The sequence below is a fragment of the Gossypium hirsutum genome, chromosome A13 (assembly GCF_007990345.1).
Source record: "Gossypium hirsutum isolate 1008001.06 chromosome A13, Gossypium_hirsutum_v2.1, whole genome shotgun sequence".
Taxonomy (NCBI): domain Eukaryota; kingdom Viridiplantae; phylum Streptophyta; class Magnoliopsida; order Malvales; family Malvaceae; genus Gossypium; species Gossypium hirsutum.
In genome coordinates, this window is record NC_053436.1 from 13,328,232 (window position 1) to 13,397,916 (window position 69,685).

The window sequence follows — 69,685 nt, forward strand, 5'->3', positions numbered from 1 at the left end:
ATGACTTTTCCCCATATATCCTATACATTTGTGTCAGGTGGAGTTATTTATCCTGAATTGAAGATGACAAGAGAGGGAACAACTGAAGACGCAATGGAAAATTTGAATATCTGAAAAGAGTGATGGAACGTGATTTAGCAAGAATTCGCCCATATGAGCCTGGAAGTATTCTGAACAATTAGACTGCGGAGGAAATTCCTGTAGTTTTTAGTGCTAATACAGAGTAATGTTCAAAACACACTTGTTGTTTTAAAGCTTAGAAGCAATAAGAATCTTTTGCGAAATAGGCTCATGTTCAAAACGTTTATTTCAATATAAATACACTTTCATGTCTTATTCTGAGCAAATATTCTTTTATCTTGAGCAAATTTCCTTTTCTTGCATTTCATACCATACAAATAAAGTTATACTTAGGTTCATTTGTTTGTTGGATATTCTTTTGTGCCTACAATAGGTCTCTAGATATCAATGGCACGAGTGACGCTGTTACAAACCCAGAGTTCCTTTTTGGGCGAGACGTGTGTCTGGAGGGATCTCAGGATTGTGAAGATGATGAAGACTGTAGCTTACCTTCAGATTTGTTACGGATGGTAGAACGGGAGGAGAAACATATTCTACCTCATAAGGAGACAATTGAGAATGTGACCTTGGAAGAAGGGAAAGAGGTGAACATTGGAACTTGCATAACTGCGAAAACAAGACGGGACCTCATTGATTTACTGCAAGAGTTCAAGGATATCTTCGCATGGTCATATCAAGAAATGCCTGGGCTAAGCGCTGATATTGCGGTGCATCGCGTCCTCATAAAAGAAGAGTGCAAGCCTGTTCAACAGAAGCTTCGAAGGATGAGACCCGATGTTGCAGTAAAAATAAGAGAAGAGGTCAGAAAGTAATTTGATGCCGGGTTCTTACAAGTTGTTAATTATTCAGAATAGGTAGCTAACGTCGTCCTTGTCCCTAAGAAAGATGGAAGGATGAGGATGTGTGTAGATTACAGGGACTTAAACAAGGCCAGCCCAAAGGACAACTTCCCCTTGCCTCACGTCGACACTTTGGTGGACAACACGGCAGGTTACTCACTGTTCTCTTTTATGGATGGTTTCTCTTGGTACAATCAAATAAAGATGCATCCTGAAGATATGGAAAAGACCACATTCATAACCTTATGGAGGACTTTTTGCTACAGGGTGATGCCATTCGGGTTGAAGAATGCAGGAGCAACGTATCAAAGAGCCATGGTAACTTTGTTTCATGACATGATGCATAAGGAAATTGAAGTCTACATCGACGATATGATCGTAAAATCCCAAACAGAAAAGGAGCACATATAGGTTTTGAGGAAATTATTCCTGAGATTGAGGAAGTTTCAGCTAAAGCTCAATCCAACAAAATATACTTTTGGAGCTAGGTCAGGGAAGTTGCTTGGTTTCATAGTCAGTGAAAAGGGAATTGAGGTCGACCCCGACAAAGTCAAGGCTATACAAAAATTACCTCCACCGCGCGCTCAGAAAGAAGTTTGAGGTTTCCTAGGAAGAATAAATTATATCGCCCGATTCATTTCACAACTGACTGAGAAATGTGACCCTATATTTCTCCTTCTCAAGAAACACAACCCAGGTGAGTGGGATGATGAGTGCCAAAAAACCTTTGACAAAGTTAAACAGTATTTGTCTAATCCCCGATGCTAATGCCACCTAGCCCTGGTAGGCCATTGATATTGTATTTGACAGTATTTGACAATTCAATGGGATGTGTGCTCGATCAACATGATGAGACGGGAAAGAAGGAAAATGTGATATATTACCTCAGTAAGAAATTCACTGAGTGTGAAATAAGATACTCGCCAATTGAAAAACTATGTTGTGCTTTGGTTTGGACTACTCGGAGATTGAGGCAGTATCTATTATACCATACGACTTGGTTAATTTCAAAATTAGACCCTTTAAAGTACATAATAGAGTCAGCTGCTTTGAGTGGAAGGATGGCCCGATGGCAAATTTTTCTTTCCGAATTCGACATAGTTTATGTGAGTCAAAAAGCTGTGAAAAGGAGTGCAATAGCAGATTTTCTGGCCAGCAGAGCTTTGGAAGATTATGAGCCTTTGAACTTTAATTTCCCAAATGAATATCTAATGTATGTGGCAATTACCGAAGAAGACACCTCAGAAGATCAACCGTGGAAACTGAATTTTGACGGAGCATCAAATGCCATTGGTAATAGAATTGGGGCAGTCTTGATATCCCCAGCTGGAGATCATTATCCGTTCACTTGCAAATTGGATTTTGATTGCACAAATAATATGGCAGAGTACGAAGCATGTATCATGGGAATCCGTGCAGCCATCGAATGTAAAATTAGGGTGTTAGAGGTGTATGAGGATTCTGCACTGGTGATTTATCAGCTCAAAGGTGAGTGGGAGACAAGAGACCTAAAGTTAATCAACTATCGAGAGCTAGTTCATGATCTAATTAAGGTGTTTGATGATATCACTTTCTTTTATCTCCTGCGAGACGAAAATCAGATGGCATATGCCTTGGCTACGTTAGCTTCTATGATCAGAGTAAATGGACGAGAGACTATGAAGCCGATCCAGATGAGTATTTATGAGGCTCCAGCTCATTGTTACAATATAGACGACGAAGAGGAAAGAGATGATTATCCTTGGTATCATGATATTTTACAATATGTGAAGAATCGTGAATACCTTACCCAGGCAACGGAAAATGATAAAAGAACGTTGAGAAGGCTAGCCAGTGACTATGTCTTAGATGGAGAAATCATGTATAAAAGGAGGAAAGATCAGGTACTGTTAAGATGTGTTGATGCTGTTGAAGCTAAGAAAATCCTGGAAGAGGTCCATGAGGGTGTTTGCGGGACGTATGCCAATGGGCTCACAATGGCCAGACAGATTATGATATTCGGCGACTACTAGTCCACAATGGAAGGAGATTGCATCAGCTATGCCAAGAAATATCATAAGTGCCAAATTTATGGTGACAAGATCCACGTGCCTCATTCACCCCTTCATGTCATGATTTCTCCGTGTCCTTTTTCAATGTGGGGCATGGACGTTATAGGGCCGATTTCACCAAAGGCTTCTAATGGGCATCGATTCATCTTTGTGGTCATCGATTACTTCACCAAGTGGGTAGAGGCTGCTTCATACGCCAACGTCACAAAGTTGGCAGTCGGCAAGTTCTTGAAGAAGGAGATCATATGTCGATATGGCATGCCAGAAAGGATCATATCTGACAACACGTTAAATTTAAATAAAAGTGTGATAGTAGAGGTCTGCAGGCAATTCAAGATTAAGCACCATAACTCGTCACCTTATCTCCCAAAAATGAATGGTACGGTTGAGGCAGCTAATAAGAATATCAAAAAGATCATGGGGAAAATGACTGAGACCTATAAGGATTGACATGAAAAGTTACCATTTACTCTTTATGCCTATCGAACATCTGTCAGAACTTCTACCGGGGCAACACCTTACTCATTGGTTTATGGGATAGAGGCAGTTTTGCCCATTGAAGTCGAAAGTCCTTCTCTCCGGGTTTTATCAGAGTTGAAGCTGAACGAAATATAATGGATTCAGTCCCGGTATGATCAGCTGAACTTGATTGAAGAAAAGAGACTAAAGGCTATTCGTCATAGTCAAATGTACCAGAAGCGAATGATGCAAGCTTATAACAAAAAGGTTTGCCCCAGAGTATTCTGTGAGGGGGACCTGATATTGAAATAATTTTTTCCTATGCAAAAAGATTTCAGACGGAAATGGATGCCAAACTGGGAAGGACCTTATGTGGTAAAGAAGGTTTTTTCTAGAGGAGCACTGATATTAACTGAGATGGATGGTAGGAGCCTGCCTAACCCAGTAAATTCAGATTCAGTCAAGAAGTACTTTGCTTAAGAGGTGAAAACCCGCAAATGGCACATAAAAAAAAAGGGGAGAGGCCAAGGTGAAAACCCGCAAAGGGCGCCTTGAGACCAAAGGGGTTTTGAATTGAAAACCCGTAAAGGGCAATTCAAATTTTGACCAAGGATGGGGCAGGAGGTAATCTTGCTATGCTGGAATTAATGAAGAAGAAGTACGCATGTCTTGGGGCATCGACGGAATACGCTAAATCTCCTAGGCACATGATAAGCTCAAAATGGTTCTCGTGGAATTCATACGGAGGAGCTTGGGCTGTGATATCTGAAGAGCTCGTTTTTGTTCCTCTTTACCTATTTTTGTACTTTGGCAATATTTGCTTCCTGTAATTAATCCATTTGTCTTGAATCTTGTTCCTAATAAACTTCATTTTTGACCATCTTTATCTTTATGTTCACGTGCTTGTATTGAAATAACGATTAATGGGCTAATAACACTTTTGCAAAAGAGGTTTTGCATATTACTCTAGAAGTTTCTAAATGGTATAAGAACCTGAAACAAGACTATCGTTTAGAACTTACCCAGCTTAGGGGTGGAATATTTGTGTTCAAATTGGGATTATCTCTTCAGTCAAAGATATTGATTAAATAAGAAAACAGGATGTTATGACAACCAAAGTATAATAGAGGATCATGATGTTTTTCATTAATGAAATATCGGGCGTACATATCTGGTCATAGGGCCCAAAGAGTGGTATAATAGACCGAATTGATGGAAGAGGGGTTTTTGAAGATGGTAAAAATCTTAGGTTCTAGAAATACAATGAAATAGACCTTGAAGTTGCAATGGGGCAAACCAGTTGAGCAAAATGGGTTGTTTCTATGGGTTTCGCTAGTCGAGCAGGAAGGCAGCATAATACGATGTGATAAAACTCTGATGAATAACGAGTGATGATACTTAAAGTTTAAAAAAAAAGAAATCATTTTCATTTCTACATTCATATCATTCATAACACATTTGGTTATGTGCATCTGATTCATTTCGGTCATAGCATTCTAATAATTTGGCATAAACATAGACATGAAATCGAGTCCGCAGGGCCCAGAGGACAGTGTAGCGACATCAGTGAAAGTTGAAGATCTTATCTCCATGTGTCGGCTATGGAGCGGATCGAAAATGGCCAGTCTTATCTCCATATATCGGCTATGGATCAGATTTTAGCCACCAGCCTTATCTCTCTAAGGTAGCAAGAGAGTAGGTTGAAGATACAGGTCTTATCTTCCTGAAGTTGTAGGAAGCAGACTTAAAGTTACAGATCTTATCTCCATGTATCGGCTATGGAGCAGATTGAAAATGGCGAGTCTTATCTACATGTATCGGCTATGGAGCAGATTTTAGCCACCAGCCTTATCTCTCTGAGGTAGCAAGAGAGCAGGTTGAAGATATAGGTCTTATCTTCCTGAAGTTGTAGGAAGCAGACTAAAAATTACAGATCTTATCTCCATGTATTGGCTATGGAGCATATCAGAAATGGCGAGTCTTATCTCCATGTATTGGCTATGGAGCAAATTTTAGCCACAAGTCTTATCTTCCTGAAGTTGCAGGAAGCAGACTGAAAATTACAGATCTTATCTCTATGTATCGGCTATGGAGCAGATCAGAAATGACGAGTCTTATCTCCATGTATCGGCTATGGAGCAGATTTTAGCCACAAGTCTTATCTTCCTGAAGTTGCAGGAAGCAAACTGAAAATTACAGATCTTATCTCCATATATCGGCTATGGAGCAGATTAGAAATTGCGAGTCTCATCTCCATGTATCAGCTATGGAGCAGATTTTAACCACAAGTCTTATCTTCCTGAAGTTGCAGGAAGCAGACTGAAAATTGCAGATCTTATCTCCTAAGTAGTAGTGGAGTAGATGGAAACGAGTTCTTATACCCCTGAAGATGCAATAGGTTAAAGTGAGGTTACCTGAAGAAATGGAGCATCACGAAGTCAAACCTTGGCAAGACCAGGAAAAATTGACCCATTTGAAGTCTTTGCTCTATTCTCGTTACACGACAATGAGCAAAGAGGGGCAGCTGTAGGGCCTAAATTTTGCCCAGCCTAAATACTACACAGGCCCAAACCCAAATACCAACCCTCAAACCCAATTCAATCAAGCCCAAACTAAAAAACACTACCCAAGCAGAAAACCTTAGTCCTAAATGCTTCAGCCACTGTAGCCAAGTCAGTTTCCAAGCTCCATACGTTGCCCCTCCGACTCATACGCTACTCTCTACGTTGGCATGCCCACGACTACCCCACGTCGCCATACCTGTGAGGAGATAGCAAAAACAGTAGAGAAGTTGGTTGTATTTTTTAGCTATAAAGAGCCCGAATAATGATGGTAGGGGGTTTTTTTTTCCTTTCTTTTTCCTTTTTCTCAAAGAGATAGAACACAAGTTGTATACAAAATACATTCAAAAAATCAATAGAAAGCACACAAGAGAATACTGGAAAGGTGATTTTTCTTATAATCTATTTTTGTCTTTATTTTTTCATTTCTTTCTCCTTTTTTCATTCGGATTTAATACAAATACGAAGTATATATAAGAGAGGGAGGAGGGGTCTTACCGGAGTCGTGCTCGTGCCGTCGACGACCATGGGACGTGGGATCTTTGATGGAGGCGGTGTCCGACGAAAATGGGAAAAGAAATGAGAGAACCTTTGAAAGTTTTTAGGTTTTTTTTTAAAAGAGGCAAAGGTGAAAATGATGTTCAAAACAAAAAAGTGATTTTGATAGCAAAATAAAACAGCACCGTTTGGTGCTGGACCCATGCCTTTTGGCTCAAAATGAGGAATTGGCGCAATCAGTCCCTCTCCTTCGCGCTTGCATTCAATTTGATCTTTCCTATGTTTTTTGTTTTTTTAAATTTTTCCCCTAAAATTGGCGCATCTGTTCACTTTGGTCTGCGTTGAAATGTTGCGTTTTGAAGCTGGGAATAATTTCGTTGTTGGTCCCTGCACATTTGAGCGCATTGCGCTATGATCCTTATTTCATTTTCCATGGTTTATTTTATTTATTAATTATCCTTTGATTTTAACTTTTTTTCAATTAAGTTTACTTTTTTTTTACTATTCATCTTTTTCATATATTATTTTATTATGTACTGTTTTTTAATTAATTATATTTAGGTAAGGTTTTTTTTTACTTTGATTTATTATATGACTTATTGGATTTAAAATTCTTTTATATAATTTTATACCTTAGGGATTTATATGACATTTATTTTTCTACCTTAATATACATATATATACGTTTATCCCAAACACTTTCATATATTATTAGTATTTATTATTTTATTTATATTAAGTTTTCTTTATTTTATATATTCCTATATTTAAAGATCTATAGATGTCCAATTCAATACCATTATACATGTATATACATAACTTATACTTTTTTACTCTAAGTATGCATTATTGATTTCCTATTATTTTATGTAAATATTTTCTTTAATTTTTTTTTATTTTTTATTTTCTTTTTATATGCATATATATTATTGATTTTATATTATTTTATGTACGTATATCTTCTTCCAAGGATCCTATTTTAAATGGTATATTATATTTATTTTGAATACTTTCATAAGCTAGTATCTTTGTTTTTATATATAAAATTTTCATTTCATGTATATTATTTATTTAGATTGACAAATGCTATGTTATGTGTTACTCACTTTTCTTTATATATACATTATGTCTTTTGAAATTTCATTCAAATATTATTATTTCATATATGATTTTTATTTAATTATTTTTTATCTATTTCGAACTTTCATGTATGCTACTTTAAGATTTGTATATATGTTTGGTTGTTTGCATATTGATAATTCCAAATTGCATTTATTCTATGTCACTTATTTGTTTGTTAGTTTTAAAACTTGCCACATATTGTCTGTGTTAATTTGCTTGGAATTTCTTTAAATTTGCTTTTAATTCGTTAGCTTTCAAATGTGAATATTGGTTTTTTAATATATGTTATGTCGCTTTTACATGTATCCTAATCCTTTGTATTTTTCTCATTATCTATCCATGTCATATTACTGCTTTTTAACCTAAAGTAACCCAAGCGAATATATTTTGAGCCGATTTTATAATTGCTTATTTGGGAAACTTTTTCAAAACAAGGCAATGTTTCGGGTTTGGGAAATTCGGGAAATCGTGCCCTAACGTGTTGGGTTTCGTTTTTTTCGTTTTGTCAAATAACGGAATACCCTTTTAAGAGTTAGTTGCGTGTTTTGGGAAATTTTCAGGCGATCTCAATTTTTGGAGGCTTAAAATATCATGTCCTAACGTGCTAGATGTGGTATTTTATTTCTTTGAAATGAGTGAATCTTGAAATCCAATTCGAGTGATCGCACATTTTTAAAGGAATCGTATTTTGGCAATTTTTCTTTGAGTTTTCGACGATAGGACATTAAATAATCAATTGATACCAATTTTGGGCGCTACGAGGGTGTTAAACCTTCCTTGTGCGTAACCGACTCCCGAACCCTTTTTCTCAACTTTTGTAGACTTAAAATTATTATTTTAATAAATCAAATGTTTTATTAAAATGATCAACCTCAAGGTTATCCGATCACACCTAAATCAAAAAAGATTGGTGGCGACTCCAAACTTTCGTTTTAAAAGTCGATTCTCGTTTTTTCAAAACTCTTTAAAAATGGTTTCGACATACCCTATAGGGGTGTTTTGGTCATTTTACCTGCCTTAGGGGTCTAGGTACTCTTATCAACTAATTAGAAGGTCTACAGTCGCCTCGAGTGACTCGTGTAACCTTAACTGTAACGACTTAATTTTCAGCGGTGTCGGAAATGGTGATTTGAGATCACTAAATTCGACAAGTAAGATTGAACAAGATAGTAATTTAACATTTATGAGTCAAGTAAGAATTTAGAAGAATTTGTGAATTGGTGAATTTAGTGAATTAAAAGAATTTATTATGTCAAACGGGTCAAAAAAATGAGGTATCGAGACCTCAAATTTGAAAGCTGAGCCATAAATATTTTTATAAATATTTATGGAGTGTCATTTAGTTAGTATTAAAGTTTGGTTGAGAAATTTTAACGTTCGTGTAGTCAATTAAATAAAAAGAACTAAATTGTAACAAATGCAAAATTTGCTAGAAAGAATAAATAGCTCAAGTGTTAAAATAAAAAGGATTTAAAGGGAAGTTAAGCCTAAAAGTGAATATGCTGGACGGCAAGGGCAAGAAAATCAGCAGAAAAATAAGGGAAATAAGGGCAAAATTGGAAATTTTACAATTTTAACATATAAAATAAGGACAAATTTGAAAAATCTAGAGATCTCTTCATATTTTCTCAGCCAAAACGCCATAGAAGGTCTGGAGAAAGCTGTTTTTTCATATTTTTACATCATGTGAGTTTAATTCTTTCTTTTTCTTGATAATTTTTATGTTTTTATGACTTTTACAATTAGGTCCACTTATAGAATTCATTAGTTTTTGATTTTATGGGTGAAATTGGAAGTTACCCTGGATGGGAAAGGGAATTTTATGATGAATTATTATGAAATTTAAGTTTTAATTTCATATTAAGGTGGTTTTTTAAGTGATTTTTATAGAAAATGGTATGTCGGACCTAATTGTGAAAAAGTTATGAATTGAAGGTTAGTGTTGAAATTTAGAATATCAAAGGTTTTGAAATAGTTTATAATGATAAAATAAAGTGTTAATTGAGAAAAATTAGTCCAATTGATGGGTGAATTGAGTAGGGACTAAATTGTAAAAACTATAAACTTTGGGGTAAAAGTGAAATTTTGAAAGTTGAAGAGCATAAATTGTGAAGTGAAATAGAAATTAAATAAATGCTAATGATTGGAAATATTTTATATTATAGATCAAGAATCCAAAGAAGAATGAGGAAAAGAAAAAGTTGCGGAATAGTCCCTAAATTTCAATATCTTCTAAAATCAGCCGGGTAAGTTCATATGGTTGAATTTAGATGTTTATTTGTGAATGATTGAATGATATAATGTGTTATTATATATGAATTTGTTGTGCGATTGTGAAAATTTTGTTAGTGAAAGAATAAATGTGGAAAATGCAAATTAGGAAAAAACGCAAGAATTGAGTACGTTTGTATCGTGACATTAAGATCCTAACAATGTAAATGGGCCCAAGGCCCATTATGTAGCCCAAGTAGGCCCACACGCCCGTGTGGCCTATCAAGCCCAAAAATTACCACGATCATGCGAACTAAACAACCCGGTCCAGTAATTACATGTATAGTGGAATATATTCGTGTAGAGCCCATAAGCCCGTTGGGCCCACATGGCCCATTTCGGCCCATCATGGCCTAAAACGGCCCAAACCCAAGGGAACACCCATGGTGGCCTCTACAGTCTTACGCCCACGATTCATGGGCTTGGCTTACCATATGTGTGTTCGCACACCCATGTGGCCAAAAGGTCATTCTTTCGGCCTTTGGCTTTTCAGCTTTTCAGTTTTTGTTGTTCTACAGTCTATTTTGTGTGTGAATACACACCTGCTTGGGAAAAAAGTGTAGTTCCCTCGAACACCAACCTATGTTCAACCTTATCCCCAACATTAGACCTTTAACAAATGGGTAACTAACCCCTTAATAGTACTTATCCAAATCATGATTCGACACTTACCTTACTCGAACACTTAAGGTTCCTCACCCCTTAGACGCCACCGAAGATCGATTATATATTGCTACAGATCGACTGCATTCAGACCGGAATTCCATTATCCTCTAATAGGAAATTCGCATAAATAATTGAACCAACAATAACACTTACCAAAGATAATTGTGAAACCGATTCTAAGGGATAGAGAACAATTAATTCACAATCTCCACAATATAGCCACTACGACGAGGTAAAACTAGCGCCACCACTCCCATAACAACGTCGATTAGAAAGAAAAGGTTAAAAGAGAACCATAGATACGACAGAAGAGAAAAGAATGAACAGAGACTACATCCAAAAACACAGCACTTACCACCAACATCGATAGAGAAGGAAAAAAGCAAGAATTAGTTCACAAGGGTCAATGCAGAAGCACTATTCAGCCAACAAAGATTAGGTTGCACTGAAGAGAAGGAGGAAGAAAAACAAAGAATGGATCAGTCACCACAGGCTAAAACCGAAAGAGGCAAAGAGGTAAGCAGACCATAGATATTTGGCCAAGAAGGAAGCCGTTTAAGAAAAGGTATGCAGGAGAAGAAAACCGTAGACAAGAAGTTTTGGTGAAAGAAGTAAATTTGCATCAATTATGACCAAAAAGGTACTTCCAAACAGCACAAGTCGACTTCAGAAACAAAAGAAAAAACCCCAATTGCCAAAAAACCCATAAGAAGAAAAGAGAGGAAGAACAAAAAGAGTTGACAAGCCTTAAGTTTTTGGGAAAAGCAACCTCAGCGAAAATTTTGTGTGTCTATAGTCCAATTTCGACACCACACCTTCAAACACTCAAATTCCTTCTTTTTCTCCTAAAATCTCTCCATAATACTCTCATTGATTTCCTCCCCAATCCTCTACTTGATTTCCTCCACATAACACTCCCTGACCAAGTCAAACTCCACTCAACAGAGTCTCAAACCACATCTGCTTCTTACACTGTAACATCCCGAAATAGGGCCTAAACGGAACAGTGGTTGCAAAACCATAAATCCGAGGTAGAAAAAATTATTTTATTATCATTTTAAGGTCTATGGCATGATTGCATGATTGTGTGAAAATTTCGTTTAGAAATTTTATCGATAGAGGGTCCAATTTGATATTTAAGACTATATTGCAAAAGTTGTAAAATGTGTGTTCTAGTTCACAAAGGTATTAAGTACTTGTGAATAATGGGTTTTTAAAGTGGAGGCCCTTGGATAGTAATTAGACCATTATACTAGTTTGGACAAAAATACCTAAAGGAAAATAAAACACCATAGTTTTTAATTAAGGGCATTTTGGTCATTTAGTTATTAAAATGAATTAAAAACAAAATTAAAAGCCAATTTTTGTCCATCTTCTTCATTAGGCCAAAATTTCAAGGTTTCTCCATAGCTAGGGTTTGTTCCAAGCTTCCAAGCTCCATAGTAAGTGATTCCAAGCCCCGTTTTTAATGTTTTTACGTTTTTGGAGTCCTGGTAACTTGATTAAGCTTATTCTAGCGATAATTCAACCTAGGGTTCATATTTGGAAAAATACCCATCGGTGAAATTTGTTTATTTTGGTGTTTTATGATAGAATATGAGGTTTTAAATTATGTTATACAACTGTGCAACTCGGTTTTAAGTGAAAACGAGTAAAAGGGATTAATCGGTAAAAATACCTAATAGTCATAAGTACATGTTAGAGTGAGAATTTGATGTTGTCATAGAAGGGAAAAATGATCAGCATGTCATAAAACATAAGAAAAAAGGATGAAGTTTAAATTCTAAGCCTTGGAGAAAAAGTGTAAATATGTAAAAGTTTAAGGGCAAAAATGTAATTTTACCAAAGTTTGGGTCAAGGACTGTTTTAATAAATGTGAGTATTAAATAAGCTAATTTTTTTTATTACAAGAAGAACAAAATCCGGAGTTAGACCGGGGAAAAAAAAAGATAGTGGACTAAATCGATATAGTTGATCGTATTTTGTTTCGAGGTAAGTTTGCGGTAAATAAATGCAATATTCTATTATTTTATGTTAATTTTGTTAATTTCCAGCATGTGTATATTTATTTTATGAAATTATTCAAAGAAGACTCAAACATGAATTGACGGAAGGTTGAAATTGTTGAATTGTTAGTTGGGTAACAAATGAAGCAATCGGCCATATGGGGTAAAAATGGGATGTTCATTTTAGTTGTTGTTTCATTTTTGTGAGAAATGGGTCAAGTGTTCATGAGATGAAATTTTGTGATTAGATGAATTAAAAGTAATAGTATAGTTGATATATATATATAGATATACATATTCGGCCATCACTTAGGAGCTTATGTGATGTTGAGTTTAAGCTTTGCATATTCGGCTATATATAAGTAATTTCAGAAAGTCCCGATTGAACCTTAGGAATGTGTAGGATACAAATGTCATGACATTAGGGTTTAAGGATACCATGTAAGGCCATGCCAAGGCATGGCAATTGGTAAGGTTTCTAAGGCAAGGAAATCATGTAAGACCATGTCAAGACATGGCATTGATAAGTTACTATAAGACAAAGGTCCCATGTAAGACCATGCCAAGGGATGGCATTGGTGAGTTCATAAGGCAATGATACCATGTAAGACCATGTCAAGACATGGCAATGGTAAGTTTCAAAAGGATACCACGTAAGACCATGAAAAGTCATGGCAATGGTAAGGTACCCGCGTATCCTTAGTATTCCAAGTGGTTCAACGGGAAAATTTAAAGAGAATATCAAGGTAAGGTAAGGTAAGACGAGTTATACTAAAAAGGTAAGACAAGTTCATGCTAGAAGAGCAAAGGTAAGTACATAATGTTCATGTATGCTTGATAAGGAAAAAGGTAAGTAAAATGTATTAATAAATTTGATTAAGTAAGTAAGTATTTAAGTAAGTGAGTAAGTGAATAAGTTTAAAATATGTCTATGACAATTAATGAAGTTGCATTAAGTAGTATCATGACAAGTAGTAAGATAATTCTTATGAATGTTTTTATTTATTTCATGCAAACTTACTAAGCTTAATGCTTACCCCCTTTATTTTCCTTCTTTTTATAGTTTTGTCAAGCTAACTCGGGGATCGTAAAGTATGTCGGAGGTCCGGGCACACTATCACGAGTATTATTTTGGTATAGCTAGTCGTTTCATTTTGAGTATGGCATGTATAGCATCGTAGCCATTTTGTGTGTATGATCTTATGATATGGATGATGAATGGTATGTAAATGCTTGATAATGATTAGCTGTTGGAATGGCTAATTAAGGACATGTCTGGTGTTATGTATGCCTAAATGCTAGTTATTCCATGGAAATCATGAAAAAGGTGAAATTAGCTTTAAAACAGTATCAGATAGCAATAATGATGTGAATTTGGAAAATCACTAAAAATAGTAGAAATGGATTTAGATAGTGAATGAGATATAGAATTAAATCTTGATGAGTCTATTTTCATATGGATGGAACAAAACAGGTATATGAGTTATATTTTATGAGATATTTAAATTTTTGTGAAACAAGGCCAGGCGATTTCTGGATCCCCTATTCTGACTTTGGAAATTCACCAAAAATTTCAAAAAGATAATTAGAAGTCATTCTTTACTTGTACAGATTCCTTATTGAGTCTAGTTTTATGAGAAAGAAACGGCATAATAATTGAAACTCTGTACAGGGAGATATTTAATTTGAAATACACAGGGGTCAGAGTAGTTGAACCCTGAAACAGGGTAGACTTTAACTAATAAACTGTACTATTTGGCCCGACCAAAAATTATATAAAAAATTTAGTTGATAGATATATGAGTCTAGTTTCAGAGAAAATTTACGAAATTGGATTTCTAGTTTGGTAACTCGAGATATAAATTTTTAAGCGACTGTGACGCAGTTAGCCAGCTTGTCTGGAAGTTCTAAAATAAATTGTTTGAGCTGTTTAATTAATGAATTAAGTCCGTTAACACCTCGTGCTCGACTCTGGCGACGGTCTCGGGTTCGGGGCGTTACATACACGGCAAGAGTAGCAAAATAAATACTCTATCGTCAATTCTTTCATTTTGATGGCTTTTTCGATTCCATGGATTATACCTATTCGCACAAATACCTCGACGATTCCCACTCGTTAATACATAGAGCCCAATAAGCATATCTTGAGTAGGTATGGAAATGGGATCCCCAATAGCTGGAGACAAGAAATTCATATGAGAAAACATAAGTAAACGAGCCTCCGCTTGCGCCTCTAAAGATAAAGGTACATGAACTGCCATTTGATCCCCATCAAAGTCTGCATTGAATCCCTTACAAACTAATGGATGTAAACAAATAGCGCGTCCTTCCACTAAAATAGGTTGGAATGCCTGTATACCTAATCTATGCAGAGTAGGTGCTCTATTCAGCAATACAGGATATCCCTACATAACTTCTTGCAGTATTTCCCATACAATCGGCCCTTTTTCCCGAATTTTACTCTTAGCAACTCCTATGTTTGGAGCAAGATATTGTCTAATTAGACCGCGAATTACAAATGTCTGGAAAAGCTCTATTGCTATTTCGCGAGGCAATCCACAGCGATGTAATGAAAGTGAGGGGCCAACAATAATGACAGAACGTCCCGAATACATGGCAAGAGTAGCAAAATAAATACTCTATTACATTGCCATGACTTGAACCTCAGACCTCCAGCAACTACCACACGCCACTTACCACAGGACGACAAGCTCATTTGTGTCAACTATTACCTAATTTAATTAAAGAAGCCTACTATCTAGAACCAAGGGCTCTATTCACGTAAAATTAAAATTTTTGCTAAAGCCTAAGTTTGAACCCAAGACTTTTCAGATACTTCCCAGAACACTTAACCACTGAAACAAACATGCGTTTGTGTCATTTTCTTGTACAACTAAATACTTACGTGCAATCTCCTAGCTGTTCCCATACTCAAGGCCTATTCCTTCTAGGCCCAAATTCGGGGCGTTACAAAAATCGTCCCACATGCTGACCCAATCAGCTTGTTTGGCTGATTATTTGGCTTGCAAAACAACCCTTGAAGACTTATTGAATTTGCATTCAGACCCCTCCACTTATCATACCTTTCTAGATTTGCTCCTACCTTAAAATAGCAAGTTTGAAACCTTCAAACTTGCCACATGTGTGGCCAGCCATGGGGGGACTCTATGGCTGCCGATTTTTGCTATTTTTAATAGCCTACTCAACCTATAAAAACCCCCATTGGCTGATCATTTGAAACACATCTCAAAACCTCTCATCCTTTCACTTTTCTCCCATTTTCTCTCTTCCATCCCTTTTTGTTGCTCATCATTTTCTTCCTCATTCCCTTGTCAATTTCACCTCTTGAAAAAGAGTCCTTCAACCACCATTTGGAGTAGCATTCAAGTGTTCATGGAAGTCTCGGTTGAACATGAGCAAGCGGAGAAAGAAGAGAAGAGCAAACTAGTTAAGCTTCGGAGAAACACCAGATTTGATTCTTGTTCCTTATTTTTTTTAATTTTATTATTGTTGTTATGAACATGTATATGAATAATTGTGATGGTTATATGTTTAATTTAATTAAAATGACTCAAATTTAATTCGTGTTAGGTTGACTGCATTTTGTCCACTTAATTTAATAATGTGTTTATGTTGTTATAGGCCTTGGTAAGATGTTTGATTAAGTAAAACAATGACTAAGTTATTCTTACATTACAATTGTAAGGTAAATAATGAATTAATTATTTAAACGGATTGAAATTGTAATTAATTGACACGATACTTAATCAGTATATGTTTAATCATCTAAAGTAGTTGGGGTTAAATTAGCTACGGTGTCTAACGATACATTAGCCTTGCATAACTTCCAAGATTATTGTGATTAAATTGTTTCAAGGTAGGAATACATTGTTACATCACGTAATCTTTTATGTGGTTATGAGATTGAATTAATTGTTTGAATTGGCATAGAGATATGTACAAGAGATTATTTTTAATTTCATAAGTATGTATGTGCATTAACGCATTTGCTTATTAAAATTTGTTTAATCAGTTGAATTGATATAGAGATATAGTAAAGAGATAAATGGATTTTTGTAGGTAAGTATGTTCATAAGTTAACAACATAACAAGTTGCCGTGAACTTATTTGTAACAACATGAACATGAGTTTAGTAATTCTAAGTTAAGAAATGTAATTAATCTAACACAATTATTTCATCTTGATTAAAATCATCTTTTGAAATCGTGCATTGGAACCTTTATTTTCTCTTTATTTATTTTACTTAGCTTTTAATCACCTCCTCAAATCAAAATATTTTTCTTCACCAAAGTGTTTTTAATTGCATTCATAAATAATTTTTTTCACAGTCTCTGAAGGTACGATAACTTGACATTTACTTGTCACTTTATTACTTGTTGCAATTGTGTACACTTGCACATTTCCATCATTCCAGTAACACCCTTAACCCCTTTCCGTTGTCGAATTAGGGTCACGAGCATTACTAACAAATAAAACAATTAATTCAATCACAATCAACATATAGACTAATTAATAACATTATAATATGTAGGGGAAGGTCATGACAATCTAATACTTTTATGCTAGATTCTTATACATTTGAATAATAAATTATGCTATGCATTTCTAAACTTGGTCTCCCACTGTCTGCACTCTTATCACTATTTATACATTACTAAACTTAGTCTTCCACTGTTTACACTCTTATCCCTACTTATCCCTTCTATAATGTTAAAATTCGGATACATACAAGACTATTCCAATTATTAGCATCAGAGTATTAGTCCATATTACGTCTATGATTATCTTTTTAATTTATCTCCGATGATGTTAGTGGAATGCACTTAATATAGGTTTGTTAATCTACCTCAATTCAGACTAAAAGTTACTCTTATAGCCTCTATTACGAGTCTACAGGATCCTAAAAGTAGTTTAAAAATAGGTAAGGACTAATTTAAAACAATTCTAGAAGTTTAGGAAATAATTACAAAAATTTTTATTTCAGGGGTCACAAACCCGTGTGGCCAGGCCTTGTAACTCTCTGACTTGGGTCACACGCCCATGTGTGATGCCCATGTGGCCAGGCCATGTGCACCCAAAAGTACCTTAAAACTCAAGTTTATCATTCCCTACTTACTTGGGCACTAAGCAACTCATTTACTAATCATTTAACCTATTCAAACACGAATAAATTTGCCCAAAATACACCAAATTCATCACCTAATATGCCCAATCAATGTACCCTCATTGGTACCATATTTTATATGTTTAAAAACATCAACAACACATCAAACATTCAAGACTTTCATTCATATCACATGTAATACCCCAAATCCTGCTTGGACGTTATGGCCGGATCTGGCGAAGTCACATAGAATAGAAGTTGAAAATGATTTTGTCAAGTTAAAATCATTCTAGTTAATTAAACTTTAACTTAATTCGTAGTAAAATGCCCGTTCTTTGTTATGTCTAAAATAGTATCTTTTTTGCGAAAGCTTTGGAACATTTATTTTTGGAAAATAGTTCGAGTTGCGAGAAACCTTTGTTTTTAGCAAAAAATCGAGTTTTTACCGTTTAGTCTTACTAAAACCATAAAGTAGTTAAAAATCCCAAAATTCAAACCAATCATTCCAAAGTCCCAAAATTACACAACAAATACCCAAAAATAATGTAAATTCAAAAACGGAATTAATGTAGTATGAAATAGAGGTGGTCATTGTCAAGTCCTCCGCTGCACCGATCCACCTAAGTCTGGGGATTACCTAAACAGATTGAACAGATATGGGTAAGTTTTCGCAAACTCAGAGTGTAATCCCCAGGAAAAGTCATGCATACAGTTATACATCAAAATACAGTCTTTTGTAGTCCGGGCCTGAGCCTATTACAAAACCAATTTGGGCCTTAGCCCATTCAGATACAATCTCAGAACCATATTAGGGCATTGGCCCATATCAGATACAGAATGCAGATACAGTAATCAGAATCCTATCACCAGCCTCTACACACCATCTTCGTCCAGCCCTACACACCATGTGAGGATTAAATCAACCCACCCATCCCTACACACCATGTTGTATCGAAATGTGGCACATAATCAGAGTATTGAAGCTGAGCTGCCAGATAACAGGTTTAAGAGCCTTTCAGATACTTCCTCCAAATATCATCAACCCCCTCAATGCAATGCAACATACCATAAATGACATGCAAATAAATTAACAACACAACATACATTCAGTTTAGTATAGATACCATGCTCAGTCAGACACCATACAATCAGATCACATATTTAGGGGTCTAAGTAAAACTTACCAACCCTACAGTAGGTCCACAGTCAACTAGGGTGACCCGTGCAACCTTACAAAATATTTCAGAGTTTCGTTTCAGGGAAAATTTACGGAATTAGATTTCGAGTTTCGTAACTCGAGATATGATTTTTTTAGCAACCGTGAAGCAGATGGATAGTTTACTACGAAAACTGTTTAAGTGCTAAGATAAGTTTTGTAATGTCTCCTGCTTGACTCCGGCGACGGTCTCGGGTAGGGGGACGTTACATATTCTGTTAAAAATTTTATTTATTTTTCTGTTAAAAATTAGTTTTTATATATCTACATAAATATATGTGGCATTTTATATGTTATTATTAAATTATTTTATTAATTATATTAATTTTTAACAGTAAAAATAAATAATTTTTTTATTAAAAAAACAAATGCAACTACTAATCCTGAAAATTTCATGATAGTTTTACGTGGGACGAAATTAGACCGAACTCATCTCTAGTGCCGATTCGGTTCTTATGTGGGGCTATATTAGTCCTTCACTTCCACGGCGCACAATTAAACGAAGATATATAATTCGCTGCTTCAATAAAACCCTAAACCCCGAAAAATTATATTTTTCTACTTTTTCACATCCCGCTAATTTTTCTCTAACAATATCAAAAACAAAACGATCAAATCTCCGATTTTAGGATCTCTTTCCAGTAGCCATGGGAAAATCAAGCAAAAAATCGATCCCCAAAGTAGTCTTCATCTTTCACTCTTCAATAGTTTTCTCCAGTTTGTTTCGTCGTTTAAAAAAAAAAAACTAATTTTGATTTTGGTTTAACTTTTTGTGTTTTTCTTCTCTCTCCAATAGGTTGAAGCGGCACCTGCTGTAGCTTCTCCCAAGTCCGGGAAAAAAGGTATGTATATTTTCTATTTTTTTTAGCATGTGTGATAAGCATTTAGATTATTTTGCATGGTTCGATAGCTGCTTATTTATGGTTTTTTTTTCTTATTATGATTATATAGGAAAGAGAGAAGCTCAAGAAACTCTTGAGAAACAAGTGACTGTGAAAAAGCAGAAGAAAAACGATGGGGTCGCACAGGCTGTTGTAAAGAAGAAGGTTGAAGCAAAGACCCAAACGAAGAAGAAAGACGAAACCAGTAGTTCTTCAGACGATTCTTCTGACTCCGAGGATGTATGCCTAATACAAACTAATCCCATTTACTTATATGATTTTACATTTGTTAGTGTTGTTGATTTATACTGATTGTTCACTTTTCATATCATGTTCTGTTTTGTGTTGTTTCCTTGCATTATGTTTGACGGTTAGCTCTTAATTCTCTTAATTGTATGAGTAATGCGTTTTTAGGGTAATAAAAATGAAGCATAAGAAGGCATATCTGAACCTGCTTTGCGTGTTTAATGTCACTTTATTTTGTGGTTCAGGAACCGGTGCCTCTGAAAAAACAGGCAGCTACTACCAAGAATGGCTCTGTACCTGCAAAGAAAGCAAAGCAAGCTAGCAGTTCGAATTCTTCCGAGTCTAGTAGCGAGGAAGATTCATCTTCTGACGAAGTGAGTATTCTGCTCATGCTTATAATATGACACACTCTTTGGTGGGTTAAAACTGTAACACTGCCTGATCAATGATTTCTAGGCGCATAATAATATTAGCATGGTCAAGACGTATTCTTTGTATAATCGTTAATATTCAAATTTTTTTTAATATTCCAGGAAGCTCCTCAGAATAAAAAACCTGTAGTTTCTAAAAATGGCCCTGTTCCAGCTGCCAAGACAGTGAAAGCTGATAGTAGTTCTGAGTCTAGCAGTGAGGAAGATTCATCCTCTGACGAAGTGAGTATCATGCTCATGCTTGTAATATAGCATGGTTGGTAATATTCTTTTCTATGATTTTTGATGTTCAATATTTTGTTTTATCCAGGAAGCTCCTGCTCAGAAGAAAAATCCTGTAGTTGCTAAAAAGGGCTGTGTTCCAGCTGCCAAGACAGTGAAAGCTGATAGCAGTTCTTCAAGTAGTGAGGAAGATTCATCCTCTGATGAAGTGAGTATTATGCTCTTGCTAGTTAAAACATTCGCATAATTGGACATTCTTTTGTATAATTGTTAATGTTCAATTTTTTTTTTTCAGGAAGCTCCTGCTCAGAATAAAAAACCTGTAGCTGCAAAAACTGGCTCTATTCTGGCTGCTAAGACTGTTAAAGCTGGTAATAGTTCTGAGTCTAGTAGTGAAGAAGACTCATCCTCTGATGAAGTGAGTAATATGTATGCTTATATTTTTAGTATGGTTGGGAGTATTCTTTTGCATGATTGTTGATGTTCAATATTTTGTCTTATCCCAGGAAGCTACTGCACAGAATAAAAACTCTGTAGCCACTAAAACTGTATCTGTTCCAGATGCTAAGGCTGTGAAAGCTGATAGTAGTTCTGAGTCTAGTAGTGAGGAAGGTTCATCCTCTGACGAAGTGAGTATTATACTCATGCTTATAATATTATCATGGTTGGGAATATTCTTTTGCATGATTGTTATTGTTCAATTGTTTGTTTTATTCCAGGAAGTTCCTGCTCAGAAGAAAAAACCCATAGTTGCTAAAAGTGGCTCTATACCAGCTGCTAAGACAGTGAAGGCTGATAGTAGTTCAGAGTCTAGTAGTGAGGAAGATTCATCCTCCGATGAAGTAAGTATTATGCTCATATTATATTAACTTATTCTTTTGTATGATTGTCAGTGTTCATTTAAAAAAAAAAAATCAATCCAGGAAGCTCCTGCTCAGAATAAAAAACCTGTAGTTGCTAAAAATGGTTCTGTTCCAACTGCTAAGACAGTAAAAGCTGAAAGCAGTTCAGAACGCAAGAATTCCTAAATAAGGTCTTAATTTTTTATCTTTGTTGTCAAATCTTGGTTAGGAGCGTGTTGCAAAAACAAAGGTAGCGACAGCTGTTAAAAATGACTCTGCACCTGCTAAGAAAGGCGAGTCCTCCAGCAGCTCTGATGCTTCAGATGAAGATAGCAGCTCAGATGAAAATGAAGTAAGTGCTGGATTGTTGAATGGTATTTGCTTTTTTATTTCAATTGGGTAGCTTGTATTATAGTTTGTTAATATAAGCATTTGCCTTTTGCATATACAGGAAAAATCAAAACCTGCCACTAAGAAAGGACCTACCACTGTTCCAAAAAAAGGGACTAGTGAAAGTTCAGAAAGTGATATCTCTTCTGATGAAGAGGATGTGAGTGTTGCATTGTCTGCAATGTCACAATAAATGTGCCAACCTTTTTAATTATTATTGAATTCCTTTTTGTTGTTTGTACAGGAACCTCCTCAGAAGGCTACTTTACCTGCTTCCGCTGTGAAGAATGTACCTTCAGCAGTTGCAAAGGGTAAAACTGCATCCAGTGATAGCAGCTCTGAGGAGGATTCTGATGAAGAGGTGTGATTTATCATTCTTAAAGTTTCCTTCTCCAGTTTTTTTGGTTTCCAGGCAGCATTTTTTTATTACTTTTGTTGCTTGGACTAGGATGTAAAGAAAGCCACTGTTGTGAAGAAAGCTTCTGCTCCCACACCCAAGAAAATGGAGGATTCCAGTAGTAGCTCCTCTGATGACAGTGATTCTGAGGAAGAAGAGGTGTGATTTGTTAGTATATCAAATTGGTTAATAGTTCTTACTTTCTGTTCTTATTGTTAATGAATAAATTTTAGCAGAAAGATGAAGCAAAGGGTGGTAAGAAACCTGTTACTGGGAAAACTGCAAAGAAAGAAGATTCTTCTGAAAGTTCCGAAGACACTGATTCCTCCGAGGATGAGGTAATTGGTAATCCTGTTGTCTATAGTCTGGTGGAAAATTTCTTTCTAACAAGATCCTGAGTACAAAGAATTAACAATTTCTCCAAGGAGGTTTTTCCTATTATGGTGTTTTTTGTTAGACATTGAACTTGTACTAATTTGCGTCTGCATTAATATCATGCTGCAGGCTCCTACAAACAATGTTCCTGTTGGTTCAAAAAGGCCAGCCCCCACTGCTGGGAGAAAATCTGAACAGGTTTCTTCTCTTACAGTTTTGTGCTTGTAGTTGCTCTCCTACATTTGTGCAACTCCTAATATTATGTATACCAGCTTGGATATGTTACTATTTTTTTTTTCTAATGAATTTTTGTCTTAATTTAATGAGCTTGTTTTCTCTTGTGCATTAATCAGACTGCCTGTTTTGGTATTTGCTAAGTATTGATAAGGGGATGATAATTTGTCTATGCTTTGCTTGAATTTTTGGGTTGGTCTTTTTTCTTTTGTCATGTGTTTTTTCTTGCCAGTGATGATTTTCTGAGATTTGCTCAGCAACTCTAATTTTTCCAGCGGATTAATTGATTTCGGGATTTAAATATATAAACATTATTTCTAAGCCTCTCAACATTGTTTGAACTATGACCAAAATATGATTATTTTTCTTACCAACCTTCCTTCTCTCATTGCAGGAGAGTGATGATAGTGAAGATGATAGCTCTGATGAGAGTGAGGATGAACAACCTGTAGCTGCCAAAAAGGTCTAATTTTCTAGATCATCTGTGTTTAGATGTTCCTTTTATTACCTAGCATTGATTTACTGAGTTGTCGAATTCTATAAGCTGCAGTCTAAGGTTGTTTCAGATGCTGGAAAAGATGCCAAGGCTGTTAAGAAAGTAAGCAGTAGTGAAGAGGAGGAATCTGAAGAATCATCATCTGATGATGAGGAAAGTGATGAAGAAACTCCTAAGAGAAAGGTTGGGTCTTTGGAATCTGTATTCTTCTTTTTACTTTTTGAAGGTTGATATGATGATTTTCTAATGAAATTTTGTATATTGGAATCAGGACACTGATGTAGAAATGGTAGATGCTACAACACCGCAGAAAAATACCAAGCAGGAGGATTTGAAGTCTGGGAAGAAAGCTGTAAGTGCCAATTTCAGCACCAGTTCCTTTCAAATCTTAACTCAATTGCTTCTTTGTGTCATTTTGTCAATAAGGTGGGAATCTAATGAGGTTCTTTTTGCAGCCCCAAACTCCCACAACTCCTCAAGTTCAATCTACAGGATCAAAGACACTGTTCGTTGGAAACTTACCTTTCCAAGTAGAACAAGCTAATATGTAGGTTTAGGTTCTCCAGCCCTTTTAATTTGTATTTTTTTTTACTTTCTTTTGATCAATTTTATTCTGCAGAAAGAATTTCTTTAAAGATGCTGGTGAGGTTGTGGATATTCGTTTATCCACTGATTTTGAAGGGAACTTTAAGGGGTATGGACATGTTGAATTTGCTACTGCAGAGGCTGCACAGAAGGTAAATATCTTTGTCTTGAGTTTTGGATTTGGACATGGACATCTGATCTATAAACTAACCTCAATATATATTTTTTTGTAATTAATCGATCAGTCTTTGTGTCAACTGTGTACAAAAATAGATTTGTCAAGCATGTGCTTTGAGTGTGATATGTGGAATAATTCTAGGCAGCATGTCAGTCTATTAGTATAAGGTCTTGTTTAATGAGCTTAGAATTTCAATCATGAAAAACTGCTGAAATTTAGAATTGAAATCTATAAGCCTTGCATTCCTTCTGTAAAAAAATTTTAATCAATGAAAACTAAATAACAAATAGATTTAGATTTTTGTAAAATGGTAATTCAGATGAAAATATTCTATTAATGGTTGTATAATATTGTAACCAAACCTCGTTAAATTCTTTTTACACATTACAGAACTATCATGAAGTAATTAATTGTAAAGCTATTAGCTAACATCATCCTGCATTCCAGGCTTTAGAGTTGAATGGTGAATATTTGATGAATCGTTCCCTTAGACTTGATTTGGCTCGTGAAAGGGGTGCATATACACCAAGCAGTGGGTAATTTTTCACTACTTGAACCCTTGTCTCCGTATTTTACTTTTGAAAACTTAATCTTACATTGCCATTTATAGGATCAATTCATTCAACCTTTTTCTGGCACCTTTTTATCACAGCAATGGTAACAATTCATTCCAGAAAGGTGGAAGAGGTCAGACTCGAACAATATATGTCAGAGGATTTGATCAATCTCTTAGCCAGGACGAGGTAGGGTGTTTTGTTTTTAATATCAGCTTTTATTGCTCCCTAATCATCCTCCACTCGAATCTTCTGTGTCCCATACATTTGCAGGCTAAGCAATCATTGGAGGAGCACTTTGGTTCTTGTGGCGAGATTTCTCGGGTCGCGATACCTGTGGACCGGGAAACTGGTTATCTGAGAGGGTTTGTATCTAAAAATTCCTCTTCAGTGATATATATATGTGTGTGTGAGATTGTAGATAAGAAGCTGAAGCCTCTGCTGCAGCTTTTAGCTCTTTTAGTTGTACGAAATATCTGATTATTATAACAATGGATTGCAGCTATGCTTATTTGGATTTCAACGATGGTGATAGTTTCAACAAAGCTTTAGAACTTAATGGATCTGAACTTAATAACTATTCCTTGACCGTGGATGAGGCAAAGCCGAGAGGTGAATTCCGTGATGGTCCTGGCGGTGGAAGAGGTGGTGGCAGGAGCGGGGGAAGGGACGGAGGTGGCAGGAGTGGTGGATGGAGCGGGGGAAGAGGCCGCGGGGGTCGTGGTGGTAGACATGGGGGTGGTCGATTTGGTGGAGGACGTGGAACACCTAACAAACCAAATCTTGCTGCTGCTGGTACAGGTAACTTTATTATTACCACTTATTTTTATTGCATTACTTAATATCGCAGCTTGTTTTGCTTGAAGATAGATTAGCATCATCTCATGCTTTCTCTATTTTTTTTTCTTTTAATTAAGTTTATTTGTAATGCAGGAAAGAAGACTACTTTCAATGATGACGATTAATTGAAAGGCCTTTCCACCTGGTTGCTTATGGCGATTAATTATTTTTGTGCTAGATTATTATTATTATTATTATTGTTGTTGTTGTTTTGGGCGGCCACCATATTTTTGTTATTATCTTAATTGGTGTCGAATTTTTTGAAATCTCAGGAGGTGTAGTTATTTTTGAGAGCTGTGTTATAGAAATATAAAGCTGATAATTGTTTAGGTAATGATGAAACAAATAATTCTAAGACCAAACTTCATCATGTAAAAATGGGGCTGTGCAACAAAACTGGAAGAACCTAAATACATTCTGTTTGGTTTGATTTTAATTTAAGTTGTGAACAACATAAGAAGTTGTCATCATGCGTATAAAATTCAACTTCATTTTTCTAGTTATTCATTTTATATTACAAAAATAAATATCTACATATAAATTAACCAAAAAAGAAGTTTATTAATTACAAAAATGCTGAGTGATTTGGATATTATACATTCTATTCTTTAAGTGACCTGTCGTTATGGCAAGGCTGACTTATATTTCAAAATTACTCGAAACAAGCAAAGCAGATTTGTCAATATGGTGCTTTAAAATTGTTGATTTTTGGGTTTTCTGTAAAATACTACGACCCAGCACTTTTGACTCTGATTATTATAGTTTTTAAGTTTCACTTGTCTGCTTCAAAATCATATGGTCAAGTAAGTTTGCAGACTTTAATAATGAAAACATACCCGGAGGGTGAAAGTATCACAAAACCTTTTTATTATATTTTAGTTTTTATTAAGAAAATGAATAAATTAATCTATGTAAGTTATATGAGTGAAAAAAATAGTATTTTCATTAAAATTACACCCTTAAATGTTTGTTTTGGCGTTTGTATATGAGATATAATATTAAATTTAGCTATTAATTTTTACACATTTATTCAATTTAACCAAAGTAAAATTTTAAACTAATAAGACAAAGTTAAAAAAAAAAAAAACCTTAACATACTACAAAAATCAATTAAACCCTTTTAAATTTAAAAAGAAATCATAAAATTAATAAAAAATTGGGTAAGATATTTTAACTCTTTTTATTTTTCCTCAAAACATATTGTTGATTGAAGCTCACCCTTTTCTAATTTGGAAATGCAATAATAAGAGATGTTATGTTTTAAGTAACCCACAATTGAATGTGCATCCACATGGAAAGCTTATTACTTGTTTCGTTGTGGGGCTGCTATTTTGTATATGCTTCTGTTTATTGATTCATGATTTGAAGTCATTAATTCGAGTTTTATACAAAGACAATGCACAAATGGTAACATCAGGATTTGGTTTCTACACTTCTTTCCTCTTTTTTTAATTTTAAATTTTAACACTCATCTAAAAATAATCATTAAATTTATTATATTATATTATATTATATTATATTATATTATATTACTTTTATAATTTTATATAATAAATATATTATCACAGTAATGTTATGACTCTTATTATTTTTTATTACTTACAAAAAAATCTTCATCGTTTTAGTTAATGGATTCAATTGTTATCAGTTGAGTTTAAAAAATCTTCCTATATATTTTAAATTGATCCGTTTCGATTGGAGTAGATTTTTTTTTGAGAAGAGAATATAGGGACGAGGTGGATATTTTAATTAGAAAATAAGTATGGAGCAATAATGATAATTGCTTGCCCCGCTCCACCCAGTCTCACCATATGAAGCTACCATTTAACTCTTGTATATGTAACTATTACAAGGGCAAAATTATAATAATGTGTTATAAAAAAACTCATATTTTATGATTATTTTTTTGAAGAATTATTTATAAATATTTATTTGTCTTTGAAAAGATTGAAAATATTACAAATATTAGTAAAAATTAAATTGAAATGGAGTAAGGTGGGTTGAAACGGGATATAGATACATTATGGAAGTGGTAGTAATTTTTAAGATTATACATCTATAATGGTGAATTTGATCATATCTACCTCTGCCCTTCTCCATTTCCCCTATTTGAGTTAGCAGTGAAACTTTAAAATTAAACAATTATAAATAAAAATATCAAATTGCAAAAAAGTAAAAAAAAATAAAAACCACAATTTAAGCATACTATGAAACTAATGGTAAAATTTGACCAACTACTCTAAATTTTAAAAATTAAAAAGTATATACACTAAAATTAACCAAATTAGAGTATAAAAATTAAATTCCGCAATTTACATATAATGGTTAATAATAGAATTTGAATTTATTATAGGTTAAAATATGCCATAGCTCACTGTACACTTCATAAATTTAGAATTTAGTCCTCTACTTTTCATATTTCAAAATTTAGCACTGTTAAATTTGATGTGACATTTTGAAAGGAAAAAAAATACTATCTGTGTAGTAGTGTAACTACAAAAATGGCGCTGTAATGAAAATAACTTAAACAAAAAACTTTCAAATAGTTTAATGACGATTTTATAATTTTTTAAAGTTGAATGACCAAAATATAAATTTACTAATAATTTAGTATCATTGAATTGAATGGAGTTTACCGTAAAAAATTTAGTTTAATCATTAGCATGGTTGGTAATTTTCCATTAAAGTTTTTTAACTTCACATGTTGATTGGATTGCTCTGACATATGATTAATAAGTTTTGATGAAATTACCAATAAGAAGTTTTTGGTATATGGAGTAAATTTTAAACTTTGTTACAATATAAGGACTGAAATGATATTTTAACCAAATAAAATTATACGGGGCGGGTGGTTTAATTGACTTGTTCATAGTTACGGTTTTAGGTTTGATTTATGTCATTATGTGTCAACTTTTTATTATTATATAATTTTAGTTCAAAAGAAAATAAAGTTTTTAAGTAAAAGTAATAATCCTTAAATAGATGTGTGCATGGGCTGGGCTAGGCCGGGTTCGGGCTGGGCCCAACTAAAAATTTAGGCCCATTTACTAGGCCCGGGCCCGGCCCTGCTTGAAAAATGAGCCTAAAATTTTTCCAAGGCCCGACCCGAATAAAAATGTTAAAACCCGGGCCCGACCCGACTCGCCCATATTAATTTTTATATTATTTTTTATATAATTTTAAAAAATATATAAACCATCAAAAATACTAAAAACATCAAATAAATATTTCTCAACAAATTGAAAATAAATTTTAAAAAATATGTATACTTAAATAACACTAAAATAGATGCAACTTAACAAGCAAATGTTTCTAAAATAATAACAAAATTAACAAATATCTTTAAAATAATAAAAAAATTAACAATAAAATAAGTTTTATACAATATCCAAACAATAACAACAAAATAGTAGTAACATAATAGTAAAATAGTAGCAAAATAGGGAGAAAACAATAAGAAAATAATATTAAAAAAATGTTGTCATGTAGTGAATTTGGGCTAGGCCCGGGCAAAAAATGCCTTACCTGAATCGAATCTTTCTTCTTCGGAGTCACAGGCAACCCAAATACAAAATCCATCATCAATATTCCCACTTACATTCTGGAATCATTACAGGCTGTAACAAACCCGTAGGAACTTGATGTTCTACTTTTACCTGCTGACAAATCAAACATTTCACTACAAATTCACAAATTTCTTGCTTCATACCAGGCCACTAATACATTTTCTTCAAATCACAATACATCTTCATATTGCTCGGATGAATCGAGTACATGTTACTATAAGCTTCTGATAAAATGTCATTTTTCAAATCTGGATTATTTGGAACACAAATTCTATTGCGATAGTATAACATACCACTATCATCAATAGAGTATTCTAAGTTCAAGTTATCTTGAATCATCTGTCGTTTCAACACTAACTTCGGGTCTTCTCCTTGTAACTCCCGAATTCGAGGAAAGAATACTAGTTTTGCCTTTAATTTTGCTACCATAGAACCATCTTCATTAACAGAAAAATGAGTATTTAACTCTCGAAGAGCAAATAATAACGATTTCCAACTAAGTGCATCTGCCACTACATTTGCCTTTCCTGAATGGTAGTCAATAACAAGATCGTAATCTTTCAATAGCTCTAGCTATCGCCTCTGTCTCAAGTTCAACTCTTTCTGCGACATTAAATACTTTAGACTTTTATGGTTTGTATACACATAACATTTCTCCCTATATAGGTAGTGTCTCCAGATTTTTAAAGCAAAAACAATAGCAGCTAGCTCAAGATCATGTGTAGGGTAGTTCTTCTCATGTAATTTCAATTGCCGAGAAGCATATGCTACAACTTTTCTTGACTACATCAATACACAGCCTAAACCATTCAAAGATGCATCACTATATACCGCATACGGCACACCTGATTTAAGCTGAGTTAACACTAGAGCCTTAGTCAACATTTTCTTCAACTGATCAAAACTTCGTTGACACTCATCAGACCATACAAATTCAACATTCTTCTATAGTAACTGGGTCATCGGTAAAGCAATCATTGAAAAATTTTTCACAAATCAGCGGTAGTAACCAGCTAATCCAAGAAAACTTCGTACTTCTATAACATTCTTTAGAGTTTTCCAATTAATCACTGCTGACACCTTGCTCAGATCTACTCGTATACCATCAGCCGACACAATGTGACCCAAAAATCCCATTTCATGAAGCCAAAATTCACATTTGCTAAAATTTGCATATAACTGTTTTTCCCTCAAAATCTGTAGTACAATTCTTAAGTGCTGAGCATGCTCAGATTCTATCTTTTAATAGATCAATATATCGTCAATAAACACAACCACAAATCTATTCAGGTAAGACTAAAAAATTCGATTCATTAAATCCATTAAACTAGCAGGAGAATTTGTCAAACCGAATGGCATAACTAAGAACTCATAATGACTATATCAAGTTCTGAAAGCTATTTTCAGCACATCACATTCATTTACCTTTAACTGATAATACCCAAATTTGAGATCTATTTTCGAAAACACCGTAGCATCCTTAAGCTGATCAAATAAATCATCAATACGAGGCAAAGGATATTTATTTTTAATCGTTACCTTATTCAACTACCTGTAATCTATACACAGCCTTAATGAACTGTCCTTCTTTTCACAAATAAGACAGGTGCACCCCATGGCGACATACTCGGGCTGATAAACCCTTTTTCCAACAACTCTTGTAACTGTGTCTTCAACTCTTTTAATTCTGCTGGAGCCATTCTATACGGTGTCACTAATATGGGAGCTATTCCCGGAAGTACATCTATCACAAACTCAACCTCTCTATTGGGTGGTAAACTTGGAAATTCTTCAGGAAATACATCCACGAATTCATTCACAACCGGTAATTGCTCTAACTTTGATTCAGAATTCTGAGTATCAAGAATATAGGCTAAATATGCCTCATTTCCTTTACACAACAATTTTTGAGCAGAAATAAATGAAATCATTCTAACAGTATCACCCAAATTTCCAGACTCAACCAAAATAATATCACATGTCTGACGTTTCAAACTGATTCGTTTTTCTTGACAATTCACTACCGCATCATGTTTCGTTAATAGTCCATGCTTAAGATAATATCAAATTTTCGGAAGCGTAACAACATCAAATCAGCGGGGAATTCATGGCCCTTAACTTTCAGTGGATAATTATGACATATTAGATTAACTACCACACTTTGGCCTAACGGATTTGTAACTTGTACATCATAACCAGTAGGCTCAACAAATAAATTCTTTTCAGATACTAACATAGTACAAATATATGAATGCGTAAACCCAGGGTCTATTAAAACATACACAGGAACATCATAAAGATAGAAAGTACCAGCAATTATGTCCGGAGCAGTTGCTTCTTCTCTTGCTCGAATGGCATAAATACGAGCAGGGGCCCTAACTTCTGATCGACTAGTAGTATCTTTCATACCTGAACGAGTAGCCCCTATAGCACTGCTCTGACCAGAGCGTCTTCCTTTTTGAGGAGGAATTTTCCGTTTCTCCTTCTGTTCAACTAATTCTACTTGTAGTTGGGGACAGTCACAAATAAAGTGATCAGTGGCCCCACAATTATAACAAGCCCTTAACTTACTTCTACATTCACCGGGGTGACTTCTTCCACAATGTTGGCATTTAGGCCTTTGAGCATTTTGTAAACTACCCATGCTAACAGCAAGTCTGTCAGATGCCTTGTAATCAGATTGTCTTGGTCTACTCTTTCCCGATCTTTTCGGTGCTGAAGTGGCTCAACTAAATTCCTCTTTAGATTTCTTTGCTGGAAAAGCAGAAAATGACTTAGATGCACTTCTTTTGAAAGATTCTTTATTCCTTCTATCTCGTTGCATCTTTTTATTATATACTTCTTCAAGTTTCTGAGCACGATCTGATAGAACAACGAATTCTCGTATTTCAGTGCCCCCTATTATTATTCTAATCTCATCATTTAGCCCTTCTTCAAATCTGATACACATTTCTTCCTCAGTGGGTACAATATCTCGTGCATATTTGCTCAGATAAATAAATTCTCTTTCATATTCAGCTACTGACTTGTTTCCCTGTCGCAAGTCGAGAAATTCTCTTTTCTTCTTATCCAAATATCTTCTACCAACATATTTCTTCTTAAATTCATTCTAGAAAAATTCCCAAGTGATTTTCTCAGCTGGCACCACAGCTTCTATTATTTCCCACCAGTTATAAGCTTCTTCTTTCAATAATGACACAACGTATATTAAGTAATCATCTGGTGAGCATGCCATTTGTTTAAAAACCCTCATTATACTTTGTAACCAATACTCAGCTTTGACAGGATCATCATCTGTTCTTCCCTGAAATTCTTTAGCTCCATGTTTTCTGACTTTTCAAACGGAGAACTTTTACTGGATTTCGTTGTTGGGAGAGGTGGAGGAGCAACCGGGAGTACTAATGCTGTTGAAATAGGGGAAGGAGGTTGCTGAGCCTAATTTTTTTCTTGCACATTCTCATTATACCACTGATTCATAAATCCATAAATCATATTTTTGAGTTATTGTTCCCGCATCAATGAAATTAGAACTTCACTACTTGTTCCTTGTTCAGAGATTTGTACTCTATTGTTAACTTTTTCTTGCTCAATTTGTTCTAGTCTATCTGACATCTTTTCAAATCAAAGATAATCTATAATAAAAGTAAGGATTAGATCAGATCATACACGTCATACTATCACAGATTTATATGACATGTATTTTTAAGTACTGTACACATCTCACACACTTCGAGAATCGGCTAAATCGAAGCTCTGATACCATTAAATTTAATACCCCTAACCCAATCGTAATCGAAATAGAGTTATGAGGCATTACCGAACTTATACACTATCATTTATACAAAATCGAGTCATAAAATTTGCATTTCAAATCAATTCTTTTCAAATTTCATTATAAAGTCCCTAATATAGGCTTACGGGGCCCAATACATGCTTTAGAAGTGGTTTGAGACTAAATTGGAAACTTTAGAAATTTTTTCTTGGAGATAGGGGCACACGCCCGTGTGGCCTCGGACATGGCGTGTGGCCAGCCTGTGAGGATCACATGGCCGTATGACCAGCCCGTGTGGAATTATGACTTGCAATTTCATAAGTATCAGAGGGGCACACGGTCTGGGCACATACCCATGTGGCTAGGCCGTGTGGTACACTAATTTTTCACCATTTTTGAGTCATTTTCACACGATTTTGACACACGACCATGCTTGAAACCCGTGTCCTTCACACGACTAATACACATGGACGTGTCTTTGTCCCGTGTACTATCTTGACTTCACATTTAAGGATTCAAGGGATACATGGTCATATCACATGCCCGTGGGCTTACCGTGTGTCACACACGACCTAGACACATGCCCATGTGTCTACCCGTATGGATGAAAATAGGCTGTTTTAGGCCATTTTTCTCACCCTTTCATCCATTTCCTGCACTTAAACACAATTACACACTAATAGAATCCAACCAATCAATCATTTCAAGCCAAAACATGTATATTTCATTCTCAAACACAAAAGATCACATTCAACTTACTTTGCATACTTAATCGTTCCTACAATTACATAATCAAATCAACCCTTATACATGCCATATAAATCAAAAAGTTGTTTAGCAAAATATATCGGATTAAATCTGGATAGTGTGATCCTTGATGTAGATCCGATCCTCCGTTTGTATATAAATCAATCTACAAAACAAATAACATACACAAGTAAGCTTATAAAAGCTTAGTAAGCTCATAGGCATAAAATATAAATCTTACCGAACATGGTACACAAACATATATCTTTTAAGTTAACTAATTCATTCTGTAATTTACAAATTCATTAATAAGCTCATTTGAATAATTTCTATGTTTCTATTCACAATTTAACTCCTTTGGGCCCATTTCTCATTCACTTCCATTGACAAATTAGGGAACAATAATAGAATTGAGTACTTCATAATCACATTGCCATGGTAAAACCATGGACTTGCACATAGTCACATATCACACACTAAAGCCATAGCCCTGCCATGGTCTTACACGGATCACATATAATACCGATGTCATATCCCAAATATGGTATTATACGGGATCATATTATCACATCACACCAACGCCATAGCTCAACTATGGTCTTATAGGGAACACGTATCACGTTGCACTGATGCCATAGCCCAGCTATGGTCTTATACAAGCGCACATATCACATCTTTTCCGTCAATTCATCATGGTCATAAAATGAAAACACTCAAAACCATTGTTCCAACTAATTTGTACTTTTAGTTAAACATTATTTAGTAATTAATACAATTTGATAGTATTTGTCTACAATAAGATATCTTAGAAATCATAATATTTTCATAACAAAATATTGAACTTTGCCATATGAACTTACCTGGGCTAATTTGCAAAAGTCATAGAAATTCAGGGACTATTCTTGCAATTTCTTCTTTTCACGATTCACTTCGTTTTCTTGATCTATAATTATAAAATCATTCCTTCATTAGCATCTATTTCAATTCTATTCTACTTCACAATTTATGCCTTTTAAATTTCAAAATTACACTATTACCCCAAACTTTTCAATTTTTTCAATTTAGTCCCTACTCAAATTATTCATCAATTGAGCTAATTCCTCTCAAATAACACTTCAGCAAGAGATTATAAACTACTTCAAATCCTTTAACACTCAAAATTTTATCACAAAACCCTAATTTCAACAACTTTCACAATTACATCATAAAAATTGATTTCTATAAAAATCTCTTCATAAAATCATCATATAATAAAATTAAAACCTAAATTCCATGATAAATCATCATAAATTTTTAGCACTTATTAATGGAAACTTTCAAAATTACCCATGAAATCAAAAACTAATGAATTAAACAAATGGACCTAGTTGTAAAAGTCTGAAAAACACAAAAATTACAAGAAATAATCAAGATTTGAGCTTACATGTAATAAAAATATGAGAGACCAGCTTAAAAGAACCCTTAAATGGTGTTTTTTCGGGAGAGGATGAAGAAAAATGAAGAAAACTCTAGATTTACCTAATATATCATATTTTATAATTAAATTTTTACCCTATTTCCAATTTTACCCCTTGTTCACACTTGATTTTTATTTTTCCTGCACACTAATGCTGTCAACCCATCTAATTTGGGTCTATTTACATTTTAACTCCTTCTATTATAATCTCTTAAGCTATTTAATCATATTTCATAGTTTTGTACTTCATTCAATTCGGTCCTTTTTCTTCAATTAACTATCAAAATGGTAAAATTTCGTAACGAAACTTTAATACTAACTTATTAACACTTCATAAATATTTTTAAAAATATTTATGGCTCATTTTATAAATTCAAAGTCTCGATGTATCTTATTTAATCTATAAATTTCCTTTAATTCATAATTTCACTAATTCAAAAATATTTCTAAAACCACATTTAACTTTTACTCACTAATATCTAAACTCACATGTCGAATTTAGTGATCTCAAATCACTATTTCGTCACCACTGAAATTTGGGCCATTGCAGTACACATAAAAAATAAATGCAGATATACTGTCAATACTTCCTACAATCATATCATCCCATTTCATGCAATGCGATGTAGCAAATTTAATACAATTCACATGTGGTAGCATTTAATGTACTAAAACATGGTGAATTAGTGGCAAAATCATGCTTTTCATGAATTTAGATTAATAGTAATATAGAGCATGTCGTTCATATGGTCACAGGTATTTAGATACAATAGTAACATATATTGTTCATAATTCATACATACATACATATCTATATAAGTAAATAAATATCACATTAATTCGATCAATAAGTGAATTTAACATACTTCATAATATCAGGGACCTAACCACATAATTTAATTCACCAAAACTAGTTCGGAACCTAGTCGGGGATTAATTTGATCAAAATATAAAATTTTGGGTTAAAACTGTAAAATCTGAATTACAAGGGACACATAATCGTGTGGCTAGGCCGTGTGTAATGCCTTAAACTGTGTGGAAGGGTTACACGACCGTGTGACCAAGCCGTGTAACAGACTGAGGCTATGTGGTAATTGCAAAATCAAGGTACAAGGGAGACACGGCCGTGTGGAAGGCTTTGGGTCGTGTGAGATTCAAAATTCCTAGGGTTTTAAGGGGATATGGTTGTGTGAGAGGCCGGGTGGTCCACAAGCCCATGTGGCTAACCATGTGGCCTTATTTCGAGGCACACTTTGCCCTAATTCACTTGTAAAAGAACACACATATGTCTCTAGGTTCACGAATGTCTTTTTTCACGCTTAGATTTGGTCTGAGGTACATAAATATGGTCTTTCAAACGTCAATAACCAAGAGTTAGCATTTGATTTCAAGAATCGACGGCGGTATTGAAACATTCAACAAGAATCAAGAAAGATTTGGAAATCGGGTTTCAAGATTAACGTAGATCGATACTATTTTGATAATTACAAATTCTACTATTAGAAACAATCAGACTTACTGAAATTGGATGAGAGAAATGGTGTTAGCAATAGTAAGATTTGCTACGGGTGGTAGAACGATTCACACTCGGGATTGATCTTTGATTCGAGAGAGTGTAAACAATTTTCAGTAAGGAAAAAAATTATTTGCAAAAAAGAAAGGATGAAAAAAAAAATGAGAAGATACATGGGGAAACAATTATTCTTTAGGTTGATAAGGGAAACCAAAATTCTATTATGATTAGAAAGGGGATTAAATAGCTAAGTTAAACAAATTTAGATGGTTGTTTTGGTAAATTATCCATATTGCCGAAAATGAGAGAAAAAAGGAGAGCGACATGGATAGAACTTAGGAATTAAGGAGAATGGGGTGATGTTTAACCATTAGACTACTACTCAATCTAGGTTATTTTCTACTACATTTAATATGTATACTAGATGGATTTTGCTCTTTAGTTGCTAAAAAAAATAGAAGGAAAATAATGGGAAGAGTGGGGTTTAAACCTAGAATTTCTGAAGGATTTCTCTAATCATCAAGACTAAGTCATTTCTTGGTGATTAATTAAATTTTTAACATTATGTATTTTGGGGTATCACAGTTCTCTCCTCCTTAAAGAAATTTTGTCCTCGAAATTTATCTAGTTTGAATAGATGAGGATACTATTAACGAAACGTGTCTTCTGTTTCCCATGTAGCCTCCTCAACTCCATTGTTTCACTATAGGACTTTAACCAGAAGGATTTGCTTCCTTTTTAGAATCTGTACGTCACATCCTAGAATTTGCACAAGTTCCTCTTCAAAGGACAAATCCGATCGCTCCTCGATCTATTCAATTGGAACGATGTGAGAAGGGTCAGAACGATAACATCTCAACATGGAGATGTGGAAGACGTCATGAATTCGATCCAATTTAGGAGGAAATTTGAGTTGGTAAGCAACTAGATCGATTCTCCTAACACCTTTCGCCATGGGGATACTTTCAGAAAGACTTGGGGATACTTTCAACCGAACCTTAACACCTTTCGCCACGGGGATACTTTCAGAAAGACTTGGTCGTTGTCATTGTACTTAATGTCTTTTCTTTTTACATCTGCATACGACTTATGTTTATCAGAAGTCACCTTTAGTCTTTCTTGAATCATTTTGATTCTACCCTTGGGACCTAAAACTTTTCTTTCACCTAGTTCGGTCCAACACAAAGGTGTTCAGTATTTACGACCATACAATGCCTCATAAGGTGCCATTTGGATGTTTGATTGGAAGTTATTGTTGTAGGTAAATTCGACTAAGGGTAAATGTTCTTCCCAAGTGCCCTGGAATTCGATAAAACAACCTCTTAACATATCTTCCAGAATTTGAATCACTCACTCGGATTGCTTGTCAGTTTATGTTGCACACACGTTAGTGAAATAAACAGTGATGCAAAATATTTATTTAAATCACAAGATCGAACCAAAACAATATAGATATATATATTAGAAATAAAAATTGGATCGAAAATTTTGTACTCGTAGGTAGGCAAAAAAAATCGACTGGTAGTTGAGGCCTATTTTCACAGTTTCCTTAAGACAGATTCGGCTGCTCCTTTGGTGCTGGAGAAACATTGGTTGACTGTCTCCTAAGATACAACAATGAGATGAGCACGACAGTAGCAATACTACAGTGATCAACGAATTGTAACCTTACTTTCTTTTATCACTGGAAACAGGTTTGAAATATGCAGGGAAAAGATCTAAAAGTTTTGGAAATTTCAATTTGTATATCTTTTCCTGCAGATTATTTGGTTTTAAATGAAATTCAAAAATTAAAATATCTTTTGGAAATTTTGACTAATGGAGCTAATAACATTTGTGAATTAAGGAGCCATTAACTTCAGAATTAAATGGGCCATTAACCTCAATTTAATATTTTTTCTTTTAATTCCAAGCAAAATTTGAAGAGATAAGTTTTGCTGAGAAAAATAAAATTACATATTAGGCTAAAATATCCGCAAGCCTAAAAGAGCTTGACATTTTGCATCGCCCATGTCGTTGATCATTGTGGTCGTGCTATTGCCCTACTCATCCCATTGTTGTATATCTTTTCCTGCAAATTATTTGGTTTTAGAAATTTTGACTAATGGAGCTAATAACATCTGTGAATTAAGGAGCCATTAACATCAATTTAATATTTGTCCTTTTAATTCCAAGCAAAATTTGAAGAGATAAGTTCTGCTAAGGAAAATAAAATTACATATTAAGCTAAAATATTTGCAAGCCTAAAAGGGCTTGACATTTTGTATCGCTCATGTCATTGATCACTATAGTCGTGCTACTGCCGTGCTCATCTCATTGTTGTGTATCTTTTCCTGTAGACTATTTGGTTTTAAATAAAATTAAAAAATTAAAAGAACTTTTGGAAATTTTGACTAATTGAGCTAATAACATTTGTGAATTAAGGAGTCATTAGCTTCTGAATTAAATGAGCCTTTAACATCAATTTAATATTTGTCCTTTTAATTCCAAGCAGAATTTGAAGAGATAAACTCTGCTGAGGAAAATAAAATTACATATTAGGCTAAAATATCCGCAAGCCTAAAAGAGCTTGACATTTTGCATCGCCCACGTCGTTGGTCATTGTAGTCGTGCTTCTGCCGTGTTTATCTCATTGTTGTATATCTTTTCCTGCATATTATTTGGTTTTAAATAAAATTCAAAAATTAAAAGAACTTTTGAAAATTTTGACTAATGGAGCTAATAACATCTGTGAATTAAGGAGCCATTAACTTCTGAAATTAATGAGCTATTAACTTCAATTTAATATTTGTCCTTTTAATTCCAAGCAGAATTTGAAGAGATAAGTTCTGCTGAGGAAAATAAAATTACATATTAGGCTAAAATATCCGCAAGCCTAAAAAGGCTTGACATTTTGTGTCACCCATGTCATTGATCACTGTAGTCATGCTATGCCGTGCTCATCTCATTATTGTATATCTTTTCCTACATATTATTTGGTTTTAAATAAAATTCAAAAATTAAAAGAACTTTTGAAAATTTTGACTAATTGAGCTAATAACATCTATGAATTAAGAAGCCTTTATTTCAATATTAGGCTAAAATATCCGCAAGCCTAAAAGGGGTTGACATTTTGCATCATCAATATCATGCAAATGCACCCCCAACCCCAATAAGTTTAAAATTGCACCCCCTCCTACACGTGAAAGACAACATTAATTTAGTCATTCAATAACTATTAAGTTGGTTCATATATATAAACATATTCCAAACTTGATATCTAATCAATGTGGGATTAAGCTTTCTATTTTCCTAAAATATTTCACAAGTAACTTAGTTTAAGTATCAATTTCTCATTCATCACTCAACCATTTTGAGCATATGATGTACCGTTGTAAATGTTTCATGAGGTAGAATATAAAACTATAATTTTATGATTCAAATCTCCACATTTACTAATCAAGACTATGCCTCAAAGCTTCTAAAATTCTATTTTTTTCCAACAATTTAAAAGTTGGAGAAGGGCTATAAATAGTTTTAAGTATTGTATCATTCTAGAAAAAAACAAATATTATAAAAACCTATAAAAAGATTAATGTAAAAATAAAATAAAATTAGAGAGACGTTTCGTTTTCGTGAAATGAGACGAAAGAATGAAATAAATAAAATTTTGTTTTGTACAAAATTAATGAAAAACAAAGGTCTAATTTTGATTTTAATCCACCTATCATGCTGCAAATTTGAATTTAATCAGTTTTCTACACATTAAAAATGTTTACATGCAGTGTTATCAATTTCAACATACAAATAATAATATTATAAGAGTTGAGGTCTTGTTAATAAAAAAAAAGGGGGATAAAAGACCAAATTTAGGTCTAATTTGCCCCATAGTCCCTAAACTATTAAAAATTATAATTATTTTATTTTTAACTTCATGAGTCTAGTCTTTTACTTGACTGATTTAAAAGTCAAAATCTAATTGATAATACTGTTAATTTAAATTTTTTTAAATTTGAATATAATTTTTAAAATAAAACTTTGAATATTAACATACTGCATATTCAAAAATAACAAAAAGTGGTAAGACTTATTCGGAATTGGAGTTGGGAGTTCTTTTTTAGTCCCTAAATAACATGAATTCAGATCTTGTCATCCCTACCTCCCTCTACAAGTTAACCAAAATTCATTAATAATACATCAATTCAAGCTTAACATTTAAATCAGAACTATAAATAAAAACAAAAAAAACTGAATTTCACAAGTTTGAAGACAACAAATAACAAGGACACCAAGTTAGGTCAAATTAGAGCAAGGACATGGAGGGACTAAAACCAGAATTAGACCAAAAAAGAAACAAAGAGACAGCCGCCGAGTGAGCCGACCGACAAAACGGGGTAGGCAAAAGGAGCCGAGGTTTCGGTGGGGACATCCCTACTGTAACACGTATAACCCACCTGTTACTCGTTCCTTAAAAAAAAAAACTAAAGTGCCAAATGCACGTTGTTTTTAAATTATATATTTGTTGTTATTATTACTAGGTCTAATCTATTATCAGTCCCTGTACTTTTCACCCATATTTGAATTTAATCTCTTTCCTTTTAATTCCATCAATTTAATTCTCTACTATTTTGATGTCCAATTTATAGTCGTTAAGTTGAATTATTTGACATTTAAAAAAAAAGTTACTGAAAATAATAACTTTATAATTTTAATATTTGATTTACTTATTTAGTCTAATAATCCAACGTAACCGAAGTCGTGCTTGAAGAATTAATTCTTGATATTAAAAAGTAAAGAGATGAAATTTCAAATATGTAAAAAGTATAGGGATTGAGAGAAAAATTAAACCTTGTTATTATAATTATTTTTCAGTTTATAAATAATTTGTTGAAATAATAAAATATTTAGTTAACCTTCCCTTCCAGTACCTTGACCTTCTCTGCTTCCCTCCAGAACTTTTTATTTTTTATTATATTTTTTGTTTTTTTTTTCATGAAAACAGCGTAGAGGATCCATCATCCATTTTCCCGGAAATACTGGAACCAATGCCCCGTTCCGTTTAACTGCTAATCTTATTCACGATTTCCCCCACACCATATATCTACGTTTTTTTTTTTCATTTTCATTTTCACTTAAAAAAACCGTATATTCCTTCTTCTTTTTTTCAAAAAATTTGGATTCAATTTGGTTTCTTCGTTTCAATGCTCCAGATTTTTTAAATTTTGAATTCAACCCCCCGAAGAAAACCCAAGAATTCAGAGGTCAAAGGGAGGAGACTGATTAGATTAGGGTAAAAGAAAATTGGGATTTTTTTGGTTTTTTTTTTTAAAAAAGGAAAACGGGGGGAAATGCTGATGGAAAGGGAGAGGCGGAATGGCATCAATACAATTGAACAGTACAGTTACGATACGAATGGCCATTACAGTCATTTTTGCAATGATTATAGTCTATTAGAAAAGGATAAGATTCTAAATTTACCCTCTTCAACGATACCGTCCGCCGGTTTCATTGAACATCCCGTTTCCCGGTTCGATACCCTCGCCGGCGTCGCCATCAAGTACGGCGTTGAGGTAACCATGTTCGTCCTTTCATTTCTTTTCTTGCATTCGAAATTCAGGATTCTCAAATAAATTTTCTTTTGGGCCCGTCTTTTATTAGGAATTAAATCTAATTTATGTCATCATTGGTAAATGACAAAATTATTGTTGTTGAAATAATTCAGGTAGCTGACATAAAAAGGATGAATGGACTGGTTACAGATCTTCAAATGTTTGCTCTTAAGACACTCCAGATCCCTTTACCAGGGCGGCATCCACCATCACCTTGCTTGTCAAATGATTCCACCACACCAGGGTATTATGTTTTTTCTTTATTACTTGTTTATGAACTTTACCTTAAATTTTTTAACTCTCTTTGCTCCCTGCATTAAGATGGTTGCATCGTCTGCAATTCGGAAAGGTTTTGTCAAGAAATCGAAAAAAACTCAAGGGGGATTATGGGTTTGTTTTAACAGTCAGTAAATCATGTGTTCTTACGGTTATGAGTTATGACTGGAATTGTTATTTTGGGGTTTGGGGATAACTTAACCTATTGATGCTCTTGTTTCTTATGTTGTAATGTAGTAAGAATCTTAAGCTAGTTCATTTTGATAATAAAGTAATTAGGTGCATTCTTGCTTATTACCCCTTAAGTTATGAACTTCTCTTCACTCCATTAAGATGGTTGCATACAACATAATATGTCTTTTTGGTATTTTCTGCCTACCTAGCTTAGCCTGCAAATGGGAAAGTTTTTGTCAACTTGAGGGGGAAGATTGGTTTGTTTTAAGAGTGAGTAAATCTTGCTTCATAGTGATACCCTCTTTTGATTATGACTTGAATGGTCATTTTCGGGTTTTCGGTAACTTAACCTATTGGCGCACTTGTTATTTGTTACTTATATTGTAATGTAGTAAGAATCTTAAGTGTATTCTTGCTTATTACATCTTAGTAATTCTCATCTTAGAGAACTTCTATTAAACACATTATCATAATATTGCCTAACTATTTGTGTAAACAACATTTAAGGATTTATTAAATCTTTTTTTCTCTCCAACTACCATTGTTGTTCATAATAGTTCTGTAGTTTTTCAAGGTATTTTACCTTCATGTGTGGATTGATGGGGGATGCTTCCTCATCCAACAATATTTGCTCACTCAAACAAACTGCAATTTGCATGTAAAAATTACTGTCTGTATGTTGATTGGATGTTGATGCTCATTCGAATTCGAAACATAGGATTTACAAAAAAAAAAAATTCCGTTGCTTAGCATTATCTTTGGTGTTGGGTTGTTCTATTGGTACCATCCATGACTAATGAAAGGTTTTGCTAATAGAAGTGGTACTGTAGAAATGGCAGTGGAAAAGGCATTACTTTTTGCCTATAAGCCTCAACAATGGTTACAGAGGGTTTTCTGGTCTGTCGTGTCGTTTTAGTCTGCCGATGACTCACAGCACAGCAGTAGTTTAAGAGCTTTGGATCGGCTAAACGATTTCTCTCACCTTTAAAATCCTGCGAGATGCTTGTCTGATCTCTGTATTCCCTTGCTTTATTCAGTTGTTTCAGTTGAGCTCATGATTGGTTTAACTCTCAGCAGGCAAAGCAGTGCCAATGAATCCCCAGCAAAAAATTTGCCAGTCGATTGGCTCGACTCGTTCCAGTCTTTGAGATTGAAGAGTCCTCGAAGGGTCTCCCCAGCAATGAGCTCATTGCAAGGGTACTATGGCCTTAGACCAACAGAAAAAAAGACCATGCCCGAAGGTTTTGAAATGGCACTATACAGGAAGGGTGAAGCTGATTATTTGGAAGATGGTCTGTTCCTTAAACCCTCCTCTTCCAACCCTCTTTCGATGCTTAAACGGAAGTCTAGAAGTGTAGCTAATGGATTTTACGATGAGAATGGTGAAATCCTGGTAGATATCATGTCTGCAGGAGAGGGCAAAGAAGGTGAACCTGATAATAAATCCAATGAGAAACTTATTAGAAGACGGCAGAAATCCGAGGCTGACTTCACTGCCCGCCTATTGAAGGAAGATAACACTGGCAATGCAGGGTTTCCAGCGATAACTGCGAAACAGCTGGCACTGAGATCAAAAGCAGGAAGCCGGATGAATTCCGCGGCAGTCGACGGGTTCAACGTGGCAGCAACGATTTTAGGAGAAGAATGCATGGTCAATGGATATGGGGAAGTGAGGAAATCATCGAGCACATCTTGTTTGCACGATCATCAGGAAAACAGCAGCAATATTGGTAGTAGTAGTTTTTCATCTCTGTGGCCGGTAGCGTCAAAATGGAGCTTGAAGCCTGATTTGCAAGCACTTTCAACTGCAGGCATCAAGAGACCTATTTTTGATGGATTTACGAAACCCATGCCCGCTCGTAAAAACAAAGCGGCGCTTGATTAGCGTAGCGTTTAAAACTGAAATGCCATTTTTCTTTACTACAACCTTGAACCAACTGCTACATGCTAGCCTTTTGAGGAGTAAATATTATAGAAAGAACTAAGGAAAGGAAAAGAAAGGCCATATAAAGAACGACAAAAAGGAAAAAGAAAAACAGTTCATGAATTGAAATTTAAATAATAATTTAATTTTTTTATTGTTTTCAATTCAGTATTTCTTCTTATTCGATTAGTTGAATTTCTAAATGGTTATCACTCCAATAAATTTTTGATTCGATGAAAATTGACGATGACACAGAAAAAGCTTAGGAGAGAAGAAAAGTAATTCTCTTTTAAGATGTATGATCTACTTTCTGGATAATTATTTTATGGTGGGAGTCTCTTCTAATGCGGATTAGAAAATTATCACAGGAAATAAAGTCGTCCAGCAGGTGAATGCAGAAAAAGTTTTAAGAGGCTTAAATTAAATCATAAATTTTGGGAACTGAAAAAACAGTTTTATCATTATATTTATTAATAATTTCATCATTTTTAAAACTCTCAATGGAAAGAAAATCACGTATGAACCTCCCAATCTCAGCTCTAGGGATCTCTACTTAATTACCCATTAAGTTCATATTGTCTCAAATCAAAAACCTTATTTATTATTTAAAATATCACAATATTTATTTTTATAATTAAATATAAATAAAAATTGGATTTTTGCCCATCATATTGGGATCCATGTGGGGAAAGCCTTAACAAGGACAAGAACCTCCAAAATTATCCGACCACTGTTTAGCCACTAAAGGCTTAAAGGCTCTCACCACCACAGTAAGAACCTCCAACTTTTCATCAACAACTCTAAATTTAAATGTTTAGAATTCTTTCATAAGAAGAGCCTTTTGAAATTCAATGAATGTCCCAAAATTAGCAGATAATGGTTTAAAACTTGGGTCTGAAGAATTTCCAAGCCAAAGGTCCAGATAGAAATAGACAGCACAAGAACAGACATTTAAGCTTTAGCTATAAAACTATATGAAACCTGAGGAAAAAGAATCATCATGAAGCTTCATATTTCTTTTGTATAGAGCCTAAAAAGGAACAAAGAAAATCAAAACAACAATACAACAACGAGAATCTTGTTAGCATTTATGATTGAATCTATTTTCAGAATCGAGACCAACGAATGTTTTAATACTGTGGAAGGAATTCTTATTTTTTCACCCAAGATAACCCCCTTTCATGGCAAAAAGCAAATCAAGCCCATCCATCTAATGAATATACATTTGCACTTAAGTGCAAATGATTCTCAAACAAAAACCTTTGAAAGCAAAACTTTATATATGCATCTCATCTGATCTTGTAAAAGTACCGATTGAAATAGTAACCGATTACCTCCCTAAATTCTCTGAAACCAATTCCAGAAGCATAACATCAATCAACAGCCGAAAAACTGCTAGGCAAAGAACAGTTAAGACAATGAAATCACATGAAAGAGCTTACCAGCTCCGATCCTAATTGGAACCTTTGTCTTTGCTGTCTTTGTCGTCTTGGTTATCTTTGGTTTCATTAGCAACAGCATCAGTGACCAGAGCCATTGGCCTTCGATCAATAACTTCATCAATTAACCCAAACTCTTTAGCTTCTTCGGGGGTCATGAAATAATCCCTATCCATGTTCTTCTGAATCACATCGACTGATTGCCCCGTGTGCTTGGAATACAAAGCGTTCAATGCATCCCAAACACGAACGATCTGCTTAGTGTGAATGGTTAAGTCTTTAGCCTGCCCACTGTATCCACCAGAAGGCTGATGAATCATGATGGTGGCATGGGGGAGGCACCGCCTTTCACCCTTGGCACCCGCAGCTAAAAGGAGAGAAGCCATAGATGCAGCTTGCCCCCAACAGATTGTGTTGATTGGAGACTTTATGTATTGCATGGTATCATAAATTGCAAGGCCTGTAAAAATGAATAGGTACAATTATGATTTAAGTCCCTCTGCTGAAATTTGAAATCTTTTTAGTTTATTTTGACATAATTTAGTCCTCTATTTTTAGTAAGCCAACATTAACAACACCTTTAGTCGCATTCAAGTAATGACACAGATTTTTTTTGGTTCGGTCACAGTCACGTCAATATAAAAATCCAATCAACTACGTTCAACAAATAATAAGTTTAATAAAAAAATATTCATAGCGAAAATCCAATCACCTATATTTAACAAATAATAGGTTTACAAAGCCGCCCGAATGCTTAAAAGCTATTTTTTAAAGAAACTCATGTCAATCACTTTAACAGTAACAACTGTGTTATCAATTTGGACATAAGTATCAAAATATCCCAAACTAAAGTAGAAAGTTGAAATTACAATTAGACAATTAATAAATTTATATTCAGCTGAAACCATTTAAAAGAAAATGGCAATTAAAGTGTTGTCAATTTGAACTCACTAAGTATCAAATTTATAGCAAATTAAAGTAAAAGATTTAAATCTAAATGTCAGCATAGTAAAGGGACTAAAACTACAATTAAACCAAAACAGTGTCACTATGGTTGTTGAGAACAGCGCAGAATTGGGTATTTTTCGAATTAGAAAACTGAAAAAAAAAATGCAAAAGTACCTGCAGTGACTTGGCCGCCGGGAGAGTTAAGGTACATATGGATAGGCTTGGAAGGGTTTTCGGATTCGAGGAAGAGGAGCTGGGCAACGACGACATGGGCAGTGTCGTCGTTGATGGATCCATTTATGCAGACGATCCTTTCCTTGAGAAGACGAGAGAATATGTCGTAAGCTCTCTCGCCACGCGAAGAGTGCTCGATCACCATAGGTATTAGGCTGTATTTCCGGTGGACGGAAGGCGATAAGGAGGCCATGGTAGCGGAAGAAATGAGGCGTTTGGTGCTTGAAATAAGGCCCCTCATGGTTGCAGATCTCTGGGTAACGGTTTTGGAGAAGGGGGGAATATGGGATAGAATCTTGGAATTGGGGGAGGTATTACCAAACTACTTTTGTGAGCGAGACTCACAAAGGATCCTTCCTTCTGGACTATACTTCAAGGTAAGGTTGTAAGATCCTGCTCCGTGATCCAGACAACCGATTTTCGGTTTAGTAGATATAAAATTAAGAAAAATAATAAACATAATGATCTCTTCTATAAATTATATAACAACAAAACTAAATATTTATACAAACTTAAATCCATCTCTTCAATCAGATGGTTTTTAACCCATTTTTATTTGATTCTACTAATTTTTTAATGATTAAATCCATCTTCATTTCTTCCATTTTATGATACCAATTTTCAATTATTAACCATGCTTCAAGTCTCTCTCTATTGTTTATTTCTTTTCTTTTTTTATGGGTAAATTATGCTATTAAGGCTAAAGCCTTGTAAACTAATTTTAACAAATATAAAACATAAAAAATTTATATTAATAAAAAGAAAAATAGAAAGAGAAGTAAAAGAGAATGAAAAAAAAAAACACGATAATCAATTATATAAATTAACTTCAAATTTTTTTTGAAATAATAATTTAACATACCACAGCATTAACGATAATTAACGGCTCAATAACTAAAATATTACAATACAACAACATAAATAATTAAAATATAAATAGCTAAAATATAATCTAAATAAATAAAAATGACTATTTTAATAAATTTTCTCAATTTTGATCAAAATCTAAAACCCAACTAAATTCAATTTGATTTACCAAAAATCTCAAAACAATACAAATAACATTTGAAATCGAAATAATCCAAATAAATAAAACTTGGAATAATTTAAAAATATAATAGATTGGAAAGCCGAAGTTGAAATTTAAAATCTCAAAATTAACCAACAACTATTATCACAAATCTAAAACTGATTCGATCTAGTAAAAATTTTAGAAAACCTATTGATCGGATCCAAATAAAGTAATACACAATCATCTCAACTCGTTTTGACATCAACTCAATCCATTCAACATTCAAGTCTACCTAAATTCACACATATATATTACTAAATCTCCTTAAAGCACAAACTCAAATAGATTTAGGTATGCAAGCGCAGTAAAGTAAAGAGACTAGAATCATCGGAATATGAGTACCCAAAAAGTATTGGATCGAAAGGAGGGCCAAGAGAGAGTTAACCTACTAAGTATCTTGCCATCTAAAAAATGAATAATGTAACATGCAAGTGACAGATACTTTATCCATGTCAAATGCATGATCCCAATGATACGAAGCTTGCAAGGTCTTGATTTCATAAGTTTCTTCGTTAAGGGCGTTGACCTACAAGATCTCAAGGAAGTGATGCGAGCTCACAAGATATTGATATAACAAGAACCAATTAGACAATTGCTATCAATGAGTGTGACCGATGCCATTAACCTTAAAAAACACAATATCCTCTTAAAAACAACATTAGAATACTAATATCAAACTTAACAAAACTCCATTCTGCCTGAAGTTCCAAGTAAAAACCCATAACATAAAATTTGACATGAATATCATCACATCTAGAAAAGAGATGTTCCTTTCCCCTTCTTGTCTCCACCAATTTCAAAGTGCTTGCACCTCTGCCACCAAAAAGAACAACCAAAAAGTTAGCTCATGAAACAACATGGATAGCCACAAAATAACACAGTAAAGGGGGTTCTCACTGCACCAACCTTGATCGGATGCTGTGAGACATGCTTGCAACCCTGGCATTGCAGCCGTAGCACAATCTTCTTGGTGGTCTTTGCCTGTTCAACGGATACATGGTCATATATATATGCAAAGGCTTGGACTCTCGAGAAAATAGCACTAATCAAATTGACAAAATGGATAACTAGACATCCCGGAATATGCAACATGAGACTCGTGATCTTTTTCAAGAGTATGTCTAACATCCATTCAAGGAATAAATGACAAGTGACACAAAAATTTACCTTCTTGTGGAAGACTGGTTTGGTCTGACCACCATAACCTGATTGTTTGCGATCGTAACGTCGCTTCCCTTGAGCAGCCAAACTATCCTTACCCTTCTTATACTGTGTAACCTTGTGCAAAGTGTGCTTCCTGCACTCCTTGCTCTTGCAATAAGTCTTCTTCGTCTTAGGTACGTTCACCTGCAATACAGATTCACAAACTAAGCTCAAAAAAAAAAGAAAATTGTTATAAATTTAGCAACCATTCCCTCAAATGTAAACCTAGATTACACTTCATTGACAGCACAAGAAAACAGCACCACCATGACCAAAATTTACCCTTTGTAATCTCATCAAACCCTAGGCTACATTCACTAATTCATCAAAATATAACAAATTCTGCATCTTCACTGGTGATTTCTTGAATATAAGTACCATTAAACGTATAAAATTAAAAAATGAAGTAGCAAACCCTAAAAGTTGTGGAATATATTAAACCAGAAGCAGATAGGCGAAAAAAAATCAGCATAGATTCCTGTAAAATGGGAAAATAAAGGGAAAAAAATCCCAAGTCCTACATGCCACTACGCAAATGTTCTTATACACTAATAACCATAAGCAGGAACAACATATTCTATTAAAACATTTTGTAAGGGAGAATTTAAACCAGATTCAAAATAAGCCCAAAAGACAAATGAGAGCAATCAAAGAAGAGAAAGAATTAGGCAGAGAAAGATAGAGTACCATGGTTGCGGCTGGTGAGAGATGACCCAAGCTCTTTTTCGGTGTAAATGGTGAAGTAGGAAGCAGCCAATTGATGATTTTAACCTAACTGGGGTTTTTAAATGGCTCCCTTCTTAGGGTTGGGTTTTGGGCTTAAAAAAAATTAACGTGAATTGTACCTTTGAATTAGGCCAGTCGGATTTGTTCTAGGGTTTAGTTAATTAAGATTTTTTAAAAAAAAATATTTTAGTTTGGATTAGTTTTTGAGTTTGAATAATTTTGAGTTTAGTTAATTTGTGGTTTGGATTATTTTGAAGTTGAGCGTGAGGTTTAGATTTTTTAATTTGGATTATTATATGTTTTAGTTATTTGAAGTTTACATTATTTTGAGTATTGGTTCCAAATATTTCAAGTTTAATTTACTTTTAGTTTAAATTGATTGGGTTTTTGTGATTGCAAAGTTATAGTCAATTTAAATTGCTTCGAATTTGGAGTGGATGAGTTTGGGATATTGAATATTTATGATTAAATCGGATTGTGTTAAGTTGAGTTTAAATTGATTAAGATTTTTCGAGTTGGAGAATACAATTAACTTGTTTCGACTTAAAATTTAAGTCTAGATATGAGTAAAATTCAATTCGACTTTAAAAAAAAATGAATTTAAATTAATCAGTTCAAGTTAGTTTAGTTATTCAAGTTATCGAATTAACTAGAATAAGTAGTTCGAGTTATTCGAGTTTGAACTCATCTAGAAAATTAGGGTGAGTTGGATGGGTGATTTACTTGCGGTTAGTAAAAAAACAACGGTAACAATGTGATTAGATATTGTAGCGTGAGACAAAAAATAAGCTAAACGTACTGCACCGCACTGCCCATCCAAACCCACACTTAATCAATTTGCCAATAATGGTTTAGTTTAAATTGTTACAGTTATTTTTATTTAACTCAACAAATTTATGCTAATCGACTTAATTTGAATTTTATTTCACTTAATTCAATTCACAAATTTTTAAAATTGAATTTGGTTAATATAATAAGATTATTCAACTTGAATAACTTAAAATTTATTTTATTCAATTCGATTGAATGTTCACTTCTCCTAGTCGAGCCCAATATGAATGCACCAATAAATATATCATTTTCCTTTTGAAATTAATATATGTTCGTATCGATTTATTTTTGATTTACATAAATAAATTTAAATATAAAATATTAATCAAATATGAAATTCTCATTATAATTTTCACAAACAAAAATCTTATACAATACGCGTATTCTTGAAGTTTTTAAATATTTTGTCCTTTTTTTTTGTTTGTTTTATAAGTTATTTAATTTTATTAATATTTAATAATTTTATACTTTTAAATTTTAAAGCTAAAGTTGCTAATTTTTAATGGTTAAACTTTTTATTATTTATTATTATAAGGTAAAAAAAATTGTAGTGCTTTTTTTAATATATTAGTTATGGATTTGTTGATACACAATGTTTTAATCTATATATTTAGAATTGGGTAAAACGAGTCATTATGACTGATATAAAATGAAATTTTTAAACATGTATGAAAATTTTAAATATTTTTTTTTACCTTTTATTTTCTTTCTTTTGTTTGTTTTATAAGTTAGTTACTTCTTTTACTATTTAATAATTTTTCAACAAAATTGTTAAATTGAGGTTAATATTTTTATTATTTTACTTTTAACATTATTCATGAACTCAATTGATGTACAATGTTTAAATCAGTATGTCAAGAATTGGGTAGAACGAACCATTCTAACCGGTACAAATTGATATTTTTAAGAAAGTTAATTAGTCTATTTTTTTATTAAAACCAACTGCTCCAAACATGCTCTAAATCTATGTATTAGAAATTTAGTCTCTCTATTTATATTTCGTTGATGCACAATTTGATTAAAATATGACCCAAATCCCTCTACATTATGTGTATTTGAAAATTAATTCCTTTACTTTTCATATTTTACAAAATTAAGTTTAATTGTTAACAATGTTAAAATTTTCCTACATAAATTCAATGGTGTGATATTTTGAAATAAGAAAATATCACTTGTTAACCATGTAATAAAAATAATGAGATTGGAATGAACTTGAATTTAAGGAAAATATTTTGATGGTATTAACAATTAGACTTGAATTTTTAAATTGAAAGATAAATGATTAAATTTTTTGAAATAAAAGTAAAAGGATTTTATTTTAAATGTACCAGGAGTACAGGGACTTAAAATATAATTTAATTTAATCTTTCAATTTTCATAATCGCTGACGTCTTACTGAATTCCAGCACTTTTAACTCTACACAGCGTATAACCATGACGGCGAGGCCCACATCTTCACTATGCAATGAATTTACCCCAAATGTCCGCCCATCAGTCAAAATCAAGTTTCGCTCTTTATGTATCTCGCCTGTGGAGTAACAAGAACCTAGAAGAGGCTGATCTTCACTCCATTTCGAACACTTTAGACAGGCTAGTTGGGGAAAATCGACGCCAATGGCCATCAGAGACACCGTGAAAAGGGCGGAGCAGCTGGTGGAGACGTCGATGAAAGGGAACGACGCCTCCCATGATGCCTCGCACGTGTGGAGGGTCAGAGACCTTGCCCTCTCCCTCGCACGAGAGGAAGGCCTCTCCTCCAACCCTGACTCCATGGAAATCGTAAATCATTTCATATTTGATTTATTTCCCTTGCCTCTGTGTTTGGGTAGTTTGAAAGAATCAATTCAAGTTGACCCTTTACTTTAAGCATGCCAGCTTTTAAAACTACTGACTCTAAAACTGAGCAATTGATTGAAGATTCAGCTCTTTATTTTCATTATTATTGGTATTTGATATTGTACTGATGATTGGAGCTTAGAAAGTTTCCATGGTGTAATGTTTATTTCCAAAAGCGAAGGTACTAAGTTCTTGCCTACTAAATTTCTCTTTTGCCTTTGGTTTTGTTTCCATGGCAGGTGGAGCTAGCTGCACTTCTTCATGATGTAGGTGATTACAAATACTTGAGGTTTGTATTTCAAGCTTTTGTTCAAAAACCATGTATTTAACCAGTGTTCATGCTCTGGTTAGAGGAACGAAAACAATGTAAATAGCTATTTGCTTGGTACTAATTCAATAGGGGTAGTTTTCTTTGATTGTATATAGTATTTTCAAAAGTTTGTGAATTGTTTGTTGTCTCAATAATTTTATAATAAACCATATGCTAATTGGATTGTTTGTCTTATTGGATTGGATTGCCATTGTTCTCTGATTGAAATCATGCATACTAATGCAAAAATTGCTTGGAGATGGTGATTTCTGGTGACAGGCGTATTAACACTCGTATTTGGCCTTTGGCATAAGAGTTGTCTTTCTCAAATACAGTGGTCCATTATTGCATTTCTTCTAGTTAAGTTATTAAGGTTGCTACCCAAAGATGGTTTTTCATTTGATTTGCTATGAATGTGTGAGTTCTTCTACATTGGCATGCAGGGATCCGTCTGAGGAGAAGCTAGTTGAGAATTTTCTAGAGGAAGAAGGCATAGCTGAGAGCAAAAAGATAAAGATATTAAGCATCATAAAGGGAATGGGTGAGTTTGAGTTTATTTCTCAGGCTAATATTTCTTCCATTTATGTTTTTATTAAATTTAATTCTAGTCTCTTAGTCATTAAAACATCTTATTGTCAATCTTATACAAACAATGAATGTCAAGTAGGCTTCTAAGTACCCTTTTCTATGTACTTTTTTCACTTCATATTTAAATTCGAGTATGATAGACGTTGTGGTTATTACAGGTTTTAAAGACGAACTTGCTGGTGTGGGGAACCAGGAATTTACCCCTGAATTTGGGGTTGTGCAAGACGCTGATCGTCTCGATGCAATTGGTGCCATAGGTAATTTGCATGTTCTTCACGTTAATTTATTCAATCTCTATGTTAGCTTCCGAAGGAAACATCTCATAAGCTCTAACTCAAGACAGTTTCATTGTTTATTCTTGGCTGGCTTGAGTTATCGATTCAGATTTCTTTTGCCTGTAGGGTGGTTTATACAAGACACTGCAGGGTGTACTTACTAATATGCTTGCTTACAATTACATAAAGATATCTATACCTTTTTTTTATCCCCTTTGCTCAACATGCAAAAAAGACTAAGATGTCTTGAGCTGAACCAGAGTTCTTCGGTTTAGGAATCGCTCGCTGCTTTACATTTGGTGGAAACAGAAACAGCGTGCTTCACGATCCTGCTATCCAGCCACGATTGGACTTATCCAAGGAACAGTACATGAAGAAAGAGGAGCAGACTACTGTGAACCATTTCCATGAGAAGCTTCTTAAGTTAAAGGATTCGATGAAAACTAAGGTACCCCGATATGCAAGAAAATTTCCTTATAACCGGAGTATTATATTACTTTAGGTATTCATACATATGCGTATCACTGGTTTTGTTAACTTTGACTATGCTATTGAGTTTGCGCACTGATGGAAACTTCCAGGCTGGGCTAAGGAGGGCCGAGAAAAGGCATAAGGTCATGGAGGAATTCCTTAAACAATTTTACGCGGAGTGGGATGGGAAGGCCTGAAATGAGGTGATTTTCCTTCACCTAGATATATACTAAGCAATCACCTTACAAACTCTGGTTCTGATAATGAAACAATGTTTTGTTGGGAATAATTTCAATTTTCAAATGGAGATACTGTTGAGGACATGTTGTTGGCTAAGTTACTTCTGCATACTATTTCCGTATTTTCTACGATCTATACCTGGACTACGATTTGTGTTACTATGTCTATTATGACAAGTCTCATGCTTCTATAGAATATGTATCATAACTCTGCACTGTGCTTTGTTATGATTAAGATTTAAGTTGGTTTACAGCACCGCTGACTAGTTCATTTTTTGTAAGCCCTGATATCATTAGATGATAAATAGATAGGTTTTTCTGCAGGAGCTCTGCATGTATTAGTCTAATCCATGTATTTTGCTTCATTAACTGTCATGACCCGCCCCGCCAAGCCTCGAGTACATAATTCGGAATTGTTCTCTTTTGAGTACTTGCAAGTTCCTCAAGGTTTTGTCACTTTCAAATACACTTCCACACATTTAAACCCGAAACGTAACACACTAAAAAGGGTATTCTATCAAACTGATTATGTACACACGCTCGGAGGACCAAATCGTAGCATTTGTGTTATATACCTTCATCATCATCTACCTAGGAGATCCCATGTCAGCCTAGCTTGTTAATAAAGGATCAACAACTTGAGTCTATCCAACTTGGACTCCAAGCAACTCCGAACAAGTAATTTAAAAGTAACTTAAAACTTATTAATAAGTGTTGGATGCAATAGTAAAACATATATTTAGGTTTAAATCTTGAAAATAACATTATTAGGAGTAAGGATTAGCGTTAAATCAAATTGAATGAAAATTTTGTGTTAATCGAGTTGATTAATCTTTTTTTATCATTCTAATTCGATTTGAAATTTTCTCGAGCCGAGTGAGATGAAATTTGAATCGAATATATTTGTTCAAGTTAAATTTAAAAAAAATAATTTTGGGTCCTTGTAATCATTGTCACCTAATGTAATCAAATTTGTCCAGCGTAATCAAATTTGTTATTAATTTTTATACCCTCATAATTTATTTATTAATATTTTATATATAAGTTAGCTTCTTTGCTTACATAGTTGCTTCAATTATCTTTTAATTCTTGTCATTGTGTATTTTGAAATTAAAAAATATATTAAATGTAAAAAATGTTATTTTTTAATAAAAGTTATTTTAAAAATAAAATGTAAAATTGATACCATCGTAAAATTTTAACACATTTTGTGGGAGTAAAATTTGGGGGGTGATATTCAACAGAAAATGGAGGGGGGGAGGATGGGTTTGGAGTAGAATGGGGTGAGATAAGAGGGGAATAAAAGTTTTGGGGAAAAATAAAAAGTTTTAAAGGTTGAGGGAGTAAAATTTTAGGGGAAAGTATTTAAAAAAATTGGAAAGGGGGTTTGGGGTAAAAGGGGGTTGGGATGGGAGGGGAGCACAAGTTTTGAGGGAAAGTAAAGATGTTTGGGAGTTTGGGATAAAAATGTAAAATATTATAGTTTGATATTCGATTTATTCGAATTCAAAAACCAAACTCGATTTGAACTCAAAATTTAAAAAAAATTCGAGTTGACTCAAATAATTCGATTAGTTCAAAATTTAAAATTTTTTTTTTATTTTTTTCGAGTCGAATCGAGTTTTGTTCACCCTAATTAGGAGAGACAATCATGAACTTCAAAAAATTAGTCTTAAAGGAGCATAAAATAGATGTAATTCAAAATAATCTTATAAGAAAAAACAAGTCGCAAAATTTGAATAATCCAAATTTAAAATGGCTTGAATTTAGACCCGTCTAAGTGAAGCTTTATACTTTGACATATATGGATATGATTTTGAAATATGTAAAAAGATTGAGTATAACACAAAAGAGATACATAGTTGAATAGTTATAAAAGTTTATGCAAAATTGATCTATAATTTTTATTTAATTATTAAAAGTTTTTTTTATTAAAAGTGATATCTAAACTTTTAATTTTGCATTATTTTACCTTAAAAGCCCAATTTTGGCCAATAAGAATATGACATGCGGCATGTTATTAATTCGTACTCTTTCTTGAATAAAACAAGAAGAAATTGATAGTTTAGATACTTTATTTTGACAAAAAAAAACTTTAAGAATATAAGTGAAAAAAACAATTTAGTTTTGGGGTTACTTTTGTAAATAAACCTTCAATAAAAGAAAATCAAATCCAACATTGAAGGGTATCTCTTTCATTTGAGGTACTCGTAGAGCCCCGATTCGTGGCGGTTGATGAGGTTCACCATAAGCCCATACTTCATGTACAATGTCAATGCAATTTTGGGTGCAACAAGATGACCTTTCACCACCTTCACGGTGTAGCGGTATAGGATGGAGGTGGCGGTGAACTTCATCTGGTAAAAAGCGAAATCTTTGCCTAAACAGAGGCGAGGACCGCCATTGAAGGCGGAAAACTTGTAAGCTGACTCGCTCATGTAATTGCCATCTCTTAGCCATCTCTCTGGTTTATATTCTTTGCAATCTTTTCCCCAAATGGATTCTATTCTTCCCATTGCGTAGATTGCATATACTACTTTCGTTCCTGTCTTTGTTACTGTTCCATCGGGTAATACGTCGTCTTCAACAGCCTGAATAACGACCAAAATTACTGATTAAATCACAGGGCGCTAAACTTATAATTTTACCTCTGGCCAATAAGTGTATATACTTTAGCACACAAATGTATTTAAAAATATTATTAAAGAAATAATTTGAAACTAATTAATAATACATTAAATATGCATGATATTAACATTAAATTATTTATCATTATAGTGTTTAATTAATGGTGGGTTTGAATGGGCGGTGTGGTGCATTTAGTTTACTTTTTGTTTCATACTATGGTATCTAATTTCACCGTCACCACTGTTTTTACACTAACAATAGGTAAGCGCACTGCCCATCTAAACTCACCCTAAGTTACAAACTCAATCAAATGCATTATTAATATTTATATATAAATGATAGAGATAATATATTGTGAATGTTAAAATAAAATATATATAAAATGCATTAAAATGAAACTTTTGTGAGCGGTAAATTTAAGAATTTACTAATACAATTGACACCGTTTAAATCTCATAATATTTATATTTTTATTGTTTTTTAAATAAAAATATTAAAATACCCATAAATAATATAATACATTTTAATTAAAAAAAAAGATATTTTCGTAACTTTTACCTTAGCTAAATTAATAGCATGTTAAGGCCTAATTTAAAAATACTTTTTAAAAGTACTTTTAAGTCAGTTTTTAACTTGGGAGGAGCACTTTTTTTCTAAAAAAAGAAAAATCAGTTTGTTTAAAAATACTTAATACTAAACATACTCTAATTCATGAAACTAATTTAACCAAAAGATTTATTAATAATATAGTGATTAAGAGCTCTGCCTATAGCCCTGCCAATATTACATAAAAAAATTCTAATAATAAGAATTAAATATAATTAAATAATAATAATAAATTTAAAATCGAATAATTAATATTGATAGCATTTATCAATCAATCCTAATTTAATTGCTTCTCAGCTACTCCAACAAATCAAGTGTCACCAAAATTTTCCTACATTCAAATCCAAAATACTACTACTTAAAAAATCTAATTTAAAAGCCAGAATAAAAAATTGATGATAATCAAAACTATTTCAAAAATTTTAAAGTTTATAATTAAAGGAAAATGGTTAATGTATATAATTTTAGTATTTAATTTAAGTAAAAAAACTGGGTATGAAGCAAACATGGTGGTACCGAATTCGGGAAAAAAAATTACCTCCTTGAGATCAAGAGGTACAGAAGGATACAATCTGAGGGCCTCTGATAATGCAGCTTGTAAGTAATCCATCTTCTTTATCTCCTCCGCTTTAAATACCAATTCGCCATTTTTTATCTCTTCCCTTTCCTCAACAATCCCGCTAATCTCTGCTACAATTTTTTCTTCCACCCTCGGGTTCTTTCCTACCAACCAAAAAAACCAGCTCAACGCCACCGCTGAAGTATCTCTGCCGGCCAGTATGAAGTTCACGCAGATATCTCGCAAAAACTTGTCGGAAAATGGCTTCCCTTCCTCGTCTTTTGACGTCATAAACACCGTCAACAAATCTGATCTTTGCCGTGCTGACTCTGACAGCTCCTTCTTCCTCGTTTCGATAACTTTCTTGGCGAATTCATCGACGTCCTTTATCAACTTTTTCAGCTTCTTTTCCGACCCCAAATCAAGGCACTTCATGGTTTTCCACACCCATGTTGGGGTCACAAGCCGGAGCGCCGTCACCTCCGTCGCGTCCTCGAACGCTTTAGCGAACGGTATGTTGGGCAACTGGGGGATTAAGCACCCAGGGTCGACCCCAAGGGCTATAATGCAAACGTTATCGAACGTTAATCTCAATAGGATATCTTGGAGTTCTATGGGGATCGATTTGTTTGTGGCATTTTCTAAGATAGGTAACAGCCTAGCGTGGACGAGCTCCGCCAATGACTCGGTGGTTAACCGCCGGAACTTAGCCGAGTGAAACTCGATGCTCGCCGCTTTCCTCTGACGTCGCCAAGTTTCGTCGTCGGCACTGAATATCCCATCGCCGAGGAGGTCGCCAACATTTTCGCGAAAAGATGGTCCTTTGGGGTAAACGGAGAACTTGGTCTTGAGAACATGCTCAAGATTCCTAGGATCGGCAGTGACCACGAAACTTAGGCTACTAAACCATGGACCTATAAACAAAAAAGTTCCATTCTGCTGGCAAACTATGTGGGAAATCAGCTCAAAAAGATCGGACCGGAGACCGGATATCAAAGTCGGTAGCATGCCTAGAACTGGCCATACGGGGAGCCCATAACGTCGTTTCTGCCTCAAGTAATGTATAGCAATGAAGACGATAAGGGCAAGGATAAGCTCTACGATATGAAGATGTAAGAAAAACAGCCACCGAGAAACAAATATTCCGGCAAAATTATCATCGTATTCGGAGGAAGTTAGGTTGGTATTAGGGTTGATCGTCATGGTTTTGAGATGATAGGAAAATGGAATAACTATTAAGCTGATTTTGCATGGCGAAAGACACTGCGTCTTTTTTAAGGCATGCCTTTTATTGGCGTGCACGTGGCCTTGTCCACAAGATGATAAAGGATCGACAAGAGTCTATCCAACTCTAACATGTAATTTAGAAGTAACTTAAAACCTATTAATAAGAGTAGGATGTAATGGCAAAATCAGATTGAGGTTTAACCTTGAAAATAATACTGTTAGAAAGGTGGTTATAAATTTTAAAAAATTAATTTTTAAAGAGTATAAAATAAATGTAATTCAAAATAATCTTATAAGAATAAATAAATTGCAAAATTTGAATAATTTAAATTTAAAATAACTTGAATTTAGACATATTTAAACGACAGCTTTATACTTTGTGTAAGGAATTAGTTAGTCAGTTAGGAGGTTAGGAAAGTTTTTTTTTTTTGTTTATAAAAAGATAGCAGTGGATGTTAACAAGATATTGAAGATAGTTTTATTCATCATAATCTTCTTATTATCATTTCAACACTTGTGACTATATTAAGTTATAAGTATGATATGATTTTCAAATATCTAAAAAATAGAGATACAGAGTTGAACAGTTATAAAAGTTTATGCAAAATTCATCCTCAAACTGTATAATTTTTATTTAAGTATTAATTTTTTTTTATCAAAAGTGATACTAAACTTTTAATTTCACATTATTTTACCTTAAAGCTCAATTCTGGCCAATAAGAACGTGACATGCCGCATGTTATTAATTCATACTCTTTCCTGAATAAAATAAGAAGAAATTGATAGTTTAGACACTTTTTTGACAAAAAAAAAACTTTAAGAACATAAGTGAAAAAAGCAACTTAGTTTTGGGGTTAATTTTGTAAATAAACCTTCAATAAAAGAAAATCAAATCCACCATTGAAGCGTATCTCTTTCATCTGAGGTACTCGTAAAGCCCCGATTGGTGGTAGTTGATGAGATTCACCATAAGCCCATGCTCTTAATCTGGTAAAAAGCGAAATCTTTGCCTAAACAGAGGCGAGGACCGCCGTTGAAGGCAGAGAACTTGTAAGCTGATTCGCTCATGTAATTTCCATCTCTTAGCGATCACTCTGGTTTATATTCTCTGCAATCCTTTCCCCAAATGGATTCTGTTCTTCCCATTGCATAGATTGCACCGTTCCATTGGGTAATACGTCGTCTTCAACAGCCTAAAATGACGATAAAAATTTCTGATCAAATCACAGGGTGCTTCTTTTATGGTTAAAATATAATTTTACTATTAACCTTTTCATTTTTAAAGGAATTAAACTTATACTTTTCAAAGAAATTATAAATGCGTGTGGAAACTATAAATTTAGAACACAAACATGTTTAAAAATAACATGAAACATATGGTTTGAAACTAATTAATAATAATACATGAAATATGCGCCATACTAAAATTAAAAAAAATTAAAATTAAATTATTTATCATTATAGTATTCAATTAAGTTACAAATTCAATCAAATGCATTATTAATATATATAATGGTAGAGATAATAAATTATGCATATAAAATAAAATGTATAAAGTACATTAAAATAGAATTTTTGTTAAGTAATAAATTTAAGACTTTACTAATCTGATTGACGCATTTTAACTCTCATCATATTCATATTTTTATTAGTTTTTGTTAAAATAAAAATACTAAAATACTCGTAAATAATATAATTTATTTTAATTATGAAAAGATATTTTTATAATTTTTATAACCTAGTTGGTGTCTTTAACTAAATTGATAGCTTATTAAGGCTTAGTTTAGAAATAATTTTCAAAAGTGCTTTTAGACCAATTTTTAGCAAGGACTTTTTCACTCAAAAAACAACTTGTTTAGAAATACTTTTGTCCCAAAAATATATTTTAGAAGTAATATTAAGCACATTCTAATCCGTGATACCAATTTAATTAAAAGGTTTATTAATAATATAGATTTTACCATTTACATGATTAAGAGCTCTGCGGCTGCCAATATTATAAATAATATAATAATAAGATTTAAATATAATTAAATAAAAATATAAAAAATTATAATCAATTGAATCGAATTTTTTTTTGAAGTTTTCGGTTTTTTTTTACTAAACTATCAAAATAGTCACTTTTGTTTACTTTAGGTTATATTTTATTCATTTATATTTGAAATATTATATTTTTGCAACTTATATTAACATGTTATAATATTTTAATTACTGAGTCATTTATTACCGTTAACGATATAATGATAAATTGACATGACATTTTAAATTATCATTTCAAACAAAACTGGATGTGCATGTGGGACTGTTAGTTTTGAAACCTAACTTTAAAGCTAAAACGGAAAACATCAATGAAAGTTGAAGCCTCCATCGAAGGTTGGGATTTAGTTTAGGTATAATAATAATATATTTTATGTTTATTTAAATTTGATTTAAAATGAGATGTAGGTCATATTTTTTTAAAATTTACATATGTTTATAAATTAATATTTAAATTTAAATATTAATTTTTTTAAGAATTTATGTTATTTTTTATTTAACTTTTAATAATTTATACTTCATTAAAAATTTAGACTTAAACATAAGATAATATATTATAACATCAACAAACTTATTTTTTGTTAAGTTAGACTGGAGTTCGAGTCTACACTATATTTAAACAAACTTTTATTTCTAATATAAAAAAAAGATTGCACATGTGATTATAAACACTTACCATGTGATGAGTAATTGTAAAGGTGACAAACAGTACTTATCATAAAATCAAACAAAAGGTCTAGAGATGTATTTATCATACAATTAATGACAACTACCTATTTTGTTAAAATATTTTTTAAATTTATTATAACTCTTATATTCAATACCTTAAGCATCAAAGTGTAAGGTCTTTTAATTATGTTTTTGAAGCAATCAAGTTAGCTTAAGTTTTAATTGTTAATTCAAATATGATGTATGCCATATTTAAAATATTTATATGAAATTTTAAACATGTCAGCTATCTATTTTATGAAATAATTTCAATTTAATTTATTAAGGAAAAAGAATAACTCTCGTAAATTTTAATAATATTATTTTTCATTTTTAGTACATCATATCTAAATTATCAAAATAATATGTATACATATTTAAAGTTTATTTCCCATATTTTCATTATGCTTCGTGTCATATCTAAACTAACAATTAATGCTCCAGCTGATAATATTATAAAAGATTCAATTATAGCATTTTAAAAACATACATGACCCAAGTTAAGCTGAAGGGCAAAAGACTTTGTTTGCCCCTAAACTTATTTAATTTCTTAAAAAGAAAAGAAAGACCTTACGTATCCATATGTTAGATGTTTGCAATTTCTTTTTCATCTGATGTTTGCACTTTTCAAGTTCCATAGTCACTTTGATTGCAAGTATTAACTAAATCTGTTTATAAGTTAGGTTATTCATTTAGATTTGAAGGTTTATCTAAAATTTAAGAGAGTTTAAACAAAAAAAATTTGACCCGAAAATTTGACTTGGACAAAAAAAATATGTCCGTTTAAAATATAGACCAGGCTCGAGCTTGAATATCTAAGGCCCCATCTTGACCCGACCCGTTTTAAGTTTATAATATTTTATATTATGTTTTTTTTATATATTATGTAATTTAGTACACATTAAAAAAATAAACCTATACTAAATATATAATACAACTCTAATGTAAACAATAAAATAATGTTAAGATGACTATATAAAAATTTTCAATAAATAAAAAATGTATAAAATTATTAAATATTAAAATAATATAATATAAATATTTAAAAAAATTAAAAAATAATATAGGCGGGCCTAAAATTAGCTTGATTTAGTCTTTTGCAAATATGAACGTGTTTGGGCAAAATTGTAGAATTAAATTTCGAGTCAAGTCGAGTTTAGACAAGCATAAAGTATGCTAATATTATACTTAGACCCAACCCATAAACACCTCTAGTACTAACCTTCTCTAGTACATTTTTTTTATACTTTCAATAATTTGATTTTCAATATCTTTATAAGATAACAATTTTATGAACCTCATATTGCACAAATGGATAATAGAATTACGCATATTTCATCATACACGCTCTTATATTTCCCTACTTCTCTTGTGATAATATAATACAATGAGCGTGCTAATTAGCATGATTAAACATGTTCCAAGGGTTATTCATTTTACTCTTTCCCTTAGAGAATGTATTACTTTTTATTTATTTATCAATATAAGTTGACTTTTTCACATTCTCCACAATTGTTATCTATATAACATATGTTATATTCCTAATGTAACTTTATGCCATAATGGTCAATGGTAATACCGTTAACTCAAATTTATTACTTTTTGTAAATCTTTCTCATGCGTTTGAGAGTAGTGTCATTATTTTTACCTTCCATAAGTCTCTTCCTCATGCGTTTGAGAGTAGTGTCATTATTTTTACCTTCCATAAGTCTTTCCCATGTGTCTGGAAGGAGGGTTAGTATTTACATCTTTTGTAAGCCTCCTCTCATGCACCTGAGAGTAGGATTATTTCTCCTTTATTCCGAGAAATGTTTGTATTAACCATACAAACCATCCACGTGCAAGACTCATGATTAATATTTATGCGGAAGACAATGTTCCAGCCCTTATGCAACACTGCACACTTCACTCGATCGTTGGATCTGAATGTGTCATGCTACATTACGTTGACAAAGCAACTCAAGCTAATTCACTACTATTATTGTAATGACCCGATTTTCAATGGTGTTGGAAAATGTAGTTTCAAGACCTTTTTTTTTCACAAATTGAGTTTGTAAATATTAAATAAGGATATTTATAGAGTTAGGGTATACATGAATTGAAATTTGGTTAAACAGTTTAGCCGAAATTGTGAGTAATTATGGCTCAGGCACTAAATTGTAAAAGTTCAAACGCTATAAATTTTTAATTAAATTAAGGTTTAGGGACTTAAATAACAATTATCCAAAGGACTAAAATAGCTAATAGGCCAACTTTAAATGGAGGATAGTGGGATGTGATGTTAATTACCATTAGATTAAAGTAATTGATGATTAGTGATTAATTAATTATGATTAAGTTAATTAATTAAGTTTAATTAAAACTAAATGAACTATATATACTTAAGATAATGAAAAAATATGATAAAACATCTTCTTTTTCATCTATTCACCACCCTCCACCCTAAAAGCAATGGGAGAAAGCTTTTGAAAGCTTTATTGGCATATCTTTTGAGGCATTTAAATCATCATTTCAAACAAAAAATGTAACGCCCCAAATTTCTTATTTTTGCTTCTGTAAAATTTTAACACAAAATGAGTATTTGCTTCAGTGGTTAATTGTTTTGGGTGTGTTTGTGAGGTCCCAAGTTCAAGCCTTACCTTTAGCAATTTTTGTTATTTTTGGAATTAAGCCCTATCATTATTCAGTGGGCTTATGTTTAATTGCCTGTAATTTCATATCAGAATGAGCATGTTGGTTTGAGTGGTAAGAGGGTTTGTGTGTTGGAGGACTTGTACTTGAATCCCTGCGCGAGCATGGATGTTGTATTTTTGCTCGATTTTGCGCAAGTGTTTCAGTGCAGTTGGAATTCTGAGTAGTGGGTTAGTGGAGATAATTAGGGGATTTGTGGGATATACTTGCTATTTTATTTTATTTCTATTCTTTTTTCCAAAATCTCCTTTTCCTTTTGACGTTATTGTTTCCCATCTCCTCTGATTAAATTTTCTTCTCCTTCCTACCTTTTTCAGCTTTCTTAATTCATTTCTCTTTGGTGCAAATCCTGGTCGTGTTCGTTTGGTAAGTTTCATTTTGCTTAATTTTAACGCTTTTCGGCCAAGTGTTAATAAAGGGTTTGATTTGTTGTTTTCGGCTAGGTAAAGAACGAGAATCTGTTGGTGCTTTTGCAGCGAATTACGCATCAAGGATTTCCTTTTAGTTACCGGTTTTAGAGGGCTCATGTTTGCATTAGCATCAAAATCGAACCAAGTGTGTACCCGAAACGCAGAAAACGAAGCTTCTGCAAAAGCTGAAAAACAAAACTATCAACGCCACACGGGCGTGTGGTTGCCCCTGTGGTAGGCTGTGTGTGAGGACACGACCGTGTGATCGACGAAGGCATGGCCGTGCGCAAGACATGGCCGTGTAGTGGCTCGAGTGTAGCCGTGTGGGCCACACGTGCTGGGCCAAGTTGGGCGTGTAATCCCACACGGGTAAACCACACAGGCATGTGGGCCAATATACTAAAATTTTTCATAGGTTCGCACGGGTCGTTCTAATCGACTGTGGACCTACTGTAGGGTCGGTAAAGGCTTGCTAAACAAACAGTAGCACCTCTGCAATTATCAACAAACAAACGTTGTCTTTTTCTATCACTGAAACATTAAAAAATATGAAGAGGAAAATAAAAAAATTTTGGAGAGCAAAATAAACTTGGTGTGAGAGAGTGTGATAGCATAAAAAATTCTGAAGAAATCTTAGATTTTTATAGACATTCAATATGGAAGAATTTTGGAAATATCCATGAATAAATATACAAAATCTGCATTAAATGAGCAATTAAATCAATTTGATTAAAATCAAATCAAATTAATTGGAATAAAATAAAATCAGGATAAATTTAGTGTTAGGCTAAAATATTTGCAAGTCAATTTTGGACTCAACCAGTTTGAACATTTCGAGTTGCCCACATCTTGCAAGTACATCCCAACCTTAATGGGTTTGAATCTACAACCCCCTGCATTCGAAATAAGATTTCAAACTTAATTATTTAATCAATTTTCAAGTGGGTTCTCATATATATACACATCTCATACTTGGTATTTAACCAATGTGAGATCTAAGCTTTTCTTTTCTTTAACAAATATTCACAAATAACTTATTTTGAACATTAATTTCTCATTCATCACACAACCATTTTAAGCATATCATATACCGTTGTAAAAGTCTCATAGAATAGAATAGAAAACCATAATTTTATGATTCAATTCTTCACTTTTACCAATCAAAAATATACATCAAAATTTCTAAAAATTATAATTTTTCCACCATAATACTTATACAGGATAATTATATATATATATTGAATGCGTTATATATATTGTTTTAGTAATTATTATATTTTTCTGCCAAATTAAATCAGTTGTGATAATGCATGTTCAAGTACTACACGTGGTAGATGGATGTGCGCGTGGACTGTTAGTTTTAAATCCTAACTTTAAAGCTAAAACGGAAAACATCAATGAATGTAGAAGCCCCCACCGGATTGAGTTTACCAATAATATTAATATATTTTATGTGTATTTAAATTTAATTTAAAATGAAATGTAGATTATATATATTTTTAAAATTTACATATATTTTATAAACTATTAATATTAATATTTAATTTTTAAAAAAAATTATGTTATTTTTTATTTAACTTTTCACAATTTATATTTTATTAAAATTTTAGACTTAAACATAAGATAATATATTATAACATTAATAAACTTGTTTTGTTAAGTTAGAGTCAAAGCTTTAAATGTTGAAACTTAAATTCACACCATATTTAAACAAATTAGATTTTTGTTCAAACCCTTTTCTCGAACACAATATTTTTATCTAAATATTCCGAAACATCAAACATATTTTTAAATTTAGTTTAATTAAATCTAAATCAAACTGTGAACTTTTTCTAAGAATTTGTGGTTTCAAACTTTTATTTCTACTGTAAAAAAAAAGATTGCACATGTGATTACAAACACTTACAATGTGATGAGTAATTGTAAAGGTGACAAACAGTACTTATCATAAAATCAAACAAAAGGTCTAGAGATGTATTTATCATACAATTAATGACAACTACCTATTTTGTTAAAATATTTTTTAAATTTATTATAACTCTTATATTCAATGCCTTAAGCATCAAGTGTAAGGTCTTATGCCTCCTATAATTCTTCTTTTATCTTATAAGCCTAAGTACTTGTTTGCTCAAGAACCAACTCTCAACCCATCATTTGCACTATGTTAATCAACTTACATCATCCAAATCTGAAACATGATCAGTTAATGTAATCCTTTAAATGTCCATATTTTATAATTTAAAATAAAATAGAGGTTTAATTGCATTAATGGTCTCAAATTATATATCTCATTCTAATTAAATTAAAATTTAAATTTCAAAACGTTTGAATTATGTTTTCAAAGTAGTAGTATGATACCAATCAAGTCTTTCTATAAGGTTATTCTTTAACTTAGGTTTTAATTGTTAGTTTGAATATGACGTATGACATATTTAAATATTTGAATGAAATTTTAAACACGTCGCTATTTTATCTTATGGAATAATTTAGATTTGATTTGTTAAAGAAAAAGAATAGCTCTCGTCAATTTTAATAATATTGTTTGTCATTTTTAGTACATTATATCTAAATTGTCTAAATAATATGTATTTAAAATTTAATCCCTATATTTTCATTAGGCTTCGTATCATATCTAAATTGATAGTTAATGCTACAATTGATAATATAATAAAGATTCAATTATAACATGCAATTTAAATCATTCATACATGACCCAAGTTAAGCTGAAGTGCAAAAGAGTTTGTCTGCCCCCTAAACTTATTTTTATTTCTTAAAAAGAAGAAGAAAAAAAAAAGGACCTTACGTCTCCGTATGTTGATGTTTACACTTTCTTTTTCCTGTGATGTTTGCACTTTTCAAGTTCCATAGTCACTCTGATTGCATGTATTAACTAGATTTGTTTATAAATCAGGTTACTCGTCCAGGTTTAAAGGTTCATTCGAAATTTGAATAAGCCTGTTTAAAATCTGAATCAGGCTCGAGCTTAAATATTCAAGGCCCTATCCTGACCCGACCCGTTTTAAGTTTATAATACTTTATATTACGTTATTTTTATATATTATGTAATTTAGTACACATTAAAAAATAAACATATACTAAATATATAATACGACTCTAATGTAAATATTAAAATAATGTTAAGATGACTATATAAAAAATTTCAATAAATAAAAAATGTATAAAATTATTAAATATTAAAATAATATAATATAAATATTTTTAAAAAAAAATTAAAAATAATATGGCTGAACCTAAAAGGAGCTTGATTTAACCTTTTGCAAATATGAGCTGGTTTGGGCATTGTAGACCTAGATTGGGGGTCAGGTCGGGCTTAGACAAGTATAAAGTTTGTTAATATTATGCTTAGACCCAACCCATGAACACCTCTAGTACTAACCTACATTTTTTATACTTTCAATAATATGATTTTCATTATCTTTACAAGATAACAATTTTATGAACCTTGTATTGCACAAATGGATAATAGAATTACACACATTTCATCATACATGCTTTTATATTTCCCTACTTCTCTTCTGATAATATAATACAATGCTTGTGCTAATTAGCATGATTACACATGTTACAATGGTTATTCATTTTACTCCTTCCCTTAGAGAATGTATTACTTTTTATTTATTTATCAATATAAGTAAGTTGAGTTTTTCACATTATTCACAATTGTTATCTATATAACTTATTTTATATTCCTCATGTAACTTTATGCCATAATGGTCAATGGTAATACCGTTAACACAAATTTATTACCTTTTTTAAATCTTCCCCGTACGTTTGAGAGCCGTGTCATTGTTTTTACCTTCCATAAGTCTTCCCCATGTGTCTGGGAGGAGGGTTATTATTTACATCTTTCGTAAGCCTCGCCTCATGCACCTGAGAGTAGGGCTATTTCTCTTTTATTCCTAGAAATGTTTGTGTTAACCATGCAAACCATCCACGTGCAAGACTCATAATTAATATTTTTGCAGAAGACAATGTTCCAGCCCTTATGTAACAACCCACACTCAACTCGATCGTTGGATCTGAATGTTTGATTCCACATTACGT

At 33.1% G+C, this 69,685-nt stretch overlaps 7 protein-coding genes across 17 annotated transcripts; 4 read left to right on the forward strand and 3 right to left on the reverse strand.

Moving 5' to 3' along the window:
* Positions 1 to 1,681: 1,681 nt before the first annotated feature.
* Positions 1,682 to 2,932, forward strand: LOC107958380 (uncharacterized). Its single transcript, XM_016894176.1, has 2 exons — positions 1,682 to 2,213; positions 2,340 to 2,932. The coding sequence occupies exons 1-2, from the start codon at positions 1,682 to 1,684 to the stop codon at positions 2,930 to 2,932; spliced, it is 1,125 nt and encodes a 374-aa protein (XP_016749665.1).
* A 16,406-nt stretch (positions 2,933 to 19,338) lies between these two features.
* Positions 19,339 to 26,002, forward strand: LOC107894037 (nucleolin 1). Of its 6 annotated transcripts, none has more exons than XM_016819230.2 (25): positions 19,339 to 19,575; positions 19,692 to 19,737; positions 19,847 to 20,016; positions 20,268 to 20,396; positions 20,556 to 20,675; positions 20,764 to 20,883; positions 20,971 to 21,093; positions 21,182 to 21,304; positions 21,395 to 21,517; positions 21,747 to 21,869; positions 21,969 to 22,067; positions 22,152 to 22,268; positions 22,356 to 22,463; positions 22,538 to 22,642; positions 22,809 to 22,877; positions 23,308 to 23,376; positions 23,464 to 23,592; positions 23,681 to 23,761; positions 23,865 to 23,956; positions 24,029 to 24,146; positions 24,620 to 24,708; positions 24,783 to 24,915; positions 25,000 to 25,091; positions 25,229 to 25,527; positions 25,660 to 26,002. In XM_016819230.2, exons 1-25 carry the CDS (start codon positions 19,543 to 19,545, stop codon positions 25,689 to 25,691), a joined length of 2,742 nt encoding a protein of 913 aa, XP_016674719.2. In that variant the 5' UTR covers positions 19,339 to 19,542; the 3' UTR covers positions 25,692 to 26,002. The 6 variants fall into 6 exon arrangements, with proteins under 6 accessions (XP_016674719.2, XP_016674721.2, XP_016674720.2 ...); XM_016819232.2 differs by having other exon boundaries at positions 24,825 to 24,915; XM_016819231.2 differs by having other exon boundaries at positions 22,541 to 22,642.
* A 15,483-nt stretch (positions 26,003 to 41,485) lies between these two features.
* On the forward strand, positions 41,486 to 44,608 carry LOC107894038 (uncharacterized). Of its 2 annotated transcripts, none has more exons than XM_016819235.2 (3): positions 41,486 to 42,169; positions 42,322 to 42,452; positions 43,733 to 44,608. In XM_016819235.2, the coding sequence occupies exons 1-3, from the start codon at positions 41,948 to 41,950 to the stop codon at positions 44,541 to 44,543; spliced, it is 1,164 nt and encodes a 387-aa protein (XP_016674724.1). In that variant the 5' UTR covers positions 41,486 to 41,947; the 3' UTR covers positions 44,544 to 44,608. The 2 variants fall into 2 exon arrangements, with proteins under 2 accessions (XP_016674724.1, XP_016674725.1); XM_016819236.2 differs by having other exon boundaries at positions 43,736 to 44,608.
* LOC107894040 (ATP-dependent Clp protease proteolytic subunit 2, mitochondrial) lies at positions 43,428 to 47,858 on the reverse strand. Of its 2 annotated transcripts, XM_016819239.2 has the most exons (3): positions 47,144 to 47,858; positions 46,025 to 46,481; positions 43,428 to 45,929 (listed from the first exon to the last, which is right to left on the reverse strand). In XM_016819239.2, exons 1-2 carry the CDS (start codon positions 47,442 to 47,444, stop codon positions 46,036 to 46,038), a joined length of 747 nt encoding a protein of 248 aa, XP_016674728.1. In that variant the 5' UTR covers positions 47,445 to 47,858; the 3' UTR covers positions 43,428 to 45,929; positions 46,025 to 46,035. The 2 variants fall into 2 exon arrangements, with proteins under 2 accessions (XP_016674728.1, XP_016674726.1); XM_016819237.2 differs by having other exon boundaries at positions 43,428 to 46,481; positions 47,144 to 47,854.
* Positions 47,859 to 48,867: 1,009 nt separating this feature from the next.
* LOC107894041 (60S ribosomal protein L44) lies at positions 48,868 to 50,332 on the reverse strand. The gene is made up of 4 exons (XM_016819242.2): positions 50,166 to 50,332; positions 49,443 to 49,622; positions 49,182 to 49,256; positions 48,868 to 49,088 (listed from the first exon to the last, which is right to left on the reverse strand). Exons 1-4 carry the CDS (start codon positions 50,166 to 50,168, stop codon positions 49,029 to 49,031), a joined length of 318 nt encoding a protein of 105 aa, XP_016674731.1. The 5' UTR covers positions 50,169 to 50,332; the 3' UTR covers positions 48,868 to 49,028.
* A 2,144-nt stretch (positions 50,333 to 52,476) lies between these two features.
* Positions 52,477 to 55,005, forward strand: LOC107894042 (uncharacterized protein YpgQ). 4 transcript variants are annotated; one of them, XM_016819244.2, is made up of 6 exons: positions 52,477 to 52,814; positions 53,111 to 53,160; positions 53,625 to 53,722; positions 53,928 to 54,026; positions 54,320 to 54,492; positions 54,626 to 55,005. In XM_016819244.2, the coding sequence occupies exons 1-6, from the start codon at positions 52,650 to 52,652 to the stop codon at positions 54,710 to 54,712; spliced, it is 672 nt and encodes a 223-aa protein (XP_016674733.1). In that variant the 5' UTR covers positions 52,477 to 52,649; the 3' UTR covers positions 54,713 to 55,005. The 4 variants fall into 4 exon arrangements, with proteins under 4 accessions (XP_016674733.1, XP_040940864.1, XP_016674732.1 ...); XM_041084930.1 differs by having other exon boundaries at positions 54,601 to 54,838; XM_016819243.2 differs by having other exon boundaries at positions 52,478 to 52,814; positions 54,305 to 54,492.
* A 1,764-nt stretch (positions 55,006 to 56,769) lies between these two features.
* On the reverse strand, positions 56,770 to 59,842 carry LOC107894043 (cytochrome P450 86B1). The gene is made up of 2 exons (XM_016819245.2): positions 58,527 to 59,842; positions 56,770 to 57,345 (listed from the first exon to the last, which is right to left on the reverse strand). Exons 1-2 carry the CDS (start codon positions 59,748 to 59,750, stop codon positions 56,950 to 56,952), a joined length of 1,620 nt encoding a protein of 539 aa, XP_016674734.1. The 5' UTR covers positions 59,751 to 59,842; the 3' UTR covers positions 56,770 to 56,949.
* Between the last annotated feature and the right edge of the window lie 9,843 nt (positions 59,843 to 69,685).

Excerpts from the sequence above, each read along its gene's own strand:
- LOC107958380 (XM_016894176.1), top strand. The coding sequence starts at position 1,682 with ATGCTAATGCCACCTAGCCCTGGTAGGCCATTGATATTGTATTTGACA. Across the intron at positions 2,214-2,339 it reads CGGAGCATCAAATGCCATTG|CCATCGAATGTAAAATTAGG; the intron begins GTAATAGAATTG and ends GAATCCGTGCAG.
- LOC107894037 (XM_016819230.2), top strand. The coding sequence starts at position 19,543 with ATGGGAAAATCAAGCAAAAAATCGATCCCCAAA. Across the intron at positions 19,576-19,691 it reads GCAAAAAATCGATCCCCAAA|GTTGAAGCGGCACCTGCTGT; the intron begins GTAGTCTTCATC and ends TCTCTCCAATAG. Across the intron at positions 22,643-22,808 it reads CTGATTCCTCCGAGGATGAG|GCTCCTACAAACAATGTTCC; the intron begins GTAATTGGTAAT and ends ATCATGCTGCAG.
- LOC107894038 (XM_016819235.2), top strand. The coding sequence starts at position 41,948 with ATGCTGATGGAAAGGGAGAGGCGGAATGGCATCAATACAATTGAACAG. Across the intron at positions 42,170-42,321 it reads CCATCAAGTACGGCGTTGAG|GTAGCTGACATAAAAAGGAT; the intron begins GTAACCATGTTC and ends GAAATAATTCAG. Across the intron at positions 42,453-43,732 it reads AATGATTCCACCACACCAGG|CAGGCAAAGCAGTGCCAATG; the intron begins GTATTATGTTTT and ends TTTAACTCTCAG.
- LOC107894040 (XM_016819239.2), bottom strand. The coding sequence starts at position 47,444 with ATGAGGGGCCTTATTTCAAGCACCAAACGCCTCATTTCTTCCGCTACC. Across the intron at positions 46,482-47,143 it reads CGGCGGCCAAGTCACTGCAG|GCCTTGCAATTTATGATACC; the intron begins GTACTTTTGCAT and ends TCATTTTTACAG.
- LOC107894041 (XM_016819242.2), bottom strand. Across the intron at positions 49,257-49,442 it reads AACCAGTCTTCCACAAGAAG|GCAAAGACCACCAAGAAGAT; the intron begins GTAAATTTTTGT and ends TCCGTTGAACAG. Across the intron at positions 49,089-49,181 it reads TCTCACAGCATCCGATCAAG|AGGTGCAAGCACTTTGAAAT; the intron begins GTTGGTGCAGTG and ends TTTTGGTGGCAG.
- LOC107894042 (XM_016819243.2), top strand. The coding sequence starts at position 52,650 with ATGGCCATCAGAGACACCGTGAAAAGGGCGGAGCAGCTGGTGGAGACG. Across the intron at positions 52,815-53,110 it reads ACCCTGACTCCATGGAAATC|GTGGAGCTAGCTGCACTTCT; the intron begins GTAAATCATTTC and ends TTTCCATGGCAG. Across the intron at positions 54,493-54,625 it reads AGGATTCGATGAAAACTAAG|GCTGGGCTAAGGAGGGCCGA; the intron begins GTACCCCGATAT and ends GGAAACTTCCAG.
- LOC107894043 (XM_016819245.2), bottom strand. The coding sequence starts at position 59,750 with ATGACGATCAACCCTAATACCAACCTAACTTCCTCCGAATACGATGAT. Across the intron at positions 57,346-58,526 it reads TACCTCTTGATCTCAAGGAG|GCTGTTGAAGACGACGTATT; the intron begins GTAATTTTTTTT and ends GTCGTTATTCAG.